Source organism: Hevea brasiliensis, chromosome 7, assembly GCF_030052815.1.
Source record: "Hevea brasiliensis isolate MT/VB/25A 57/8 chromosome 7, ASM3005281v1, whole genome shotgun sequence".
Lineage (NCBI taxonomy): Eukaryota > Viridiplantae > Streptophyta > Magnoliopsida > Malpighiales > Euphorbiaceae > Hevea > Hevea brasiliensis.
In genome coordinates this window covers 20,038,160-20,110,248 of record NC_079499.1, presented here as the reverse complement: position 1 = coordinate 20,110,248, position 72,089 = coordinate 20,038,160, and the positions used below count along the sequence as shown (strand labels likewise).

At 33.3% G+C, this 72,089-nt stretch overlaps 2 protein-coding genes, 1 long non-coding RNA gene and 1 pseudogene across 7 annotated transcripts; 3 read left to right on the top strand and 1 right to left on the bottom strand.

Moving 5' to 3' along the window:
- Window positions 1-12,202: 12,202 nt before the first annotated feature.
- LOC131181663 (uncharacterized) lies at window positions 12,203-15,029 on the top strand. Its single transcript, XR_009150158.1, has 3 exons — window positions 12,203-12,356; window positions 13,811-13,874; window positions 14,738-15,029. It is a non-coding gene; the product is annotated as an uncharacterized LOC131181663 (long non-coding RNA).
- An 18,010-nt stretch (window positions 15,030-33,039) lies between these two features.
- On the top strand, window positions 33,040-33,947 carry LOC131181520 (B-box domain protein 30-like). The gene has a single exon (XM_058150062.1). It carries the CDS (start codon window positions 33,138-33,140, stop codon window positions 33,549-33,551), a length of 414 nt encoding a protein of 137 aa, XP_058006045.1. The 5' UTR covers window positions 33,040-33,137; the 3' UTR covers window positions 33,552-33,947.
- A 4,500-nt stretch (window positions 33,948-38,447) lies between these two features.
- On the bottom strand, window positions 38,448-40,273 carry LOC110661503 (putative zinc finger protein CONSTANS-LIKE 11; annotated as a pseudogene).
- Window positions 40,274-64,617: 24,344 nt separating this feature from the next.
- On the top strand, window positions 64,618-71,617 carry LOC110661524 (uncharacterized WD repeat-containing protein C17D11.16). 5 transcript variants are annotated; one of them, XM_058150057.1, is made up of 18 exons: window positions 64,618-64,822; window positions 64,949-65,022; window positions 65,543-65,683; window positions 66,898-67,097; window positions 67,403-67,482; window positions 67,561-67,656; window positions 67,725-67,848; window positions 68,029-68,087; window positions 68,186-68,263; window positions 69,230-69,300; window positions 69,383-69,479; window positions 70,058-70,132; window positions 70,295-70,393; window positions 70,576-70,719; window positions 70,799-70,828; window positions 70,921-70,983; window positions 71,067-71,144; window positions 71,249-71,617. In XM_058150057.1, the coding sequence occupies exons 3-18, from the start codon at window positions 65,565-65,567 to the stop codon at window positions 71,306-71,308; spliced, it is 1,473 nt and encodes a 490-aa protein (XP_058006040.1). In that variant the 5' UTR covers window positions 64,618-64,822; window positions 64,949-65,022; window positions 65,543-65,564; the 3' UTR covers window positions 71,309-71,617. The 5 variants fall into 5 exon arrangements, with proteins under 5 accessions (XP_058006040.1, XP_058006041.1, XP_058006042.1 ...); XM_058150058.1 differs by having other exon boundaries at window positions 64,622-64,822; window positions 65,578-65,683; XM_058150059.1 differs by lacking the exon at window positions 64,949-65,022 and having other exon boundaries at window positions 64,622-64,822; window positions 65,578-65,683.
- Window positions 71,618-72,089: the final 472 nt, after the last annotated feature.

Sequence of the window (72,089 nt, the reverse complement as noted above, 5' to 3'; positions counted from 1 at the left end):
AAGTAATATAATAGTGAATAGAGTATCATTGCCACGAGGAATATATAGGCATAAGTACTAAGCTAGACAATAATTTTAACAGTTTAAACTATCGAAGTTATAGAGTGATTAATTCTAAACTATTGCTAAGAATACTGAGAATCAAAGGAAATAAAGCTGCGAATTCAATCTAAAAGAATCTATGAACTGAACAATTCTAGATTAAGATTATGGACTTAACCTTGCTTATTCAACTGATTGAGGATTGTTACTTTGATGGAAATTAATCCTAGGATATCCTAAGTCCTCTTTCAAGGCACCTATTAAGTTCTTTGATTAATTGTGAAGTTCCACAAAGGATGCCAGCCTATATCTAGGTCAGATTTTTTAGGTTCAAAATCCTGATTTCCAATACTAATCTTCACCTTCCAGTTTTTTAACTAGTATCTTATATCATAACTAGGTGAATACCAACGCATAGCATGCGTTAAGAACACAAAATATTAAATCAAAGAACAAGGCTCAAATCCATTAAATAAACTTAGTATGCATCCATAACAGAAATTAAAAGTACTACTCTCCTAATTTCAGAATTAAACAAACTACTTACTCATGGTGAGTTTAACAAATATATTGCAATTAAAATAAAAGAACATAAAGTATTTTGAAGAAATAAAACAAAAGAACCCAGAACAAAGATTTTATAGTTTGAACTTTTGAAATTTTAGCTGAGAGCTCTTCTCCTTGGTGCTGATGCAGCTTCTCTTCAAATGGCTTGGAAAAACTAGGCTAAAATTAATTCTAAACTGAAAGACTTTTGTTGAAGGTCTCTTCTCCTTGTTCCAGTCTTTTAGTATTTATATCAGGTGCTTTAGAGTCATGATTTAGAGTCCTAAGAGCCTTAGAAGTCTATTCGAAATGCGAAGGGTGGAGTTCAAGTCACATCAGAAATCTGCCTTTTACAAAGTACATGGCCTGTGTGGCACTACATAGTCCTGGGGCATGTAAATTTTTGGATAGAATTTAGCTTCGTTCAGGTGGGAGACAGCAGGTTACATGGGGGTCTTTAAGTTTACATGGGGTTAAGCACAGGACCCGTGTACTATCTTCCTTTCTTTGGCTTTTCAGATTTAGATTTCTAGAGAATTACACAGGGGCATTGTGAGGTACACGAGGTCAATTACATGACCCGTGTACTATGGCTCCTTTTTTTTTCTTTAATCTTTTCTTGCCAGAGGGTTACACGGGTCTAGTTCCATTCTTACACGACCTGTGTACTATGATGCAGCAGCTTCTTTTGCTTTTCTTAATTTTCAAACTTGCCTAATCGACTCCTATACCTTGGACTTCCTTTAGAACACCTGAAAATATACAGAAAATACAAAATTTACTGGCGATTAACCAAATTGACAAAAACTAATGAAACTAACTAAAGTGCACGCAATTAGCTATCTAAATGCTATGAAATGTAGTGTAATTGTGCCTTGGAATACCCATATGATACAAGTGTATCAACAATACCACAAAAGTAAGCTTTTCCAAGGCTAGGTAATTGAGTTTGGCAGCTTTCAACACCTAGCTAGTGAAATAAATTGGCCTTTGTTCACCTTCCTCTTCTCGAACCAAAACAAAGCTCATTGTCTCTTTAGTGACTATAAGATATAAGAGCAAAACTTCACCCAGCTTGGGTGAGTCAAGAAGAGGTGGGTTAGTTAAAAAAATTTTCAATTCATTAAAGGCCACCTGACAGTCTTCGCTCGATTAAAAACTCTTTCTTGCTTTTAGAGCTTAGTCAAAAAGCAGACATTTTTTAGCCAAACAGAACATTAATCGTCTTAAAGCTGTTACCCAACCATTCAACTTCTAAACTTCTTAAATGCTTCTAGGTGGTCACATATCCATGATTGCTTGGATTTTTTTAGGTTCACCTCTATCCCTCTTTCTGATATCATGTATCCTAAAAACTTATCGACCTTGACTGTAAAAGTGCACTTTTCTAGATTTAACTTTATACCAATTTTGTCAAGAATGTTGAATGCCTTTTCGATGTCTTTGGCATGGTCTTCCATCCTTTTGCTGTTAATGATCATGTCATTCATATAAACTTCCATTATTTTACTGATCAAGCCATTGAACACTTTGTTTACCAACCGCTAATAAGTGGCCCCTGCATTTTTTAAATCGAATGGCATCACCTTGAAGCAGTATACCCTTGAGTCAGTGATAAAAGCTATCACACCTGCCTTCCACCCTATAGAGGCAATGTGATAAGGAAAAACTGACAGAGTTTCTCCTAAAATATATCTAATTGGACATATGAAACCTGCTGAAACCTGGAAGAATATGTAAATATATACATATACACATAAAGTGGCTCCATGCCAAATAGATATATCATCTTCATATACACATTATTATTTTTTCCCTCCGTGGGAACCAAAAAATATACAAACACAGACTTTAGGTGGGTAGCAGCCTAAACACATAGATAATATATACAGCAATCCAAAATGATCAAAAGTTACAAAAGGAATATGTTGGCCAGACCTCTACTAAACTCTGCAACTGGTGAAGTGGAAGAAAGGACAATGTTAACAAATGAGGGCTGCTAATAGAAGGATCACCAAAAAGAATCTGAAATATTAAAAATTTAAGAGGTGAGTACAACTACTCAATGAGCAGATAAATAAATAACAAAGGGAGAATAGATAAGGTTTTGGTACTTAATAGTACCAGGTGCTATACTAACATATGTCAACTAAAAAAATATCATTTGCTGTACTTTACTTAACTGACATATAATAAAATTTCATGCTATAAAAAAATATTTCAGAAATAAATTTGCTAATAATCATAAAATCAATAATATTTTCATACACTCACAATATGTTTCCTATAGATAATGCTGGCATCTTAGGTGCATATAATAAACTCTGGCAACCTAAGAGCAATGCTGGTATCCTGGGCTGTATGATGACACTAACGGCCTAGGGGCAATAAATATGTTGGTCATACACATGTGCAAAGCCACCCCCAAAGGGCGACCACCTGATAGACGCCCCAAAGGCTATGTGTATATCGAAGATAGTATAAATATAAGCTGAGCTGAAATTATATCACCCGTCATCGAGGTGCTATCTATTCAGTGCATATATTGAGTGTATTCAGTAATTTATTTAGCTGTGCTTCTAAATCTTACTTCATTTAATAAATAAATACATAATTACCATTATCCATTCCCATTTTTGCATAAAGAAAAATAACATACATAAATATACATTGAATAAATGCATGATTTATTTTAAATTCTGAATTTTAAATCTTGAAGATGAAAAAGGTGAGGGTGAAATGCATGATTTATTTATCTAAAATTAAAAAAAAAAATTCAGCTGCATTTCGGTATAAATCGGATGTCTTCCAAAATTTCAAAAACTCAACCAATTCTTCACAAGCTACAACACATTCACAAATAATTTAAAATGTCCATATGTGGCCTACACCAAATAATATAATAAAAAAAAATATATATTTTTTTTTTCATTTACTTCTCCTTCTCCATTTGATATATACTTCTTTCTCCTTTAGCATTTCATGCTAAAATTTCTTCCTTTACTACATCAAAATTCTTGCCAATTTAATTACAATTAATCTCCATTAATAGCTCCAAAATAACCACATCATACTTTAAACACTTCATTATCCACCAAGCAATTAAGATATAGAACTTAAATCCATCCCTCCACTCACAAATTTTCCTATTTCTAACAACACTTGAAATTTTCCACTAGTTTATAACTTCCAATTATACTAACGATATAATATTTAACTCTATTTTTTCTTATATACACAACGTGCTAAATTTCTTGCATGTTTCTAGTTAAGATTTAATATACCCAACAATTATCAAACCATTAGTAGCTTGACCATCCATCCCAAATTTTCTTATTTATAATATTTCCATTCACTTCCCTTATAATTTCTACCAATTCTATTCTTTAAAATAGAATTTAGCAACATAATAATAATAACTTCAATCCCTTAACTCATTCTTAAAATAACATACCTAAATTGGAATTAAAATTAATGTTAAGCTTACTCAACAAATCCTAGGACATATGTATAAAATTTCTTTACTCAACTCTTCAATGAACAAACTCTACTACAAGTTATTCAATAATACTAAGCAACTATGGTAGCTCATGATATAGCCTAAAAATTAAATAAAGAAAATTCAACTTGAAAATCCTAGTATAGAGAAGTTGAGGTTTGGCTACCGATATTGTCTATATCTCTCCTTAGTTTCATTGTTAACCTAAGGGAATATCAATAACTTATTAAATCATGAAGGGAGGAAGCTATTAGTGCTACCTTGATCAAGAAACAACAAAGAAAGAAACAACAAAGAAAGAACCAAAGACACTAGAATTAAAAAGGATGGTTGCTACTCCCCATTCTTCTCCTTTACTTGGAATAGAGATTACAAGATGAGAGAGGGAACTATGGCTCATGGGAAAGATCTATCATAAATAGGGACTTATGGCATGTGAAAGTGATGTAATTTAGCAAAATTTTTATTGGAAGAGTTAAGTTATTGGGTAAGGGTTTTCAATTCCCCTGCTGTTGCTTTATTTCCCCCGTTTTTGCTTTATACCCGATCTGCTCTGTTTTGATTTTATTTTTATCTCTCTTTTTTTTTTTTTTTTACTTTTCCTCTCTTGACTTTTCTTTCTTCCTTTTTCTTAGTTGTTGTTTTGTTTTGATTGGTTTGAATGTTAAAATTCTATCCTCTTAAAAGAAATTTCATCTTCGAAATTTATATACCTCGTGAAGCAAACAAGTGTGGGTACTGAGCCCGCATATCATCTTCTCTCTCCTAAGTACGTTCTTTTCTGGAATGATTGCCCCAATGAACCTTGACTAATGGAACTACTTTGTTCTTAACATAGATACATGGAAAACATCATGAATTTGTGATAACTCAGGAGGCAAAGCTAAACGATAAGCAATGGGTATGATCCTCTTTATAATCTCATAAGGTCCTACAAACCAAGGACTCAACTTCCCACGCTTACCAAAGTATATAATTCTCTTCCAAGGAGAGATCTTTAAGAATACCCTATCACCGACATTGTACTCAATATCTCTTCTCTTCAAATCTGCATAACTCTTTTGTCTGTCTTGTGCAGCCTTTAACCTACTTCTAATCATTTGGATCTTATTAGCAGTGTGTCGTACCATTTCTGGGCCTTCTAGCTTCTTTTCTCCAACTTCAATCCAACATAATAGTGTTCTACATTTTCTACCATATAGCTCTCATAAGGGGCCATGCCAATACTAGCATGATAACTATTATTATAAGCAAACTCTATCAAAGATACATACTTCTCTCAACTTCCCTTAAACTCTATTACACATGTCCTAAGCATGTCTTCTAGAGTCTGAATAATTCGTTCAGATTGACCGTCTATTTTTGGATGGAAGGAAGTACTAAACTTCATTTTAGTTCCTAAAGCATTTTGTAAACTAAGCCAAAATTGAGATGTAAACCTTGGATCTCTATCTGAAACAATGGAAACTAGAGCACCATGGAGTCTTACAATTTCATTGACATAAATCTCTGCTAACTTATCTAAAAAAATAATCCATCCTGACAGGCAAAAAATGTGCTGATTTCATCAATCTATCAATTATTACCCGAACTACATCATGCCCACGTGGAGTACGAGGTAATCCAGAAACAAAATCTATGGTGATATGCTCCCACTTCCATTATAGAATAGGAAGTGGCTGCAACTTTCCCGCTGGATACTGATGTTGTGCCTTAACTTGTTGGCATACCAAGCACCTTGAAACAAATTCTGCTATTTCCTTCTTTATATCTGGCCACCAATAATTTTCTCTAGGATCCCTATACATCTTAGTGCTACCCGAATGCATAGAATAGGCAGAACAGTGAGCCTCTTCCATGATCTCTCTTTTTAGGTTTTCCACATTAGGTACACATAACCTGCCACCAAACATTAAAGTCCCATCTTCACTAAGTGAAAAATCTGTATGAGTGTCATTTCTCACCTCATTGATGATCTTGTTTAATTGCTCATCTTGGCTTTGAGCTTTTCTAACCCTTTCCACCAATACTAGTCTAACTTTGAGAGTTACTAACAATGCCCCCGAATTATCCACTGCTAACTTTGCTCTTAGAGATCGAAACTCTAACAATAATGGAAGTCTAACTATTTTAACATATGCCAAATTACCAAGGGACTTTCAACTAAGGGCATCAACTACCACATTAGCCTTGCCTAGATGATATTTAATGGTGCAATCATAGTCCTTAAGTAATTCAATCCATCTTTTTAGGCTCAAATTCAATTCTTTCTATATGAGGAGATATTTTAAGCTCTTATGATCTGTATAAATCTGACAAGTCCTACTATAAAGGTAATGTCTCTATGTCTTCAAAGCAAAAACCATTGCAGCTAATTCTAGGTCATGGGTAGGATAATTTAATTCATGTGGTCTAAGTTGCCTAGAAGCAGAAGCTATCACCTTCCCATGTTACATCAGAACACAACCTAACCCCTTACGGGAAGCATCACTATAAATAATAAATCCGCCTACTCCCGAAGGTAGAGTAAGAACTAGAGTTGAAGTTAAACATGCCTTAAGCTTCTCAAAACTCTATTGGCAATCTTCTGTCCATTCAACCTTTGCATTCTTTCTAAGTAGTTTTTTCAATGGTGTTGCAATGATGGAGAAATCTTGGACAAAATGCCTGTAGTACCCTGCTAATCCCAAGAAACTCCTAACCTCTGTAGCATTAGTCGAGGATCTCATTTGACTACTGCTTCAATCTTCTTAGGATCAACAAACACTCCCTGTGCTGAAATAACATGTCCTAAGAAGATGACTCTATCAAGCCAGAACTCACATTTACTCAATTTGGCATATAATTGTTTGCTTCTTAAAGTTTGAATAAAATCTTCAAATGCTCCTCATGTTCTTTCTTACAACGAGAATACACCAAAATATCATCGATAAATACAATAACAAAGTTGTCCAAATAGGATTTGAACACCTTATTCATGAGGTCCATAAAAGCAGTTGGTGCATTAGTTAACCCGAAAGGCATAACAAGAAAATCAATCTCCCTATCAGGAGGTAATCCCAGAAGTTCATCAGGGAAAACATTAGGAAACTCACACACAACTGGAATGTCCTCTAACTTAGGCACTTTTAGGCTAGTATCAACAACATGAGCTAGGTATGCTTGACAACCCTTCCTAAGCATGTTCCTGGCAGTTATAGCAAAAATCACAGAGGAAGGAAGAAAACACCTTTCTCCATGAAAGATAAATTTGGGCCCCTTAGGGCAATCAAACATCACTGTCTTCTTAAAAAAATCTACTGTGGCGTGGTGGCGGGATAACCAATTCATGCCTAAAATAACATCAATATCCTGGAAATGTAAAGGAATCAAGTCTACTAGTAACTCATGATCACCCAATTTAACAACACAATCCTTGTACACATGCTCACATATAATAGAATTCCCAACTAGTGTCCCCACAACTAATCCACAATCTAGAGGTTTCAATTCTCTATCGGCATGCATAGAAAATGATTGAGACACAAAAGAATAAGTGGACCCAGGGTCTATAAGAATGCCTGCATCTCTACCAAATATGGTCAACATACTTGTCACAACTTTTGGAGATGCTCTTGCCTCCTGCTGTGTCATAGGAAAGACTCCGGCTTGAACGTAAGGCCTACCAAGTTGTGTTATAGGTTTAGACTGAGCTAATGAAGTTTCCCCAATAGTTTTACTTTCACTATGTCTCATTTCTACTGTAAGTTTACCTCATGCTGGTGCTGTACCAATTTGTGGATTCTGAGGTGTCACCAATCCATAACCAGAACCACTATTTTTAGTCACAAGTAAAGGACAATCCCTTTTAAAGTGTCCTGGAGCACCACACTCAAAGCAACCTCGATCAAACCTCCTACCCTCCCCATTATGGTACTTACCACAGGTGGCACATTGAAGAAAAGTTCTCTTCTTCTATTCAAACCCAGAATTGTCTCCTTGTCCCAGTCTCTGTCTCTGTGCCCCAAAGGAACTACCCACTGACTGTGCCATTAATCCCTAACTAGCTTGAAATCGAGTAGGCTACTATCCTATACTCATATAAAAACCCTTACTACTGCCACCATAATCAGTTCTAGACTGAGATGAACTACCTCCTCTTTTAGTTGGTCTCTCCTTGAACCCTTGTGAAGAACTTTGCCCATGCTTCTAACTCATTTTCTGCTCATATTCTTTCTCTTCTTGTCTCACTTTTTCAACATTCAAAACCGCTTCCACTAATTCATGAAAATTACTACCTCTGAACCAAGTCATGGAAGATCTAATGCCAACATGTAAACCTTGCCTGAACCTATCACATTTAGCTTCTTTAGAAGGCGAGATGTCTGAAACAAAACCATAAAGATCCTCAAACTGATCAGCATACTCTCTTACTGAGATACTACCCTGAAATAACCTGAAGAAGGCATTTTGCTTTCCTTTTCTATAACTTTTTGTCAGATACTCTTGGTGAAAATCAATCACAAATCTCTCTTAAGCCAAATCAGCTCCAATTCTGTGACGTATACCATCAAACCAACTATCTGCCTTACCCTGTAACAACCCATGTATATTATCCATCCTATCTGCATTTGTCATTTTCATCAAATCAAATACTTTTATAACTCTTTTCAACCATTTATCTACAACATTAGCATCAAAAGAACCCTCAAAGTCATAAGCCCCAAACGTTTAGCATGATCCACTACCTCCCATGGATCTTTCGACTTAGTTGTGACAGCTGCTGTAATTACTGTGCCACAAATGCACCAAGATCTGTATTCAACTAAAAAGGAATAGCTGGTGCTTCAAGTGGAATAGGAGGTGCATTTATAGGTGCAATAGGTGGTGCACCTATAGATGGAATAGGCGGTGCAACTGTAGCTACAGGTGGAACTGGCTATGGTGGTGCAACTGGATATGCCCCTAATGCTACATCGTGAGAAATAATAACATGTTCATCTCCACCCTCAATTAACTCCTGGTCTACCACCTACTACTTTGGCACCCCGGCCTCTACCACCTACTACTTTGGGCGGCATTGTCTTACAAATAAGATAAGGAATAGAACATCAAGAGATAATCAACTACACTGACACTAGAAAGGTCTACAAAATCTATAAACCTAGGCTCTGATACCAATAATTTTCACACTTGCCTTCACCCTATAAAGGAAAATGTGATAAGGAAAAACTGATAGAGTTTTCCCTAAAATATATTTAATTGGACATATAAAACCTGTTGAAACCTGAAAGAGTATGTAAATATATACATATACACCTAAAGTGGCTCCATGCCAAATAGATATATCATCTTCCTAGATACATGATTTTTTTTCCCTCTGTGGGAACAAAAAAATATACTAACATAGACCTTAGGTGGGTAACAGCCTAAACACATAGATAATATATACAGTATCCAAAATGATCAAAAGTTACAAAAGGAATATGTTGGCCCGACCTCCACTAGACTCTGCAACTGGTGAAGTGGAAGAAAGGACAATGCTAACAAATGAGGGCTATTGATAGAAGGATCACCAAAAAGAATCTGAAATATTAAAAATATAAGAGGTGAGTATAACTACTCAATGAGCAAATAAATAAATGACAAAGGGGGAATAGACAAGGTTTTGGTACTTAATAGTTCCAAGTGCTATAGTAACATATGTCAGCTAAATAAATATCATTTGTTATAATTTACATAACTGAGATAAAATAAAATTTCATGCTATAAAAAAAATATTTCAGAAATAACTTTGCCAATAATCATAAAGTAAATAATATTTTCATACACTCACAATATGCTTCCTATAGATAATGCTGGTATCTCAGGTGCATATAATAAACTCAGGCAACCTAAGAGCAATGATGGCATCCTGGGCTCTATGATGACATATAACGACCCAAGAGCAATAAATATGCTGGTCATACACATGTATAGAGCCACCCCCAAAGGGCGACCACTTGATATATGCCTCAAAGGCAATGTGTACATCAAGCGTTGTCCCAAAGACAATATAAATATAAGCTGAGCTGAAATTATATCATCCGTCATTAAGGTGCTATCTATTCAGTGCATATATTGAGTGTATTCGGTAATTTATTCACCTGTGCTTCTAAATCTCATTTCATTTAATAAACAAACACATAATTACCATTATCCATTCCCATTTTTGCATAAAGAAAAATAACATACATAAATATACATTGAATAAAAATTACCAGTGTTAAATATTTACCCACTCACGTGTATTGAAGACTAATAAAGCCTAGACTATTGAAGCACCCCTGGCATCTACAACAGAAGCTAGGTCATCTTTTAAAGGTGTAGGAAAAGGTAATATATTAAGAAAAGGAATTTTAAATCCTGAAGATGAAAAAGGTAAGGGTGAAATGCATGATTTATTTATCTAAAATTGAAAAAAAATTCGGCGGCATTTTGGTATAATCGGACATCTTTCAAAATTTCAAGAATTCAACCAATTCTTCATAAGCCACAGGACATTCATAAATAATTTAAAATTTCCATTTGTGGCCTACACCAAATAATATAATAAATTCCATATTTTTTCTATTTATTTCTCCTTCTCCATTTGATATATACTTCTTTCTCCTTTAGCATTTCATGCTAAAATTTCTTCCCTTTACTACATCAAAATTCTTGCTAATTTAATTACAATTAATCTCCATTAATAGCTCCAAAATAATCACATCATACTTTAAACACTTCATTATCCAACTAGCAATTAAGATATAAAACTAAAATCCATCCCTCCACTCACAAATTCTCCTATTTCTAACAATACTTGAAATTTTTCACTAGCTTATAACTTCCAATGATACTAAAGATATAATATTTAACTCTATTTTTTTATGTGCACAACATGCTAAATTTCTTGTATGTTTCTAGTTAAGATTTAATATACCCAACAATTATCAAACCATTAGTAGCTTGACCATCCATCCCAAATTTACTTATTCATAATATTTCCATTCACTTCCCTTATAATTCCTACCAATTCTGTTATTTAAAATAGAATTTAGCAACATAATAATAATAACTTCAATCCCTTAACTCATTCTTAAAATAACATACCTAAATTGGAATTAAAATTAATGTTAAGCTTACTCAACAAATCCTAGGACATATATATGAAATTTATTTACTCAACTCTTCAATGAACAAACCTTACCACAAGTTATTCAATAATATTAAGCAACTATGGTAGCTCATGATATAGCCTAAAAATCTAAAATAAAGAAAATTCAACTTGAAAATCCTAGTATAGAGAAGTTGAGGTTTGGCTACCTACATTGTCCATATCTATCCTTAGTTTCATTATTAACCTAAGGGTGTAACACCCCTATTGGTATAGCCTGGTATATTTCATTGTTCCGGTGACCGGTGTCGGTCCGGACAATTAAGGGGATTAGAACCATACTTAAGACAACTTGAGAAGCCATAAACACAAATAATTAGTAATGTTTAATTAGTTAACTATAAATAAGAAAAACAGAACATAAGAAGTTAAACGAGCCGAGAGTCACAGCGATGAGTGACCTCCTCGGGAACGACTGCGAAGTCGTTTTAAACTCAAATTTCGAACCGTAAAAAGTGACGCTGCTGTCCTTAGGACCCTTATAAACACAGTGAAAAAGAGAAAATCATGAAAAAGAACTGTTAAGCCAGTCAAATAATTAGGTCAGGGAGCCGAAAGAAATATTAGATTATTTACAAACTGGGTTGAACCGGCGAAGGGCAATTTAGTCAATTGACCCCGAGAGCTGACTCCTGACCTAACTGTCAAATAAAATCAGAGAAAAGAAAATTTCAGAATCGAGAATTAAATTAAAGAACTAATAAAAAAAATAAATAAATAAAAAAAGAAAAGAAAGAAGTTAGAAAAGTCAAAGGTGATGACATCATGAATGATGTCATAAAAGATTAATTAAATTATTTTATTAATTTGGGAATTTTGGTCTTCAAAAAGGGATAAAAACATAAAAGAAAAGAAAAAAAAAATCATTCTTCTTCATCAAAAACGTGTATCTCTCCTCTCTCTCTCTTTTCTCCTTAATTTTCTCCATAACCATGAAATTCAAGCTTTCAAAGCTTGAATCAACCCCATAAATTCCCCAAAAATTCTACTAAATTATGATTAAGCTTTGGTTGGGCTACTAGAAGAGGAGATTGAAGAAGCAAGAAAGAAGAAAAAAGAGAAGAAAATTAGTGATTGGAAAATCAAACAAAGGTTAGTATATAAATTTGAATTCTTTTACTAAATTTCTATGTTCTTAGTTTAATTAACTTAGAAAGTAACTTAAAATGAAAAAAAAATAATTGTGAGGGATCAAAGCTGAATTTAGGCTAGCTAGGGTTTGATGTGTGTGCATGAATTTGATGGACTTTAAGGTGTATATGAGCTTGATAGAGTTAAAGAAGCATGTATATAGGCATTGAATTGGTTAAATGAAACAATTAAGTGAGATTAGGGTTAGGAGGCTAGGGTTTGTGAACCAAATTTTGGAGAAATGCTTAAATGATGACTTTGGTCTATTATGAGATGAAAAATGGTCAATAATGACCTAAAGAGATGTGTGGGAATTGTTGGAATGAAAACCAAATTCGTAGGTCAAATGGTCATGCTGCTGGCGGCATGACCAAACCTACTTTGAAGGACCAAAACGGGAATTTTACAAGCCCAATTGATATGCCACCAATTGGGAATGAAAATAGACATAAAAGGGCACAATTTTCATTAAGGAACCATGCCCAAAAACTGACCAAAACTGGGTGAACCAATTGACCAAAGTGAAATGAGAGCAGGCTGCCACTGCACCAAACTGACCAAATGAACAGTAACTGTTCATTTGGTCATAACTCGAGTTAGGAAGGTCAAAATGACCTGAAATTTTACCAGCAATTAGATATGATATAGATCTAAAACTTTTATGAAGAACACCAACCCAAATTATGCCATTAACCCATTCAAATCATTGAACAAAGTTGAGTTACTGTACCTGTGATTCTGCAGAATTGCCATTGAGCAGTAATGTTTGAAGGGCTATAACTCTCTCTAGGAAACTCGGATTTAGGTGATTCTTGAACCGATGGAAACCTAAGACATAGTAGAATATTTCATATGAAGAAAGTTAGACCAAATTATGAACTTAACTTGATCAAATTACTGAACAAAGTTGGACCAAAAATCTGCCAGAACCAAAATACCGGTATGAACAGTGCACGTAAACAGTAATTATATTTTGGCCATAACTTGAGCTACAAAACTCCGATTGGGGTGATCCAAAAATGAGAATACACTTAAGACAATAAGGAACATTTTCTATGAAGGAAGTTTTGCCAAATTCCAACAGTAGATTGACCAATGGAACAGTGTAACTTCGGAGCACCAAAACCGAAAATTGGCAATTTTGCCAAAATGACTTAAGCTTGGAGAAAATGACCAAAACCAACAAGTTTAATAACCAAAATGTGGTATGTGGGTGAAGTTGGAGTTTCCATACCTATTAAGCCTTAGAAAGTCAACTATTTGACTTGAATAGTGCAGTGAATAGTAACCCAAAATACAAAAATTTTAAGAACGTCGAAATTAGCACGTTAGAGCTAGGTAAAAGTGAAGTTAAATTTATTTTTGGATTTATGTTAAATTATGGTACTGAAACACTATAAAATTGTGTGTTTCAGTGGAAAAGAATACCGGGACAGAACCCGAGGAGTCGAGTCAAGGCCAACAGGCGACTCGCTTGAGGTTTGTGCACAACTAACTCTTTTGTTATTTTTCAATTCCAAATTGATTTGAAATAAATTTATTGTATGATTTATGATTTTTGTTGTGTTGAGAATTTTAACTTATTGAATGAAATTGTATAATTTGAATACAAATTTTCTTATGCATTTAAGGAATTATTGCATTGTTTTGAGGATTGTAAATTTTAAGTTTGATGTGTTGCCAACCTTGAGCATGAATTTATGATGATTAAAAATGTTGATTTGTAAATGCTTTGTAAATAGAAATTGTTTTGAATATGATTTGAAACCACAGTTGACATGACAAAATATGTTGTGAATTCTCATTAGCTTGTCTAGTGAGATAACTCCTCCACTTGATGGGGCGAGTTTCTTCCTCTCTGGCTTGCCAGTTGGGGAATGATGTGAATGAGTACTCATATATACTAGCTAGTCTTTGTTTCTCCCTTTTAGCCTCGGTTATTGGGAGTATGTGAAATGTCGTGGTGTACAACACGGCATCTATTCGAATTTTGGGTCATGGGTTCGATCAGGTGTATTGTTGGCAACGCCCTTTAAATTATGTATGATTTGATAAATTGTGATTGAAATAAATAATTTGTCAATGATTCAAAAATTTTGCATTGTCTCGGAATTTAAAAGAAATGTAAATAAATAGTTACTATTTGATCAAAATGTTATTCGAATGAATAATTTGCATGAATGAAAATGTTGATTTCTGAAGGTCATGGATTTTGAAGAATTTAGAAATTTTAAAATTCTATTTGTTATGAATTGTCAAGCATAAATTGTATTAAGTTTTAAATTGTTAGTTTGTGTACCACTGAGTTCACTACTCAGCGATAGCTTGTTATGCTGTCGCAGATATAGAGACTAGAGGAGCAGCAGATTGAGCTGCTGAGGACAGGGGAGCTACCTGCTAGAAGTTATCGGGTATAATTTTATACCCTGACTGTAAATATTCATTTTGATGTATGTATTGCACGTAATTGTATGGACATGTAAAATCGGTCTTGAGCAGCTTGTATAAAGTTTGTATAAAGTTGTAATAAATTTTAGTTTGGATTTTCTTAATGTAAATTTCTTGTAATGATGTATCTAAATTGTTTTGTTTCTAAGGAAATATGAATGATATTGATTGACAGTATTTTGAGAATTATTGAACTTGTGAATTTGAGAAATTGGTTGAGATTGAGTATGAATTTGAAGCAGTGGTTAGAAAATTATTGGAAGTGCTTTTATTTCAGGTATTTGAAGAACTGGTTTCTCAAAATACAGAGGGAACTCTGTCAAAATTTTTATAAAATTTGCGTAAAAACAAAATGGACCAAAAATATTAACTAGATTTACTTTTAATCATATGTTTTAAATACCTATTGGAAAATGCTCACCACTTATCAAAAATAAGAAAATTGTTTTAAAATCCCTTGTAGGGTACTTAATGAGTTATCGGTAGGTGAAGTTCGGTAGTTCATTAGGTATTCTACGGGATCATGTTATACCTTACAGAGGGGTAAGGTGTGACATGTTTTAGTGGTATCAGAGCAAGTTTTTGAAGTACATTTTAAATTGTGAATTTGTGTCTTTCCTTGTTAAGTACAACTGCTCAATGTCCATAATTGTTACATACCGTGCATTACATCATGAATATGAACTAACGGGGAGAAATCTCCTTGTGTTGGGTGTACAGGAAATTGAAAAAAAAAAATCCTGTGAATAGATATGGACAAGAGGGATAAAATTGTAGAAGCGATGCATGACTAACGCAAAGAGAGACCCCAGTTTCCACGAGCGTTGGGGTCCAAGCGCACCAATCCCTCCTATACAAATTATCGCTCAAACGGCCCAAAGAGATGGCCATGTTCTTTCAGCAAATGGCTGATAATCTGTCAGCCCAGGCCCAAGTACAAACCCAACCCCCTCAAGAGCAGAATGAAAAAGAGAAAAGTGGGAAACCCATCGATCAAAGTTCGAGTAGTAATTTGGGAAAGAGAAAAGATTTTGAGGGACCCCGAGCTCTCAAGTATGACAGAGGCAGATCTTCAGGGCGGAAGCAATCAAGAACCATTCGTTAAAGAACCAAAAGTTCCTACCCTACCCGTTTCTGTGATGTTTGTGGGAAATTACACGGAGGTATATGCCATAGGGTCACTGGAGCCTACTTCAATTGTGGTGGAATTGGACATTTCGCCCGAGATTGTACTAGCGCATATCGAGTTATGCCACATACTACACCAAAGGAATCAGTCCAAGGTTCTGATTTTAGAGGCTCATTAACAGTCAGTAGGGGCAGAGGCAGAAGTAGAGACAACACTTCGGGTAATCCTCGTACAATGGACCAACCAGAGCAGAGGAATACACTAAAAAGAGGGAACGCCGTGCATCGAGGGGAAGAAGCAGAGACTTCAGATGTAGTTGCCGGTATGTTCTTAACTTGTGAAAGGAATAATTATGCACTATTTGATTCCAGCTCTACTTGTTTATATGCTAATGCTAAAACTATATGTTCTACTACTATTCCCTTGCATGGAGATAAATTTTAATGTGTTAGTAATTAGTCTTTTAGGATAGGAATTGCGATAATAAGCCTGATTGGAATTAATTTTGGAAAAGTTTCTAGTGAGAGACATCTCCTAGACTATGATAAATTATAAAGTTAATTAGTAAGCCTAATTAGGTAAGGCAAAAGGACCTAAAAGTAAGTTGTAGTAATATATACGCCTAGATGGAAGTAAAGGTATTCTTGTTGATAGATGTCGAAGTACCATAATCAAAATAAGTTTAAGATATTAGTGGATTTGAAAGAAATAAGACATAGGGAAGTTTGATCTATTGGGATGTATCGTAGTAACTATGCAATATACTTGATGTTTGTGCTGTAAGCTGCAGATTTCAGTATTGACTTGAGATTTATTGTATAGAGCTACGTACTGCCCAATAGTACATAAGAATAGGAATAGTTATAAATGATTTTCGCTCTGGTACAAATATACCAGAATAGAGTTCTATTACTAGGACTAAGTTTGAAAATCCTAATTTGGGATTTAAAACTCTACAATTAGAATATCAAAATATCATGGTTGCAAGGTAGTGAGAGTTAAAGACTCCGTTACCCTAGCATGAATTATGGTACATAAAAAATTGTTATGGGACTAGAGATTTTAGCATGGTAAAAATTTAAAAATAACACCTATAGGGCTAAGTCATCCAGTCTCCGATATGGGATTTATAGTTGTTCTGGTATTGCAATGGATCTTTTGCTTAAAGTTTAGTAAGGAACAGTACTCTATTTGTGTAACGGTAAGACACAAAATATAATTTTGTTTCCCTAGAAGAGACATGATGCTATGGATGACAATTATAACTTATAAACAGTTAAGAAACAATATTCTACTGATAACAGCAATTCGACAGGAACTAGTTGGTCAGGTATTCTTTAGGAAGAGCACAATTTTATTGTGCGGATCATAAGGATTAGATTAGAATTCAAGCGGAACTTTTAAATAGCATGGAAAACAGGAGAGTCCGGTAGACTCCCTTCTTAAGATTAAAGAATTGTTTATGGTTAAAAAAAAAAAAAGTAATGATAAAAAACTAGTAGAAAATAAGCTATAGAATATTGGTAGATAAAAGAAAATATAGAAGTAAAAATTAGAATAGTTGGTGCAAATGTAATAAAGAAACGTTATAAATATTAGTTAAAGTGTTGACTAGAATGGTCAGAGGACCAAATCAAAGTAATATTGAAGTATAGTGGATTTATTAGGGACGATAAGAGGTACTAAATTACGACTCGACAACCAAGTTAAGGAAGAAGATAAGATTGAGGAATAAAATAATTAAAGTTAAGTTGTGGAATGAAAAGAAACAAATAGAACAGTAAGAAATGAGAAAAACACTAGATGAGAATTTGCCACCAGGGCAAACAACTTACTTAAGACGCATAATGATATCCCGAACTATTTTATCAAGAAGGAAATAAGTTAAACAAAAGCAAACAAGATAGTGCAAAATGACACATAGGCCTTAGTCATAAATGGAGATAGTAAGATAATGGTTATGGACCTATGGCCAAGAAAGAGATAGGCAGTTCATATATGACCAACAAGGTCATTCAAGAAAAAAAAAAACTACAAAGGAAAATAATTGCTAAATTAACAACAAGAAAAGACTAAAATATTTTAAACTAAACTGAAGGATGCATCATATGATCAAGAGATTTGATAAGAAAAGAGTAAAACTAAGTTCTCACCCATAGGATCATACGAGGTCCTAGAAAGAGTGGATCCACTAGCACACAGATTTGCTTACCTCTAAAACTGAAATGAAATTGAATCTAACTTATGACAGAAGCTCATAAGAAACTTGGCACACGAGGTAAGCAATTGATGAGTAAATAGTGTTGGTTAAAGTGCTATATACCATTATTCTGATTATGAAGCTACGCAGAAATGTGAGAAAAACACGAGAAAACAATATGTATGACTATTTGAGGACAGATAGTGAACAGAATTTCGAGGACGAAATTATTTTAAGGGGGGGAGAATTGTAACACCCCTATTGGTATAGCCTGGTATATTTCATTGTTCCGGTGACCGGTGTCGGTCCGGACAATTAAGGGGATTAGAACCATACTTAAGACAACTTGAGAAGCCATAAACACAAATAATTAGTAATGTTTAATTAGTTAACTATAAATAAGAAAAACAGAACATAAGAAGTTAAACGAGCCGAGAGTCACAGCGATGAGTGACCTCCTCGAACGCATCAAGTCGTTTTAAACTCAAATTTTGAACCGTAAAAAGTAGCCGCGGTCCTTAGGACCCTTATAAACACGGTGAAAAGAAAATCACGAAAAAGAAGCTGTTAAACCGGTCAAATAATTAGGTCGAGGAGCGAAAGAAATATTGGATTATTTGCAACGGGTTGAGCCGTGAAGACGATTTGGTCAATTGACCCCGAGAGCTGACTCCTGACCTAACTGTCAAATAAAATCAGAGAAAAGAAAATTTCGGAATCGAGAATTAAATTAAAGAACGAATAGAAAAAAAAAAAAGAAAGAAGTTAGAAAAGTCAAAGGTGATGACATCATGAATGATGTCATAAAAGATTAATTAAATTATTTTATTAATTTGGGAATTTTGGTCTTCAAAAAGGGATAAAAAAATAAAAGAAAAGAAAAAAAAAATCATTCTTCTTCTTCAAAAACGTGTATCTCTCCTCTCTCTCTCTTTTCTCCTTAGTTTTCTCCATAACCATGAAATTCAAGCTTTCAAAACTTGAATCAACCCCAAAAATTTCCCAAAAATTCTACTAAATTATGATTAAGCTTTGGTTGGGCTACTAGAAGAGGAGATTGAAGAAGCAAGAAAGAAGAAAAAAGAGAAGAAAATTAGTGATTGGAAAATCAAACAAAGGTTAGTATATAAATTTGAATTCTTTTACTAAATTTCTATGTTCTTAGTTTAATTAACTTAGAAAATAACTTAAAATGAAACAAAAATAATTGTGAGGGATCAAATCTGAATTTAGGCTAGCTAGGGTTTGATGTGTGTGCATGAATTTGATGGACTTTAAGGTGTATATGAGCTTGATAGAGTTAAAGAAGCATGTATATAGGCATTGAATTGGTTAAATGAAACAATTAAGTGAGATTAGGGTTAGGAGGCTAGGGTTTGTGAACCAAATTTTGGAGAAATGCTTAAATGATGACTTTGGTCTATTATGAGATGAAAAATGGTCAATAATGACCAAAAGAGATGTGTGGGAATTGTTGAAATGAAAACCAAATTCGTAGGTCAAATGGTCATGTTGCTGGCAGCATGACCAAACCTACTTTGAAGGACCAAAATGGGAATTTTACAAGCCCAATTGATATGCCACCAATTGGGGATGAAAATAGACATAAAAGGGCACAATTTTCATTAAGGAACCATGCCCAAAAACTGACCAAAACTGGGTGAACCAATTGACCAAAGTGAAAAGAGAGTAGGCTGCCACTGCACCAAACTGACCAAATGAACAGTAACTGTTCATTTAGTCATTACTCGAGTTAGGAAGGTCAAAATGACCTGAAATTTTACCAGCAATTAGATATGATATAGATCTAAAACTTTCATGAAGAACACCAACCCAAATTATGCCATTAACCCATTCAAATCATTGAACAAATTTGAGTTACTATACCTATGATTCTGCAGAATTGCCATTGAGCAGTAATGTTTGAAGGGCTATAACTCTCTCTAGGAAACTCGGATTTAGGTGATTCTTGAATCGATGGAAACCTAAGACATAGTAGAATATTTCATATGAAGAAAGTTAGACCAAATTATGAACTTAACTTAATCAAATTACTGAACAAAGTTGGACAAAAAATCTGCCAGAACCAAAATACGGTATGAGCGATTGCGTAAGAATTGTATTTTGGCCATAACTTGAGCTAAAAAACTCCGATTGGGGTGATCCAAAAATGAGAATACACTTAAGACAATAAGGAACATTTTCTATGAAGGAAGTTTTGCCAAATTCCAACAGTAGATTGACCAATGGAACAGTGTAACTTCGGAGCACCAAAACCGAAAATTGGCAATTTTGCCAAAATGACTTAAGCTTAGAGAAAATGACCAAAACCAACAAGTTTAATGACCAAAATGTGGTATGTGGGTGAAGTTGGAGTTCCCATACCTATTAAGCCTTAGAAAGTCAACTATTTGACTTGAATAGTGCAGTGAATAGTAACCCGAAATACAAAAATTTCAAGAACGTCGAAATTAGCACGTTAGAGCTAGGTAAAAGTGAAGTTAAATTTATTTTTGGATTTATATTAAATTATGGTACTGAAACACTATAAAATTGTGTGTTTCAGTGGAAAAGAATACCGGGACAGAACCCAAGGAGTCGAGTCAAGGCCAACAGGCGACTCGCTTGAGGTTTGTGCACAACTAACTCTTTTGTTATTTTTCAATTCCAAATTGATTTGAAATAAATTTATTGTATGATTTATGATTTTTGTTGTGTTGAGAATTTTAACTTATTGAATGAAATTGTATAATTTGAATACAAATTTTCTTATGCATTTAAGGAATTATTGCATTGTTTTGAGGATTGTAAATTTTAAGTTTGATGTGTTGCCAACCTTGAGCATGAATTTATGATGATTAAAAATGTTGATTTGTAAATGCTTTGTAAATAGAAATTGTTTTGAATATGATTTGAAACCACAGTTGACATGACAAAATATGTTGTGAATTCTCATTAGCTTGTCTAGTGAGATAACTCCTCCACTTGATGGGGCGAGTTTCTTCCTCTCTGGCTTGCCAGTTGGGGAATGATGTGAATGAGTACTCATATATACTAGCTAGTCTTTGTTTCTCCCTTTTAGCCTCGGTTATTGGGAGTATGTGAAATGTCGTGGTGTACAACACGGCATCTATTCGAATTTTGAGTCATGGGTTCGACTGTGTGTATTGTTGGCAACGCCCTTTAAATTATGCATGATTTGATAAATTGTGATTGAAATAAATAATTTGTCAATGATTCAAAAATTTTTGCATTGTCTCGGAATTTAAAAGAAATGTAAATAAATAGTTACTATTTGATCAAAATGTTATTCGAATGAATAATTTGCATAAATGAAAATGTTGATTTCTGAAGGTCATGGATTTTGAAGAATTTAGAAATTTTAAAATTCTATTTGTTATGAATTGTCAAGCATAAATTGTATTAAGTTTTAAATTGTTAGTTTGTGTACCACTAAGTTCACTACTCAACGATAGCTTGTTATGCTGTCGCAGATATAGAGACTAGAGGAGCAGCAGATTGAGCTGCTGAGGACAGGGGAGCTACCTGCTAGAAGTTATAGGGTATAATTTTATACCACATCAGTAAATATTCATTTTGATGTATGTATTGCACGTAATTGCATGGACATGTAAAATCGGTCTTGAGCTTTGTATAAAGTTTGTATAAAGTTGTAATAAATTTTAGTTTGGATTTTCTTAATGTAAATTTCTTGTAATGATGTATCTAAATTGTTTTGTTTCTAAGGAAATATGAATGATATTGATTGACAGTATTTTGAGAATTATTGAACTTGTGAATTTGAGAAATTGGTTGAGATTGAGTATGAATTTGAAGCAGTGGTTAGAAAATTATTGGAAGTGCTTTTATTTCAGGTATTTGAAGAACTGGTTTCTCAAAATACAGAAGGAACTCTGTCAAAATTTTTATAAAATTTGCGTAAAACAAAATGGACCAAAAATATTAACTAGATTTACTTTTAATCATATGTTTTAAATACCTATTGGAAAATGCTCACCACTTATCAAAAATAAGAAAATTGTTTTAAAATCCCTTGTAGGGTACTTAATGAGTTATCGGTAGGTGAAGTTCAGTAGTTCATTAGGTATTCTACGGGATCATATTATACCTTACAGAGGGGTAAGGTGTGACAAAGGGAATAATAACAACTTATTAAATCATGGAGGGAGGAAGCTATTAGTGCAACCTTGATCAAGAAAGAACAAAGAAAGAACCAAAGACACTAGAATTGAAAAGGATGGCTACTGCTCCCCATTCTTCTCCTTTAATTGGAATGAGATTGCAAGATGAGAGAGGGAAATATGGCTCATGAGAAGGATCTGTCATAAATAGGGACTTATGGCATGTGAAAGTGATATAATTTAGCAGAATTTTTATTGGGAGAGTTGAGGTTTTTGAAAAGGGTTTTCAATTCCCCTACTGTTGCTTTATTTCCCCTGTTTTTGCTTTATAATGTTTTTATCTCTTTTTTTTTTTTTTTTTTTTTTACTTTTCCTCTCTTGACTTTTCTTTTTTCTTTTTTCTTAGTTGTTGTTTTGTTTTGATTGGTTTGAATGTTAGAAAAGCAATATTCTCTTCATATTCTGGATCCATCTTGATTTGGTGATAACCTGAAATAGCATCCACTAATGAGAAAACAACTTGTCCTGTAGTTGCATCCAATAGTCGATTTATCATAAGTAACCAATAATGATCCTTAGGCCAAGCTCAGTTGAGATCAGTGAAGTCCACACATATTTGGCATTTTCCATTTGCTTTTTTATCCAGAACTACATTTGCTACTCAGGTTGGGTATTTGACCTCTCTAATCAATCTTGCCTTCAATAGGTTGTTTAGTTCATCTATCGCCACCTGCTTCCTATCTAATGTGATTTTCCTTTTCTTTTGCTAAACTAACCTGAAGGTAGAATCTACATTCAAGCTATACATCATAACTGAGGGATCAACATCTTTTACTTCCTTCGAACTCTAAGTGAAATATTTATCGTTTTTCTTAAAACTTCAATTATTGCTTCTCCATCCAACCCTTAAAGAGTAGTGCCAAGCTTTATAGTCTAGTTTGGAAATTGATGTACCTCTTCCATTTTATCTGCTGGTTCAGGTGAAATATAAACTTTAGCTTCTCAAAAAGGTTAATAGGAAAAATGGCTCTTGAGGCTGCTTTTACAGACTGCTTGTAACACCCTAAGTTGACTTTTGACTTCCCCTAACCACGATGATGCCTCCTAGTGTAAATAACTTTATGCAAAGGCAGTCCCTATTGATCAATATCCCATTACTATTTAAGATAGGCCTTTTCAGGATCACATTATAAAACAACAGAATATTGACAACCACAAATTCAGCATAAATGTTCCTTTGTGTGGAGCCATCTCTTAATCCCATTGTGAGATTGACTGTTCCTGCTACTGGTACTATTTTGTCCCTATTCCAACTAATGGGTAGCTTACCTTGGCCAAATCCTTCTTCTGCAACCCCAGCTTTTTGTACACCTCAAGGGTAATAAGATTTATTGAACTACTAGTGTCTATTAAGGTTCTTCTAATAGCGTACTTGTTTAACAAAATATTCACCATCAAAGGGTCAGTATGAGGATGCCTTACCTTTTCATAATCATCCATCATAAAAGTGATCAAATCTGAGCATAGGGCCTCTTTTTCTACTGAGAGGACATTTTGCTTTCCATTGGTTTTTTTCCCCTAACCTTGCAATTGTCTAGTCCTTCCGTGATGACATTAATGATTCCCACAGGTTCTTTTGAATCGGATTTTGTGAGCTCTTTGTTAGTCAAACTCTCCTCCTTCCTATGTGTTCTGCTATCCGTAGTGAACTTCTTTAGACTTCCTTCCCTAATCAACTGCTCAATTTCATCCTTAAGCTATTTGCACTCATCAGTTGTATGACCATGGTCATTATGAAATCGATAATACTTGTTTCGATCTCTCCTTCTGCACTGTCTAGCTTAAGTTTCCTTAGTCATTTAATATCTTGTCTAGCTTTTTAAATCCATATGAGTACTCTTGCCCTTGACTCGTTAAGAGGTGTGTAAGTTTGGTAGTGCTCTCTTGTCCGATCATCCCAATCTTAGTTGTATGGTCACCTGTCACTACCATACTTTCTTTTCTTTGATCATCTGTCACTATTCTGTGTCAATCTCCTTTCTTCCATTAGGGTAGCCTACTCATCATCCAACCTAACATACTTTGGTGCCCTTTCCATTAATTGCTGATAATCCCATGCGAGGTTTTTAATTAAGGAATCAATAAATTTCACATTTCTAGATCCCTTTTTGAGTGCTTCACATGCTATTTCATGGTTGAGATTTTTAATCTGAATGGCTTTAGCATTAAACGTTGAAATATAATCGTGAAAGGACTCCCCTTCCATTTGCTTGACCTTCCTGAGATCATAAGAGAGTTTTCTTGGAGGGATGCAATTGATAAATTTTTCCTTGAAAGAACTTGCCAACTGGTCAAAGCTTTCGATCGATCCCATCGGAAGCCGCTGGTACCATTTTTGGGTGAGCACCATTAATGTGGTTGGAAAAACTCTACATAAAATGTAATTATTAACATTTTGCAATAACATACCAGTTCAGAAATTAGCAAGGTGACTTCTAGGATAGGTTGTGCCATCATATTTATCTAGAATAGGCAATTTAAATTTGGGTAGAAAAACTTCAGCTAAAATTTCTTTGCATAGAGGGGAACTATCTCCCATGCTAAAATCATCATCATTAGGGTGCTTTTGATATTTCTTGATTGCCTTGGCAATCTTTTAACTTAAAGCACTTTCCTCACTGTCTTACCCCTCCTCCCTAGAAAACTCCAACTTTGACTTGCCTCTATTGCCTCCAAACTTGACCTCCTGTGGATAATCACCAAAAGGTACAAGGACCACTATCGGTGGAGGAGGGGGTGGTGGTGGTGGTGCTAGCATTGTTGGTGCACTTCCTTGTTAGATTGTTCATACTTCTTCTTCTTCTATATGCCAACGTAACCTTCATTTCTTTAACTTTTAGAAACATAGGATCCTAAGATGAATCTAAAGCTTTGGCTAGAGGGATATCCTGATTATGCATGACCACAGGAGCTTTACTGCCCCTTGCCCAAGTATTGGCGTTACAGTAGTAGCTTCAGAAACTACTATACCAGAATGCATACCTGTCTAAGCCATTAGAAATTAGGAATCAATTAATGAGTAGTGGGAAAAATGAAAAACCTAAAAAAACAAACAGAAAAACAAACATAATTAGAAACAAGGAATTAGCAAAAAATTATTGGCAAGATTCCCACATACGGCTGCAACTGATGTTTCCTGAGATTCTTGGGTTAATGGACAGTTCCAATAATGCCTGTAATAATGAAAGAGGTGAGGTCGGTGGTCTAAGCAGGGCCACTCTAACACTCAAGTCAGTAAATGTCAAAGGATAGAGTAAATACTGACGAGTAATAAGAGAATTGAATTGCGTACCTTGACAAGTGTCATGAGTTATATTTATAGGGTTGGGGATGATACCTTTTCCATCACAATCATGATTTTGCCAGTTTATACCCAACTAATTTTCTTCGTATATCACAAAATGACATCTATCATACAACTATATTTTTGGTGAAAATATAGCGGATCCTAACAACATGTGGCTGTCCTCTAAGATAATTCGTTTTATCTGAACACTCTGTCTTATCAGATCATCCTGTGTTATATCCGAACACTCTACATCTTACTTGAACACTCTTGTTCTATCCAGACACTCTTATCTTATTCGAACATCTTTGTCTTATCTAAACATTCTGCGTTCGGTTATGAGAATTCGGATCCGATATAAAATTTCCTTTAAGGATTATCTCAGATTTTAGGGCATGCTATATTAATATGTATAACTATTGCTATTCATATGTAAAATGATTAATAAGGTAATATATCATATAATTTATTTCATTATTAAAATAAAAAATTATAATTAATTTATTATATTATATTATATTATTATTAAAATAAATGTATGTTTTGTAACACCCCTAAGTTTGGTAGTGCGTTCTGCTGTTCCGGTGACCAGTGTTGTCCGGACAGCTAGGATGCCTAGAACTACACTTCAATATGAGTGGGGAGACATAAAATAATGAAATACAAGAAAAGAAAATACAAGAAAAACAAAGGAAAAATAATAGCAAAGAAATGTAGCCAAGTTAAACGAGCCGGGAAACCTAACGATGGGTGATCAGATCGAGAAGTCACGGCGTGGACCGTTGACTAATACTGGCCGGAACCCCGAAAACATTTTTAGGACTTAAATAGAACCTTATTGAAGAATAAATATCATTAGAAAGATCAAAGAAAAATTAAATAATTAGTACAAAGAAAAGTGAGAAATCGAAAAACAGACAAAACCCAGAATACTAAAAATCTGAATGCCACCCGAACAGGGGCATTATGGTCATTTGACATCCCGAATTGTCTTTTGACCTAAATGTCCATTAAAAATAAATAATATTACACTTAGAAAATGAAATGAAAAATTAATTTGGTGGTACCTAAAATAAATAGCTAAAATCAAGGGTTTAATGTGGGATTAAGTGAAAGTTTAACTTATAATATGATTTAATTTTTTAGTGGACCACTAAGGGAATTAATTAAACACATAGTGGGACATGTGTACACTTAATATGCAGCTGAAACTCCATCTTCTCCACATGAATTCAACATTGCCGTGAATGAAGGTGAGAGGAAACTCCATAGCCATTTTTCATGCAAGCTTTCTTAACTCTCCATTTTCAACTCCAACCTCTTAGGTTTCTTCATTAAACTTTGTCTACACATCACAAGGAAGATATTGATACCAATTTTGAGAAGTTTGGTGAAGGTTTAGCAAGTTACAATCAAAGGTAAGTTTACATTTTTTGAGAATTCCTTTGTTAAGTTTTGTGTGCATGTTATGGGTGTTGGTTTGGTGAAGGAAAATTTTGAGTTTGAAGAGTTATTGTTGTTTTCATTTTGGACAGCCATGAGTCACGTTTTTTATGAGATATTTGTGCATATAATTGATGAGAAATAATGTTGATCATGGTGATTTAGTAACCTAGTGAATTATTTCATGTTTATATGGTGATTTATGCACTTGGATGGGAATTGGTAAATTGGACGGCACTTTGATGTTGAAGAAGGTTTGCGGCAGCTTGGGAACACTTGAGTAATTGTATGTATTGAAGGAAGTGTGGGCAGAATATTGACCTAGAAGGATTGATGATATGTATGTAGATTGATATTGAAAAGTGTATGTAAGATTTGTAATGGTTAGGTGTGTATGTAATGGTACTTAGAAATTGTAAATGTGAATTATACTTGGTGTGTTGAGGGTAATGGTAATCTGCCCAAAATAATGTTAATGTAAAGTAAAAAATGCTTTTGGTAATGTACCAAAACAGATTGGTAGGGTATGGAAGTAAACTTTGCAAGGTAAATATGTGTTTGAAGTGGGGTGTGAAAGGCATAGTGAGGGCAGTGTACATTTTAGCCTATAACCTTAAATGTGTAACCTCAATTGGTATGAGACCAATTGGAGGTGAAACTAGACACAAAATGTGCCAATTTTCATTGAGAAAACATACCAAAATTCTGCTTGCAAGGTGACCTAAGAAAATGACCAATTCGGATTAGGTGCAATTAGGACCTGAAAAATGACCAATTGGGCAGCAGTGAGTGTTTAGGCCATAACTCACTCAAACCAGGTCCAATTGACCTGAAATTTTGACCAAGAATAGTTAAGACCCATACCTACAAGTCTTATGAAGACACCAAAGCCCAGAAATGACCATAAGCAAGTCAAACAACTTGCACAAGTTTGGGTCCAAAAACTGGCCGAACCAGAGTTGACCAAATTGACCTAAAATTGACCTAAAATGGTACCATTTGACCAGCAATAGTATAATGACCATAACTTGGTCTACTTAACTCGGATTGACCTGAAATTTTGCCCCGCGTGCAATAAGACCTAGATCTACAAGTTTGTAGTTTTGACCGAAACCCGAAAACCGAGGAAACTAGGACGTCCGGCTAGGTCAAATTAGTATCCCGGAATCCAGCAAGTTGCATTAAAATGCACTGAACAAGGAAATGGCTTTGGTAAAACGTACCAACCCTAAAACCCTATCGAATGTGACATATTAATGACACTAAAACCTAATTGACCTAGAACGCATCGAGGGTCGGTATATTAGGTGATTAAGCAAATAAAGGTATTCAATGAATTGTTTATCGAACATTATCGTTAGAGACAGTTTAATTTAGTACTGAAACACTTCAAATTGTCTTTCTCAGTTACCAAAGACTCAGGAAAAGGGAAGGAAACACTGAGTCCAGACCAGGAGACAGTCATCAGAGGTTTGTGCACAACTAGTTTTCAACTGATTTTGCTCTGAATAATATTTCATATGATTAATTGTATGTTATTGTTTTAAGTTGTGTTTGTGCACAACTAGTTTTTAACTAATTTTGTTTTGAATATTTCATATGATTAAATGACATACTTTTCTTATGCATTATGTTCAGCAAGCATTGGATTTAATTCAATGATTATTGAAATTGTTATAGTATGTATGAATTTAGCTTTGTGAAATGGTATTTCCACAAGTATTAAGTATTGTTATGGATTGAATAAATTATGTTTTGGAAAATTGTGATAGAACATGTTTTGAATTGTGATTGTAATTTTCATGGAAAAATGCAAATTTATGATTTGAATTATGATGAGCATAAAGATTATTGGATATTGGAATTGAATTTGAATCGAATTATATTGTGATTTATGCTCACTAAAAGGATTGTGATATTGTTTTATATCTCACTATAGATGCTTGACTAGGTTATTACCCGTCTCTCTCATCTGTTGAGAAGACAATGGAGTTAGTTGTGTTTTGATTACCATGGTACGTGCACAGGCTTAGATTTTCCTCTGATTTGAGGTTAGATCTAAGTTTATTTTATCGTTATGGCCCTTGCGGAAGATTCATTATTGTGATGGTACTGTGCACGATGATTCGACCTCCCCGACCATAGGGAGTTAGAATCTGATTCGACCTCCCCGACCATAGGGAGTTAGAATCACATCGAATATGGCCCTTCGGATTAGTCTTGCATATTAGTGAGATAAAGATTGATTTTTGAGATACAGAATGGCTTTTGAATGGTAAGAAATTGTGATTTCAATTATGGTTATTGTATAATTGATTTTGTTGGAATTACTTAAAGGGATAGTCATGATTTGATAAATTGAATTTTGTGATCAAAGTCATTTATACAATTGATTTACATTATTGGCAATGAATATTTTAAGTTGTGGAATTTGATGAATATTCAGATTTCCAAATTATTTACTGTAAATTTTGTCAATGTATATTGTACTATGTTTTAAATTATAGTTGTGCACCACTGAGTTCACCACTCAGCGATAGCTTTGTATCTTGTCATGAGTAAGAAGAGCATAGAGCGATGAGTAAATTTCTTTGAAGATACATTCAGACTCGGGTATATCATATATATACGCATGTACATAGGTTTTGATGTATGCATGTAATAATATGTATGTAAATTATTTGAGCAGTTGTATAAAAACTCTTGTAAAATATTTTGGTATATAATTAAATGTAAATTATTGTAAATGTAAATTTGGGATTTCAATTATCTGAATAGTTGTAATATAAATTTTGAGTCTTGAAATGAATGAGATATTTCTTTATGATGGGATTAGTTTGAAAATGAATTGATTGTGTATTGAGAATTGAATTGTGAATTGAATTGAAGTTACTGAAGTTGTATTTGAGAAAACATATTGGGAGCATTTTTCTTTTGCAGGATTGAAGAACTGTTTTCTCAAAATACAGTAGACTTTCGAAATTTTGAAAAAAAAATTTTATAACACCAGATTTTAATCGATGATTTAAATTGCACGAAAATTGTTTTAAAATCCCTTGTAGTATATCTAATGGGTTATCGGTAGGCGAAGTACGGTAATTCATTAGGTGTACTACGGGATCATGTTACATCTTACAGAGGAGTAGGGTGTGACATGTTTATTAATTTATTATATCTTATGATTTATTTTGTTATTAAAATAAATAACAATAATAATTTTTTAAAATGTAAATATAAACTAATATAGTAATTATTATTATTAGAAAAATATATAATTTTAAGTTTTACACATAAAAATATGTAACTTTTTCATAATAAATAAATGTTTTATGCTTTATGTCATTAAAAAATAAAAAATATTTATCAAAATATTAACAATGATATTGTAAAATGGGAAAAAAAAAATTTGATGCCAATATTTTTGAGCTAATCCGTGAAAATGTAAGGATATTCTTGTTAAATAATAAAAATATCAAACAGCAGTTTATGAAAGTTAATATAAAATGCAGTTAATAGATATTTTATTAATCAACTATTTTTTCAATGAGTTTATCAAATAAATTGATTCATATGTTTGGATAACTATTCACCATCAACTACATCTAATAATTGAATTAAATATCTTCTTAGTAAGATTTTACTAAAATATAATATTTTCTATAAGATTAATTGTGGTTTAATGTATAAAAAAATTCAATTAGCACCAATTGTATACATTATAAAAAAAATTGTTTATAATTGAATTTCATTAGAATTTTAAATATTAAGTTTTATAATTTTAAAAATTAATTTCAATATCACTTAATTAAATATATTTTTTATTTAATGAAAATTTATTAGACAGTATAGATAATATTAAGCTACACAATAAGTAATTTTTTTTTTCATTATATAAGTGAATTTTTTATAATAAATAAAGAGGTTCCAATTTAATAATTTCTTATCTTTATATTTTAAAACTAATCAAGTTATTTCTATTGACATAAAACATATTAATTTATAGCAATATATTTTAGTTTAATTAATTAATTAATTATAATAAATAAATGGATCGTTGAATTTTTGTTATTATATGAATTTTTTTTTTAAATAAGTGGCCCCACATCTCCATCACAAGTCACAATTCAATCAATTTGGTGGATGGAGAATAATTATTGATAGCAAGAGAATTGTTTAATCCAAATTGGCAAAGGCCACAAAAAAATTCAAGCTAACCTAGAAAAGTAAGTAAACTCATTTTGTCCACAATTGCACAAAACAAAATCATTTTCTTTTGATAGTCTCCACCCTCCAACTCACCCATTGCAAGGAATCTTAACACCGTATTCTAAGCTTTCACGTTTCAACCATACATGTGGACTCATGTATCAACGTTCAACAAACATGTGGACAAGGACAATCGTTCCACTCCCAGCTCTACACGTTCATTCACCTCCAGCCTCCACCAACTCAAACCAATCGCCTGCATCAACCGTCTTTAACAATATTTAATATTAAAGGTCTTTTTGATATTAATGTTAATATTGCTATTTTCTAAATGTTTGGAGATATTTATTAATTTAAAATTAAATTTAATATATTAAAATTATAAAAATAATAAAATAATTTTCTTCAAATACTTTTTTCAACTGAATTTAAAATTTTTATTATTTTTTAAAATAATTTTAGTCTTTTAACTTAAATGGAAAACTGAGAATAAATAAAAATAAAATTATTATTTATTCTCTTTATTTTAATTAAATTAATTATTTAATTTTTTATTTTAAAAATATATTAATTAATCTTTATATTTATGTTTTGTATTTTTTTTAATTTTTTTAATTTTAATTAAATTTTTATCAATCAAGTGAAAGAGAAATTATTATTATGAGATTAAATAATTTAAAGCTTAAAAAATAAAAGAATTATAAAATTATGTTTTTCAAATTACAATGATTAAATAAAATTCAAACTAACATTTAAAATATTATAAAAATAAAAAAAGAAAAAAATATGAAAATGAGTTAATATATTTTTAAAAATAGAGAAAAATAAATAGATTAAATAATAATTTTTTTAATAAATTATTAAATATTTAATTTATATAAATGTATGTTTAATATTTAACACTTATAAAAAATTTTAAATTAATTTTTTATGTGGACTTATTTAATTTAACAACTGTGATCATAATTAAATATTGATAATCAGTGACTAAAAATTAAAAACTTAAAAGTTGAACGGGCATTATTATTATTATTATTATTATTATGCCCAACCATTTCCTTGATATTTATATATTGATTAGTTCAGATTTGCCGTTCAATTCTGTTGACAGAAGAATCAGTACCAAAAGCAAAATATATGTTAAAAAATGAGTCAAATCACTTCTTCTAAGGCCCTTAGTTGTCCTGCGCAAAATCACACATCCGCTCTCTCTCTCTCTCTCTCTCTCTCTCTCATCTGTGTTTTGATGGATGGTGGGCTTTCACCAAGAGGAGCTTTAATTCTTGGCCATACAAACACCCCTTGCTTCTTTAGTAACCCAAATTGACTTGGTAACCACTCAACGGCAAAAATTATGGTTCATGACTTCCCTCCAAGCATCTCTCACAAAGCTTGTAGATTAATCATGTGCTTTTGGGCTTGTTTAATTACGTGAAAGCCCTTTTCAGCACCATCAATCAAACCCCATATATATATATATATATATATATATATATATATATATATATATATATATGTTGAAAATTGGGTTTGTACAACTAAAATTTCTGCACCACAAGTATGAAATTCCATGCTGTAACGTTACAAACACTTGTAATGGTTAAAAGGGTAATTCAGAGATTGATCAGAGATTAAAAATAGTGACAGGTTTGTCATTTAGTGGCTTTCCATTTCTTCTCTCATATGCTAAATTTCTGTCCAGAACTCATTTCCCTGAAACTGCATGTGAATATTTGGTTATTATATATATATATATGTAAGGGTATCTATAATTCCTCCCTCCAATCTCATAGAAGTCCCATTTTCAGGTTCTCTAAGTAAAAACAATATGTGCAGAGGTATAGAGGAGAGAAGCCACAACCCTGGCAGATTCTACAGGAAACAGCAGCAGCAGGAAGAGGAGGAGGAGGCTGGTTCAGGCAATGAAGCCTCAAGTTTGTTATGTTGTGAACTCTGTGGGTCTCGAGCTTCCTTATATTGCCAAGCAGATGATGCATATCTATGTAGACAATGTGACAAATGGGTACATGGTGCGAATTTCTTAGCTTTCAGGCATATTAGATGCTTTCTCTGCAACACTTGCCAAAATCTTACTCAAAGATATCTCATCGGAGCTTCAATGGAGATAGTGCTTCCAACAATTGTGAGTTTGAGAGAAAGAAGAAGACAACAGTGTAATAATTCCAACAACGATGAAAAACAGTGTTCAACATCACTTAAAATGCCTTTCCTGTTTCTTTGATCTCCAGAGCTCATCATCTTCTTTTCACCTTCTTTTTTTTTTTTGGGCTTTTCTTTTCATGTCAGTTTTCTAATGCAAGTTCTGGTTCTTGGTATTGTTCCTGGAATTGGTAAAATTAGTGGCTTAGAGTCTCTGTCATGAATCTTGATGTTTTCTTGATGGAAATTGGAGAGAATTCAAATATTTCTGGGATTGTTGGAGATAAGGTTCGTCAACTTTTCATCCGTTTTCTTGAATTCCAGGAGAAAGGAAGCTATGAGTGGATCCAGAGAAATGTAATGTATACTTGTTCTTTGTTCTTATTAAAACTCTCGCTCATACTTTGTTTTGTATCAGATTTGATGTGTACCAAGAAATTCTGTTTCCATATAATTTAAAACAGGTTTGTTTTCATAATTTCAAATTTCAGTCAATAGAAAGGAGAAATTGCCTTATTATAGCAATATAGATGGTCCACTTTATTTGAATCATTCATTAATTCACCTGCCAGAGCAAGATTACTTGTCTTTGCGACGCAGAGAAACCCTACCACACAACATAATTTTGTTCATGATCTTTGTTCTTACGAAAATTTCACTTTATGCTGAGCTTTTCCAGAGGACAGCATCAAGCACAATTATTATTATTATTATTATTATTTTATTATTATTATCTGGATTGTGGAGGTGAGGAAGATTTTATTTTTTTTTCTTTTAATATAATTATAAAAATTATATGTTGTAATTGAATTATAGTATAATGGACAGCATATACCATAGTACAATTATTAATTAATTTATCATAATATAATAAAACGAAGACACTGATTAAGACGTATATTAAAATACTAGCATGGAATTTCCACACTCATTTATTATATTTGCATAATCTTAATTTTTAAATATAAAATCAACTATAATTTTCGTTATGCAATATACAATTATCTAGGTATTTTTCCAAAAACTCTGCTTATGGAACTTAAGAAAAATATAGTTAATCCCAAATCTAGATATAAGATGCGGTAGGTCAACAAAAAAATTCAATTATAAATATTAGGACATATTTAACACGTATTGCTTCTGCTACTAATCTCAATTAATTTGAAATTAAAGTTTAATTGTTGTTATTATAAATATTTTTCTAAAATGGATTGAAATATATTCCTGTACTTATTAGAGAAGTTTAATTTAGTCAATTTTTAACTTTTTATTTAATTTAAATTAAAATTTTAATTTAAACTCAAGTTAATTCAAAATTAAGTTTCTTAATTTTTGGACTTAAATCAAGAAATTAAGAAATTTAATCCCAAAATCAAGAAATTAAATTTCTTGATTTTTAATTTAAATAAAAAAAGGAAATTTAGCTATAAATTTTAAGTTTTGAGCTAAATTGAGATTAAATTAAAATTTTTAAACTAAAATGAACAAAAATTAAAAATCAGCTAAATTAAACTTTTCTAATAAATATATATAGATGAAATTGAACATTTTACCAATTTTAATTTTATTCACTAGAAAAATAATTTTTTTTTAATAAATCTGTATAACTCTTAAAAGTATTGGTTTATAAAGCATAACACAGTAATTGAAAAATATTTTTTTTAAAAAAAATCCTACAATTTATATCTTATAAAAAAATTAATATTTGAAATTATGATAAAATTAAAAGGATAAGAAAATTATAAAAATATGAAGAAGTAGATTTTTATTTTGTTTATAAATTTTCACATATAAATAAAATAATAATAATAATAACTCATCTTTATTGCGTTACATGTGCTTCTTGTGATTTTTTAACTAATGATTATTATATTAAATAATCTCAATACATTATAATTTATAGTTTTTTTTTGTTTAATTTAGTTATGATAAGTATTAAGATCTTCATTAATATTATTTATAGTTATGTAAAAAAATTATATCATATGATGAATAAAAACATATTAATTAAATACTACTGAAACAGTGACAGTGAGGCCGTTAATATTTAATCGTTAAAAATAATAGTCATTTAAATAGTTAATATTATCAAATAATAAAATTTCAAAAATAGAAGTACTATACTTTGTCATTGCATAAAACAAGTGGTCTCAATTTAGAAAAGAAAACGTATTGATTCCTCAACAGTTTGCAAAGAATGTGAACCATTTTACTTGTCAGAAGGGAGAGAACATTACAGAAACACCAAAACCTGAGGACACGAACAAACATTAATTTGCGAAGCATTCGGCCGCTGGCAAAAGTGATCAACTCAGGCCATGGAAGTTGAGATTTCATGGCATGATGGGCCCCATAATTATAGAGCATTCAAATCCTAATTGAAAACAGTAGTTGAGATCGAGCCATTCAATTTATGAGAAAGTTCAACATATCCACTTAATTTTAAGAATTCTAAACAATGATTCACAAAAACCACATCACATTATGAGGCTGTTTTAAGAAAAATACGTTTTAAATATATTAGTCATAGAATATTAAAAAATAATTCAAATTTAAAATTAATAATTTTAATTATAAAAATATTAAAATAATAAAATTAATTTTTTAAATTTATTTTTTTTAATCATATTTAATAATTTTTTAAAAAAAATTAATTTTAACTCTTCAATTTTAATGTCAAACAAGCGCTATATCATCACAATTTCTGATGGGGGCATGCTGAGTGGATGCGGTGTTGGCAAAGGAAGATGGCCACTCGCTGATCAACAGCCAATGTGCAACAAATCCAAATAAGTGCACTAGATAAAAGATCCAACAAAAATCCATATTATCTACGTTTATATAAATATAGACTTCACTCAGAATATTTCCCTTATTTATAAATGTGTGGAGTTTAAGAAATTTGATTAAAGGAAAATAAGTTATTGGATAAAGGAAAATAATTTTAAAATAAGGAAAAATGACTTTTCAATTTTAAAATTAAAAGTTATTTTTTTAATCTCACTTTCTCAATTTTTACCATATTTAATTTGGTAAATTTTGTGAATAATAACATAAAATACTAGGCATATGTCAAATACTAGAAAATATTTTTATAAAAAATAATTTTTAAATATAAATTATTTTCTACGAAATAAATGAAATATTCTTTTAGAATAAATCATATACAAGAAAAAAAATCAATTGAATTTTCACACAATCACGTTTGATTTCTAATTTTTTATAATTAACTTTGTTAAATTAAAAAAAATTAAATTCTTTTGAGAATTGAAAAAAAAATCAATTAAATTAAATTTTTATAAAATCTCAGTGGATTAAAGGATTAATAATATTGATCTCTAAAAGATTTTTGAAAAGTGGTTCTTCATTTTATTGGCGCATCTTGGTTTATATTATTAACATGTGGCTTTCTAATATTATTAACATGTTAGTTTCTTTTTTTTCATGTATTAAAGTTATTTAATGAATTATAATTCTTGATTATACTAATATAAATTATGAAAAGATCTTGAATTATATCTCACTTAAATATTTTTATTTTTATTATAATGAGTGTCTTTTTAATTCATTTAAGTAATGAATGAATAATATTTAAAAAAAAAGTAATGAATAAATAAATTTAATTTTATTATAGTTATAAAATGACTTTTAAAATTTAAGCATTGATTTTATAAAAATATAAACTTTTGCATAAATTAGATATTTTTATTTTCATTATAAATATATGTTTAGTTTTGTTTATCATTCTTTAAATATGATTTCTCTTTAAAAAAAATAAACATATAATCGAAATCAAAATATAAGAAATCTAAAAGTTATTATTTTTATTATAGTTTTCATATATGGTAAATTCTTACCTAAACTTTATTTATCATATAAGACACAATAATGTGGGACTTATATATTTAATATGTGAATTTCACCATATATTTTATGCTCTGAGTCCGCAGTAAACTAGTCTAGTGGCAAAAAAATAATCCCATATATATATATGGAAGAAGAAATTAACACTTTACACCTAAACTTCCTTCTATTTCAATTTGATAACTGCAAATTGAATCAAAGTTTATTTCATACAAAATTTCTATCTCATAATCAAATTTTATTACATGGAACAGAAATGGATAGACAATGCTCCTAGATCAGCCAAAATTGAATTTTCATGCAGGGAAAATACTTGAATGACGAATCCGCTCAATGTATTATATCAAATTGATAAATAAATGTCATGCGTGGATGAGTTAACAATCATTCATTTGCTAAATATAAACCAGTGTAATACATTGGGTGTAGCCAAGTCTTTCCCTTAAAAGACTTTACTCTATGGCAAGGTGCTAGCAAAAGCAAAGGAATATGAATATGAACTTCACCATTTTGAATACACTCTCCAGGATGAATATCCTTTACAAATGCCCCAAGCAGAGAGACAAGAATAAGATACTGATTAGAAAATTTGGAAGAAAATCATTCTGAGTGGAATCTGGGATGTATATATTTAGAGAAGTACTATTACTCATTGCATTATATGTTATTGAGTAGTATAGCGTAAGATAGTAGTTGATGTAGTTCACAGGTTGCCACAAATGTAATCAGCTTTCAGAATTCATTCGATCCACGGTGAATTCCAGTTCTGAAGTTCTGCCATTATATGCAAAAGATGTGCTTATTTAGTATGCAAATTTAATACCTTATTGAGAGGCTGAAATGTAAAGATTGTTTTAGACCCTATCTACCACAAATCGAAGACATAATTACATGGGATCAATTTATTTAATAGGTGAGTCCCACCGTATATCTTGTGTCTTGAGTCCACACTGAATTAGATCTAGGCAAAAAAAATCTCTTGCAAGGAAGAGGACTATCTGAAAAATAGAAAATTTTGATCTAAGTTGTCCAATTTTTGTTCTCTTCTACGCATAGTGCACTTGAATATCCAAAAGAAAATATAATGTTTGATTCAATAGTAAGGTTTCGCATATGCGACCGAAAGATCACAAGTTCTAGGCACGGAAACTGCCTCATGACAAAAACATTCTCACCTTATAACGTTCAATAGTAAGCATGTATGTGCACATTCAACAAGTAGAAAGTTCTACCTTATAATTCACCTTGTGTTCTAAGGTAAAGGGGCAAAGATTTGGCAATATGGCCGATCAGAAGTCCTCTGTGACAAGAGGGTCATAATCATACGCTTCACCAGCTTTTACAAATCTACCTTTGACACGTTTTCTAGTATCAGCCCTGGCTTTACGAGAGGCATATCTGATTTGCTTACCAAACCTGCAACATATCAGCCAATTTTGCAAAATCTGTCAGTACCCAGAAGTCGAAAGCCTCTAGAAATGCGTACATTAACCTGAAATGTAATTGGAATTAAAGCACGTTATACATTCGTGTCTTTTTCTTTTCATGGTATCTCATCTTAGCCTTGTCCCTTGCTTGTGGGCAGCTAGTCTCCATGTTCAATCCCCATGGCGATTCACTAGCCAAAAAAACTGGCGATAGTCCACAATCTTGATAATCAGCAGCACTACTTTCACCTGTGATATTGGATAGCGAAAGAGATATGCTTGAATGAACTTGTGCAGTACCAGTGGGAAATCCAAGATTAATACTTCTGTTGCAACTAGGGTTCATAAATAAGGGACTAGTGCTTCCATTCATTGCCTGTATCGCACTAGCTGAACTGACAACTTGTGGCGATTGGAAAGTGATGCAGTCCTGTTGCCCTGATGATGTTACCTGAAAAATAAACAGGTAGCATTGCAGATTATGAACATATAAAAAACATGAATTCAGAAACAATATGAAGTCAGGGATTCAAATAAAGTAATCAGAAATGAGAAGTAATAGTTAAAGCAAATTAAGTACCTCTATAGCATTCTCGACAGGGCCATTATTGGACTCAGTAACTGATAAATTTTTCTCCATTAAAATACAATCCTTTCCTACATCCCTTGGCTGGTATCTGGTGTGACCTTGCGAGCATCCAAATATCTCATCGCCATTTTCAAAGTTCAGTGCAACATAATCCATGTTGATACCTTCACACAGATCTTCAACATCTTGAATTTCAAGATCTTTGAAATTGGAGCAACCCTGAGGCTGGCATACAAGAAATTGGATACGCAATATTTATTACTTACAATTCCAAGAACGGGAAAATTGGAGTGGAACTAATGTTACCTTTGGCATGTTTGACTCCTCCGGCAAGCGAGACTTTTGATCTCTACAATAAAGAATGGAATTCGGATCCTGTGGGATGACAGTAAGCGACGTCCCCAATCCTGAAGGATCATAATTAGTAGTTGTTGCAGGAGGAGAAGCCTCAAGAACAGAAGACCAAATCCTGGAAAATTCTGCCAAAGAAGGTCGACCTGTATAACAAGACAATGCCTGGAGGCGATGCCCCAGGCTTGAACAACCATTTGCATTATTCCAATCACAGGCTTGACAAATAGATAACTTGTCATCTAAACACCGGAGAATCGAAGGCTGCGAGTTGCACTTATCGCAGAGAAGTGAACGAGAATGCCTTAGAGATAAAGAATTGGCAGAATGTACAAATCCATCACACTGCAAGCACAGCCTTGCCGAGTCTGATTTGCAATAAACTATTGCCCTCATCACCTCACAAAACTCACATAACGGTTCCATACTTCCCTTCTACACTTCCTGGACAAAGATTCAGGGATGGAATTTGGCAGATTCAGCGAGGGAATTTGGCTTTATTATCAACCTTAATAATCTCAGAACAGAATTGCTCTAATCCTTCCTTGGAATATCGAGATCTCAGGTGTGAAATGTGGCTTCTGATGCTGACGTGGCGACTTCCTTGGCATTGAACCAACCCTCCGCAATTTCAGCATCTTTCAACTTCTCGGTTAGAATAAGCATAGCAAATTTTTTCCATCAGGCATATTTTTTTTACTACAATTTATAAAAATGATCGTTTGCATGATGCATGTGAAATTCTCTACATCCTCACTCACTCATAAAACTATCTCACTAATAAAATTTTTATTTTTATTTTTTATAATTCAAAGAAAAATTGGTTTTGCACTCAATAAATTGAATTAAATTTTATAAAATTTTAATTTATAACTAGGAATAAATTTCACACGTAAATATATATTAATAGCTTACTATTAATTGGTTATACAAACACTGTGAGTAACAAATTTCCGATCAATATGTTGAAAGTCTAATTCTAGTATATATTAACTAAATCATAGTGACACATTATAACCAATGCATATTATTTTAGCTTTGAGAAAAAAGCGGTTTCATTATAGTATCTGAAAATAATTTTTCAAAAAAAATTTTTTTTTATCACCCATATAAATAATAGTTATATCATAGAGAGTGATGAACGCAATATTTAAACTTACATGTCAATAATGAATACAACATTTAGATTTATATAAAAATATACATAGAACTAACACTTTAAAAAGGCCAAACTATATATAAATAAAAGATATCTTTAAACATAAATAATATACATAAGTTATCATAGAATTAGAAAATTTGAGCACAAAATCCTTTAAAATTTAAATAAATAATAAATGCTTAATAAAATAACTTACATATATTGAACTTAATGATTGTATGATAAATTTAATTATTGGGCAATTCTGAAAAATAATTTATTAACTCTCTTTTATTATTAATGTTTTTCACTTAGGAGTCACGCCTGCTGGATGGCCTCCTGGGATTCGTCTTTATTGATCATATATTAGTTTCTAAATCCATAGCTTTATAATAAACTAACTAAATGTAAATGTTTGTGTTATACATAAATTTAATAAAAATTAATTTTTTATATTTAATTTAAATTTTAACATTTTACTTTTATTAAAATTATTTTAGTATCAATTTTAAATTTGATAATTAAAATTTATAACATATAACTATAATGCTCTCATTTAATACATTATTTTAATATTTGAATATCTAATTTAATTTTTAATAAAATTGTTTTTTTTATCACTTTTATAAAATAATAGCCATAAATTACAAATCAATAATAATTTAATACAATTTATTATTTTATTTTTAAAATTATAAATTTAACATAATTGAATACTCAACTCAACTAAACCTTTATCTCAAAAATTTAGGATCAGTTATATAGATTCTCTTTCTCCACTCTAAACGATTTTGGGTTAAATCCTCGAAAATGTGTAATGCTTCTAGGTCATGTTGTACTACTCTCCTCCAAGTCAGTTTAGGTCTACCCCTTCTTTTCTTTCTATCATCTAACCTAATGTACTCTACTTGTCTAACTGGAGCCTCCATATGTCTATGCTTGACATGATCAAACTACCTCAATCTCTATTCTCTCAACTTATCCTCAATTGGCACCACTCTTACCTTTTCTCTGATACTCTCGTTACAGACTCTATCTAGTCTAGTATGGCTACTTATCCACCTTAACATTCTCATCTCCGCAACTCTTATCTTAGACACATACGACTCTTTCAATGCCTAACATTCACTACCATATAACATGGCCGACCGTATGGCTGTACAGTAAAATTTTCCTTTCAACTTATTGAGAATCTTACGATCATATAAAACTCCTGTGGCACGTCTTCACTTTAACTATTCGGCTTTAATCCTATGACTAATATCCTCCTCACATCCCTCATCTACTTGAAGGACTGAACCGAGATATTTAAAGTGATTCCTTTGGGACAGTACCACTCCATCTAAACTAACTCCTTCCCTATCACCAGTTTGACCTTCACTGAACTTGCAATGCATGTATTCTGTCTTCGTTCTATTTAACTTAAAGATCTTTGACTCTAGAGTACTTCTTCAAAGCTCTAGCTTTCTATTGACTCCTTCTCGCGTCTCATCTATCAGAACTATATCATCCACAAATATCATGCACCAAGGGATACTCTCTTAAATATGTTTCATCCATTCATCTAAAACTAATGTAAAAAGGTAAGGGCTTATAGCTAAACCTTGGTGTAATCCAACTGAGATAGGAAAATCTATTGTGTCCCCTCCAACTGTACGTACAACAGTAGTTGCTCCTTCATACATATCTTTCAGTACTTGTATGTACCTAATAGATACCCTCTTTTGTCCTAAAACTTTCCATAAGGCATATATTGGAACACTATCATAAGCCTTCTCCAAATCAATAAAAACAATGTGTAGATCTTTCTTCACATCCTTATATTTCTCTATCAAGCTTCTAATGAGAAAGATCGCTTCCATAGTTGAATGACCGGGCATGAAGCCAAATTGATTGGAAGTATCATGACGTAGTCGATGTTCTACAACTCTCTCCCATAACTTCATAGTATGGTTCATGAGTTTAATTCCCCTATAGTTTGAGCAACTCTGTATGTCTCCCTTATTTTTAAAAATAGGTACTAAAATACTCTTCCTCTATTTATTAGGCATTTTCTTTGAGTTTAGAATTTTATTAAACAATTTAGTTAACCATGCCACTCCCATATCTCCCAAATACTTCCACACTTTAATTAGTATTCCATCTGGTCCACAAGCTTTACCCAGTTTCATTTTCTTAGGTGCTTCCTTTACTTCTAAAGATCTAATCCTTCTAGTATAATTCACATTCTTTTTATTGCTCTGTAGTCTATATTCATGCTATTACCATTTTAACTATTATTAAAGAGGTCATCAAAATAATTTCTCCATCTTTCTTTAATGTCCTCATCTTTCACCAACACTTTTTCTTCTTTATCCTTAATGCACCTAACTTGATTGAGATCGTGACATTTCTTTTTCTCTCCTCCTTGCTAATCTATAAATATCTTTCTCCCCTTCTTTAGTTTCAAGTTTCTCATATAATTTTTCAAAGGCCTGCGCTCTTGCTTGGTTAACTGCCTTTTTTACCTCTTTCTTTGCTATCTGGTACTGTTCATATGCCTCATTATTATCACACTTAGGTAATTTTTTATATCATTTTCTCTTTCTCTTCATTGCCTTTTGTACTTCCTCATTCCACCATCATCTCTCTTTTGAGGGTGGTCCATGTCCTCTAGACTCTCCAAGTATTTTTCTAGCTACTTGAATAATTGAATAAAGATAGAAAATTAAAACATTAATAAATAATAACATTAATTGAAATTTTAATATTTTGTTTTTTATTGAATTTTTTAAATATATATATACTTTTTTAATTTCGATGATCAAAATTTAATTTATAACATATAACTATAATATTCTCATTTGATACTTTAATTTTAATATTTACCTATCCAATTTAATTTTTTAAACTCTCATTAGTGATAAATTTTAGAAAAATTTGGTCTGCTATATAATATAGATAGATTAATAATAATTTTATAAAGCTACTGTATAATTTTTTTGAAATTGAACAAACATTCGTTATGATCGTTATTTGATTCAATGAAATCTTTAATCGGCCTTTCTATAAAAATCTTTTCTTAGTGTGAAGCATGTTAATGCTAGATAAAAGTGTATTGACTATGCTTATTAAAATTGAGGGATTTTTTTTTTTAAATTGAAGTTGAATTTAAAAAAAAAAAACACCATAATGTTGAGTAGCTGTTAATGAAAATTAGCCCATTTTAACTTAGAAAACTATAATAGCCAGTTACATGACTTTAATGATACTTAAATTAAAATTAAATGAATTTTAAAGAAAAAAAAATTAAAATTAAGTAATTTTTATAAAATAACTTATAAAATTAACTTTGAATGATAATTACCCAATAAAATAAGTCCATTGTATGTTTGGCCCTGCATAAAACAAAACATAGTCAAAGGTAAAGTCACCCATAAGCATTGTTTATGAATCCCTTGGGCCCCTAAAAAATACTTTGTACGAGACTCATCAATTTAAAAAAATATATTTTTTTTCAAAGCATGTGTGTGTTTACTTTTGATAAAAAAAAATTCATAAGAAAAATGTATGTTTAATTAATCTAATATACTAATTTTAATTAATCTAATATACTAATTTTAAGTGTGTAATTGGTTTTAATTTACAAAAATAAATTTAATTGACTCTTGCCTCTTGCTATCAATTTGAGGGATAAGTAACCTTTTGTCTTTTGAAAGAAAAGTAAGTTCATTATGAAAGATTAGACGATTGGAGGGATAAATCTATATCAATGGATAAGGTTAGTTTTCTCACTCTGGTTGGCAACTCTTATGAATTTCAAATAATTTTTTTAGGAATTGAAGGCTCCGATCCAAGTTTTGTATGGAGGAGTATTTTTCAATCTCAAATAGTATTGAAACATGGTTATAGGTAGAGGGTGGGTAACAGTGAGAGTATAAAGGTGTGGCATGATCCTTGGTTAAATGAAGCTAATAATTTATGGGTAGATTCTTTTGTAGTGCAGGGTTAAGAAAAATATGGTGGTGAGGGACTTGATGGATGACGAAAGAAAAGCTTGGAACTTTGACCTCCTAAATGGCTTATTCCAATAAGGGATGTTGACACTATCTGTAGTATACCTATCAGTTGTTTAGGCAGAGGAAATATATGGACTTGTCACTATGCAAAGAAGGGGAGATATGAGGTCAAGTTAGGTATCATGTTGGTAGGGCTATTTTGAGAAATCATGAGCATTCGGAAATTGCAGGTAATTGGGCCAAAATGTGGAAGCTGTCTACACCACCTAAACTAAAGAATTTTGTTTGGACGACATGTAGGGATGTGCTGCCTGCAAGAGCTAGGTTAAGTCAGCGAGGCCTGCAAATTGATCCATCCTTTGTGGTTTATGGATAGACAGAAGATTCAGTTCATGCTCTTTTGAAGTGTCTAGGAGCTGTGGACTGATGGGCAGAAGTTCAGTGAATTCTAATTTAATTGAAGAGTCATATTTTGGTAGCTGGTTTTTGGTCTATTCCAATCATATAGCAGTGATTATATTACTAAAATTAGTTTTGTGGCATGGAGTATATGGGGATGTAAGGATCAATTAATTTGGAACCAGCGGTTTTTCACTCCTCAGGCTTTTGTGAACAATGGAGTCTCCTATTGGCTAACTGGTTGCAAGTCTCTGTAGGTCATGTTGTAGAACCATCGCATGTTGTTGCCAATAGTTGTGCATCGCGTTGATCATTTCTAGCTCCGGGTCATGTTAAATGCAATATTGATGTAACAAAATTTATAGAATTATAGTTAACAGGTTTTGGCTTTGTTGTTAGAGATGAGTTTGGGCAATTTATAGTGGTAGGATCAGGTTGGAACACTAGTTTGTAGGTGCCAAAATGTGCAGAGGCTGAAGGGTTAAGGCAGACCTTGAGGTGGTTATATGGCCAACATTATTCAAATGTTCATATTGAAATTGATAAGAAAAATGTGTGGTATGAGGTGATGCCTAATTTGAAGATCTATCAGAGTGGGGTACCATTTTAGTAGATTTCAGGCAAATTCTAGATCAGAGATCAAATTTCTCTCTGAATTGGATCCCAAAATAAGCTAACAATGTAGCTCATGCTTTGGCTCAGGCATCTTGTTTGTTTGCTTATTTTTCCATTTGGTCAAAACCTTTAGATTGTTTTTGTGCTTTATTGTACTTTGATGTTCATAATTGAATGAAGTTCTTTTTGTTAGTTTTCAAAAAAAAAAAAAAACATACATCTTTTAAATTTTAAAAAAATAGTATTTATTTATAGTTAACTTTGCCTAAGTAGTTTGTGCTTAGTCTGTCCCAAGCCCAAAAAAGGAGGAGGGTTGCAGTAGGTGACAACCAGCGTAAAAATTTCATCACACCTCATGATATGGATTCTTATGATATAAACGTTAGGGCATCTTCTACTTACGATGCGCTACATTAGAGCCCGAGTGTAGTGAGAAATATGCAACGGTGTAGGGCATTCACCGAAAGTGATGCGCCATGCTAGCACTTGGGTGTGGTGTTAAATGAGTAAGGGTTCCCACATCATGGACGGGTGTGGTAAAGAAGTTAGTCCATAAGACAGATAGTAGAACAGATAGTGGAACATAACATAAGATAGGCATAGAGAATAATAGAAGATGTCATAGAAGGAGATCAATTAGGAAGAAATAGGATAGGAGAAGAATCAGGGTTGGTACTTAGAATGTTGGATCACTTACAGGAAAATGATGGAGCTTGTGGATACCTTAGAAAGGAGAAGGTTGAAAATTGCTTGCATTCAAGAGACTAAATGGGTAGAAGAGAAAAGCAAGGAAGTGGGTAATTCAGGATACAAACTGTGGTTTACCGAAAATGAGAGGAACAAGAATGGAGTGGGCATAATCATAGACAGGATATTGAAAGATGCCGTAATAGCTATGAAAAAAATAGGAGATAGAATCATATTAGTAAAGCTAGTACTAAAAGGAGAAACAATAAATGTAGTTAGTGCTTATGCCCCACAAATAGGACTAGATAGTGAGAGTAAACAAAGGTTTTGATAAGATATGGATGATCTAATACAAAGCATACCGAATGAAGAGAATGTTTTCATCGGTGGAGATTTGAATGGATACGTAGGAAGTGATAGGCAATATTATGAGAATGTTCATGGAGGTTTTGGTTTTGGTAGCCGAAATGAAGAGGGGAAAAGCATCCTAGATTTTGCTATGACGTACGACCTAATACTAACAAATATCTACTTTATAAAAAGGGAGTCACATTTAGTGACTTTCAAAAGTGGGCAATATAGAAGCCAAATTGACTTCCTCTTAAACAGGAAGACAGAAAAAGCTCTATGCAAGGATTGCAAGGTCATTCTAGAAGAGGCTTTGACAAGTCAACAACAGTTAGTGGTCCTAGATGTCAAGTTTATAACAATTTAAGTAAGGCTAGAAAAAATATTGTAGCTCGAACAAAGTGGCAAGAGTTCAAAGGAGTAAAGCAAGTAAAGTTTAAAAATGAGCTTATCGAGTCCAAAGTGTAATGCCCTCACTTTAGGTAGTCTATACATTCTACTATTCTGACGACTAATGTCTGTTCGAACAGCTAGGATGTCTAGAACTACACTCGAACTAGAGTGAGGAGGCATAAATTGACTAAATAAAGACCAAGAAAAATTAAGAAAAAATAAAAGAAATGAATTGCAAATGAGCTAAACGAGCCGGAGTCACAGCGATGAGTGATCTTACTAGGAAGCGACTGTGAAAACAGTTGCCAACCCCAGACCCGCGAGGAACCCTATGAAATAACTTTTGGGACTTAATTGAAGGTTTACTGAGGTACAAATGACATTAAAAATGTCACAGAAAATTCAAGAAATTAGCCAATCGGTAAAGGGAAACTCGACAAGCATAACGAAGGGTATTTTAGTCATTTCAACCTCAGAGATAAATTTTGACCTAAATGTCAGTCGAAATGAGAGAGAATAAAATATTAAAAATAAATTTAAATCATGAATTATGGAATGGAAAAGGGAAAATAAAAGAAAAGAAAGGAAATAAAAATATAAGTGAAATATTACATGAGCATTATGTCATAAAGACATCATTAAAAATTTTAGCCAATGGATAATAGATAAACACATATACAAGGAGACAAAATTGACTTAATTAAATTAAAAAGATTCATCTTCTTCTCTTTTCAAGAAGTTGGCCGAACCACCTTAGAAAGCTTCTTCCACCATTTTTATTTTTCTTCAAAAGCTTAATTTCTCTCTTTTTCTTACCATAAAAACCCTAGACCCCTTCACTAAAAATTGATCTTACACCTAGGCAAAGCTATTGGCAGCCAAGAAAGAAGAGATTAGTGAAGTTTAGACAATTCCAAGTGGGTCACAAGAGAGGTTAACGCTAGTATCTCTTCTCTCTCTCTTTATTCTATGTTAAAAACTTAATTGGAGTTAGAAATTGCAAGGAAATGAAATAAAATACCTATGTATGAACATCATGAATTTTCAGCAGCCATAGGAATAAGGGAAATTTAATGATTTTTGATGAAATAATTAGGTTTGTTAGTGTGATGGATGAGTTTGTATATGGTAGAACTTAAATTGGATAGAAATTGCATGAGATTGTAAACTTTGAGTTAGGGTTTTGACCTAACTTTAGGGCTTTTGTACTATGCTTAAAATTGACCTTATTGAGATGAATTGTTGATCAATAGAAGTGTCATGTATGCCAATTTGTAGTTTGGGAGATTGGAGGAAATTGTATTGGGAGTGTACTCTTCATGCAGGTTGTGGGACTCTTTAAGTCCAGTGTCGATTTTGCCCTATAACTAGAAATGTGTTGCTCCAAATCGGTATGAGGCCAATTGGAGATTAAACTAGGGCCAAAATGCTCCATTTTTCATAAAGAAACCATACCCAAATTCTGTCCACAAATTGACCTAAATCCTGCTTGAATCCGGCTGTTTATACCCTAAACTCAGAAAAATGACCAAATGAACAGTACACGTTCATTTGGCCATAACTTCCTCTAGCAAGGTTAGAATGATCTGATTTTTATACCATTGGAAAGGTTAGACATAGGGTCACATTTTTCATAGAGATCACAGAACCTAGATTTCATGACCCAGGGATGGGGTTGGGACGTGCTTGTTCAACCAGCTACGCACTGGGATGGATTCGTGTCCCACATCGGAAACGGGAAGGAAAGATTTGGGCTATATATGTGGGAGCCTTCCTCACTTGGTCAGTGCGCTTTTGGGAATGAAACCTCCCAAGGGACAAATCCATGAGGCCCACGGGCCAAAGCGGACAATACTGACTGGAGATGGATTGGGCTGTTACATTGTGGTATCAGAGCTGGACTCCCTCTAGTACGGTGTGTGGCTCAAGGACGCACCAGGCAGAAGCTGGTGGGCTCATCACGACCCAGGGATGGGGTTGGGACATGCTTGTTTAACCAGCTACACACTAGGGTGGATTTGTGTCCCACATCGAAAATGGGAAGGAAAGATCTGGGCTATATATGTGGGAGCCTTCCTTACCTGGTCAGCGCGCTTTTGGGAATGAAATCTCCCAAGGGACAAATCTGTGAGGCCCACGGGCTAAAGTGGACAATACTGACTAGAGATGGATTGGGCTGTTACACCAGATCTGCCTCTAACCAAGTCAAATTGTTAGCACAAGTTAGGATAACAAAACTATCCAGAACCAAACTGCCTAGAAATTCTGAACTTAGGCATACCCGACCAGTTTTGGCAAAAAGTCCATAACTTGGTCCAAAAAATTGAAAATGCAATGAAACCAGTGCCAAAATTTTTATAAGACATATATCTACAATATTGGTGTTTTGACTAGAACCCATAACCCAAGAGAACTAAGTTAAATTGTTAGAACAATTTAGTACACCAAATCCTGGAATTTGCTTCAAGCACCACTTGACCCCAGAATAGTTTTTATACTATAACTTTCACTAGGAAATACCAAATGGGATGACCCAAACTATTCTGGAAACCTAAGAGACAGGGCTCTAACTTTGATTCAGAAACTTGCCTCAAATTTAGAGTGTAAGAATCCTAAAATGGGAGTCAAAACCACTGACCTGAACCTGGAATCCTCTAGACACAGGGTACCTGAGTTTAGGCCAGTTAATTGGCTATAACTAATTCTAAAAAACTTGAAAAATTATAATTAAAAATTCTAAGTGATCATAAGACATAGGGTAACAACTTCTATGAAGAATATTAGGCCTAAAAGTGGCTGTAACATGCCCAAATAATTAGAGAAATATTGACTCCAGAATCTGCCTGGTTCTGGAACTAAAGTGAATTAAGGATTCAGTTATGGTAATTTGACCATAACTTGAGTTCTAAAACTTCAAAATGACATGAATCAAAAAGAACAACAAAGAGAAGATATAAAGGAACAACTTCTGTGAAGGAAGTGTGGCCAAACAGTAGCCACATCTTGACCAATTTGTTAGGTGAAGTTAAGACATCAAATCTGGATCTTGAGAAAGGTTCATAAAATGACTTGTTATATGATATGAAGTTAATCAAAATGAATTGTTAAACATAAAAGTGACATGAATATGCATGTGGGACTTATGTTTCCCATTATAAGAAACATGAAATGTTATTAAATACAACTAGCACATAATATGAAACTATAAATACTTAATAATATTAATTTGCCCAAAGTATACCTAAACTTATATATATAGCATGGATCGATTGGTATAGCAATTAGGGACTACAGATTGCAGTAGTGCCCATAGGGATACTTATTGATAGACAGTATATGTCTAAGATGGTTGTTCTACTGGCTTTATGTTTGCTTGTTGGCCATTGTGCCTGATTTTATTTTTAGCTTCATGCCTGCCCGCTGGTTTTGTGCTTGACATGACAAATGTATACATGTTAGACATACAGATGTTTAACTTGTATACTCCCATGTATCCAATCTTTATAGTTTGTTATAGGTTACTTGGACACAAATATGAGCAATAAGATTTAAATGTCATAAATGAACAAAGAAGATTCTAATAATTTACTTGCTCCTAAAATTCATAGCATATGTAAATGACTTAGAAATTTATAAAATTACACTTAGAATAATTATTTTAATTATTTAGTTATTTTTCCTTTATTTTATGCACCACTAAGCATTATGCTTAGCGCGTTGGTTTTCCCATCATGTAGGTATTGGAGAGCAGCAGCAACATCAGTAGCAGTAGTGCCTAGACAGAATTTTGACCAGATTTGCTACAGTATAGATTGTCACCTCAGCAGTCCATTTTGGTAGGGCTCATGTATATTTAGATTTTGCATTTTGATTATTGTATATAAGTAAATGATGTAAATTATTTTGTGATTGTAAATAATTTGTAAATTGTTGTATCTGAATTTTATATGAACGTATGAATTTTATATGAATGAAATGAAATTATTTTCTTGAAAATTTTATGAGCTATGATATGATATAATGCATGGAAAAATTGTTATGAGCAATGAGATGATATATGAAAATATGAAATAGATATAAATTGTTTTTAACAGGTAAATAGTCTACACCTATATGAAAATATGAAATAGATATAAATTGTTTTTAACAGGTAAATAGTCTACACCCACCACACATTAATAAAAAATAGAGGAGACTTTGTCTGGGTCTCTACAAAAATAAAATGTGATGAAAAAAAAAATTTCCACACATGGAATAATATAAATAAAATGAAATTTAAATTAATACGGTATAAAACAAGATAAGATAGGGTGCTCCGGCACCAAATTTAGCACACCTTGCTCGACTACACAATAGACGGGTGAAAGATATTACATTTATTGGTATTAGAGCAAATGTTTAGGCATTCTTAGGCATAGGTAGATAGAAAGATATAGTGTGCATAACGTGCATGAGCCTTTATATAGGAGTCGATGTGACACAAATGCAGATCTGTTCTTTGTTTGTTTTATAGGATTGATGGAGTCCGATCCTTCTGAGGAAGGGTCTTACAGACCTGAGGAGGAGGAGATTGGTAATCATACACCTGTTCGTAGTCAGGGGCGAAAGAGGAGATAGGAGTTATCTCGTGGTGCTGCAGGTAAAGCGTAGCAGGTATTTTTAGAGTAGATGACTCAGATGCTTCGCCAGGATACCGGAGCCATTCCATAGCCGCAGCTACAGCCACAGCCTGTACAGCTATCCCCACTAGAGAAGTTGAGAAAATATGGGACCGTCGACTTTATGGGTATGAAGGAGGATGACCCAGCCACTGCTGGGCATTGGCAAGAGTGAACTGAGAGAGTGTTGAAACAGTTACACTGCACACCAGAGCAGCAGCTAGAGTGCGCTCTGTCGTTACTACAGGAGGAAGCCTACCAATGGTGGGATACGGTGTCCAGAGCAGTACAACTGACAGCGCTTACTTGGGACTTCTTCTTGGCTGAGTTCAACAAGAAGTGTATTAGTCACGTGTATTTAGAGGCCAGAAAGAGAGAGTTTCTGACATTGAGACAGAGACAGCTTTCGGTCTATGAGTATGAGAGGCAGTTTGTGAGGATAGGTAGATATGCCCGAGAGATAATGCTTACAGAGGCAGACCAGTGCCGTAGGTTTGAGGATGGATAATATTAGACTTCTGGTGATGGCACATGGGTATACAGACTTCTCATAGTTAGTGGCTGTAGCTCTTAATGTAGAGAGAGTACGAAATGATGAGCAAACTCAGAGAGATAGCAGTGTAAGAGAGGATCTGGACCAGGGCAGTCTAGCATGCCGACTTCTGCTAGTAAGAAGTCCAAGGGTCTGAAAGGCCAGTATGGAGTATCTATGGCCAGTTCTCCTGGCACAGTAACAAGGGGATCAACCCCAGTGCCAGAGTGTACCCATTGTGGGAGGAGGCACAGAGGAGAGTGCCGATTATTGACTAGAGGATGCTTTAAATGTGGGTCTATATATCATTTCTTATGAGATTGCCCACACAGGAGTGCTCCCACTGCTCTACCATAGACAGAGAGATCCGCCCCCACAGCCTAGAGGAGTAGATGACCCACGAGGCCAGAGGTGATGGGTACCTCACAGAGACCAGCTTCTGAGACGATTGAGCGACTTGAAGCTCGAGTGGCACCTCGAGTATATGCCATGGCTCGGGAGGAGCTAGATCTAGCAGATGTTAGTAGAGGTATATTCTCTTTTTATAATACTTTAGTACATATATATTGATAGACCCTGTATATGAGATGAAAGAAGATAGGTGCAGAACTAATTAAGATAAGATTGCAGAACTAGATTTAGTAAAACAAACTAAGGGAAAGGTGAAGAATAATAACACAGAAAAGTGGAGAGACAAGGAGATAGTAGTTCCTCGACTATTTACACTGAGCAAAGTTCGAGGGGGAGAATTGTAACGTTCTCACTTTAGGTAGTTCATACATTTTACTATTCTGACAACTAATGTCTGTTCAGATAGCTAGGATGTCTGGAACTACACTTGAACTAGAGTGAGGAGGCATAAATTGACTGAATAAAGACCAAGAAAAATTAAGAAAAATAAAAGAAATGAATTACAAATGAGTTAAATAAGCCGGAGTCACAGCGATGGGTAACCTTACTGGGAAGCGACTGTAAAGACAGTTGCCAACCCCAGACTCGCGAGGAACCCCAAGAAATAATTTTTGGGACTTAATTGAAAATTTACTGAGGTACAAATGATATTAAAAATGTCACAGAAATTTTAAGAAATTAGCCAATCGGTAAAGAGAAATTATAACCCGACAAGCTTAACGAAGGGCATTTTGGTCATTTCAACCTCAGAGATAAATTTTGACCTAAATGTCAATCGAAATGAGAAAGAATAAAATATTGAAAATAAATTTAAATCATGAATTATGGAATGAAAAAGGGAAAAGAAAAGAAAAGAAAGGAAATAAAAATATAAGTGAAATATTACATGAGCATGATGTCATAAAAACAACATTAAAAATTTTAGCCAATGGATAATAGATAAACACATATAAAAGGAGAAAAAATTGACTTAATTAAATTAAAAAGACTCATCTTCTTTCCTTTTCAAGAAGTTGGCCGAACCACCTTAGAAAGCTTCTTCAACCATTTTTGTTTTTCTTCAAAAGCTTAATTTCTCTCCTTTTCTTACCATAAAAACCCTAGATCCCTTCACTAAAAATTAATCTTACACCTAGGCAAAGCTATTGGCAACCAAGAAAGAAGAGATTAGTGAAGTTTAGACAATTCCAAGTGGGTCACAAGAGAGGTTAGTGCTAGTATCTCTTCTCTCTCTCTCTTTATTTTATGTTAAGAACCTAATTGGAGTTAGAAATTGCTAGGAAATGAAATAAAATACCTATGTATGAACATCATGAATTTTCGGCAGCCATAGGAATAAGGGAAATTTAATGATTTTTGATGAAATAATTTGTTTTGTTAGTGTGATGGATGAGTTGGTATATGATAGAACTTAAATTGGATGGAAATTGTATGAGATTGTAAACTTTGAGTTAGGGTTTTGACCCAACTTTGGGGCTTTTGTGCTATGCTTGAAATTGACCTTATTGAGATGAATTGTTGATCAATAGAAGTGCCATGTATGCCAATTTTTAGTTTGGGAGATTGGAGGAAATTGTATTGGGAGTGTACTCTTCATGCAGGTTGAGGGACTCTTTGAGTCCAGTGTTGATTTTGACCTATAACTAGAAATGTGTTGCTCCAAATCGGTATGAGGCCAGTTGGAGAAGAAACTAGGGCCAAAATACTCCATTTTTCATGAAAAAACTATGCCCAAATTCTGTCCACAAATTGACCTAAATCTTGCTTGAATCCGGCTGTTCATACCCTAAACCCAGAAAAATGACCAAATGTACACGTTCATTTGGCCATAACTTCCTCTATAAAGGTCAGAATGATCTGATTTTTATACCATTGGAAAGATTAGACATAGGAGCACATTTTTAATAGATGATAGAACCCAAATATGCCTCTAACCAAGTCAAATTGTTAGCACAAGTTAGGTCAATAAAACTGTCCCTAACTAAACTGCCCAGAAATTCTGAACTTAGGCATACCTGACCAGTTTTGGAAAAAAGGCTATAACTTGGTCCACAAAATTGCAAATGCAATAAAACCAGTGCCAAAATTTTTATAAGATATAGATCTACAATATTTATGTTTTGACCAGGACTCAGAACCTAAGGGAACTAAGTCAAATTGTTATAACAAGTTAGTACACCAAATCCTAGAATTTGCCTCAACCACCACTTGACCCCAGAACAGTTTTTATACTATAACTTTCACTAGGAAATCCCAAATGGGATGAGCCAAATTGTTCTGAAAACCTAAGAGATAGGGCTCCAACTTTGATTTAGAAACTTGCCTCAAATATAGAGTGTAAGAACCCTAAAATGGGAGTCAAAACCACTAACCTAAACCTAGAATCTTGTAGACACAGGGTACCTGAGTCCAGGCCAGTTAATTGGCTATAACTAATTCTAAAAAACTTGAAAAATTGTAATTCAAAATTTTGAGTGATCATAAGACATAGGGTAACAACTTCTATGAAAATGAACAACATTAGGCCTAAAAGTGGCTGTAACATGTCTAAATAATTAGGGAAAGATTGACTCTAAAATCTTCCTGGTTCTAGAACTAGAGTGAGTTAAGGAATCAGTTATGGTTATTTGACCATAACTTGAGTTTTAAAACTTCAAATGACATGAATCAAAAAGGAAAGCAAAGACAAGACATAGAGGAACAACTTCCACGAAGGAAGTGTGGCCAAACAGTGGCCACATCTTGACTAATTTGTTAGGTGAACTTAAGACATTAAATCTGGACCTTGAGAAAGGTTCATAAAATGACTTGTTATATGATATGAAGTTAATCAAAATGAATTGTTAAACATAAAAGTGACATGAATATGCATGTGGGACTTATGTTTTCCATCATAAGTAACATGAAAATGTTATTAAATACAACTAGCACAACTATAAATACTTAATCATATTAATTTGCCCAAAGTATACCTAGACTTGTATATATAGCATGGATCGATTGGTATACCAATTAGGGACTACAGATTACAGTACTGCCTACAGGAATAATCATTGATAAACAATATATGTCTAAGATGGTTGTTCTACTGGCTTTATGCCTGCCCGTTGGCTATTGTGCCTGACATAACAGATGTATACATGTTAAACATACGGATGTTTAACTAGTATACTCCCGTGTATCGAGTCTTTATAGTTTGTTATAGGTTACTTGGGCACAAATATGAGCAATAAGATTTAAATGTCATAAATGAACAAAGAAGATTCTTATAATTTACTTGCTCCCAAAATTCATAGAATATGTAAATGACTTAGAAATTTATGAAATTACACTTAGAATAATTATTTTAATTATTTAGTTATTTTTCCTTTATTTTATGAACCACTAAGCGTTATGCTTAGCTCGTTGGTTTTCCCATCGCGTAGGTACTGGAGAGCAGCAGCAGTAGCAGCATCAGTAGCGGTAGTGCCTAGACAGAATTTTGACCAAATCTGCTACAGTGTAGATTGTCACCTCAACAGTGTATTTTGGTAGGGCTCATGTATATTTAGATTTTGCATTTTGGTTATTGTATATAAGTAAATGATGTAAATCATTTTGTAATTGTAAATAATTTATAAATTATTGTATCTGAATTTTATATGAATGTATGAATTTTATATGAATGAAATGAAATTATTTTCTTGAAAATTTTATGAGCTATGATATGATATAATGCATGGAAAAATTGATATGAGCAATAAGATGATATATGAAAATATGAAATGGATATAAATTGTTTTTAACAAGTAAATAGTCTACACTCGCCACACATTAATAAATATAGAGGATACTCTATCTGGGTCTCCACAAAAATAAAATGTGATAAAAAAAAATCCCACACATGGAATAATATAAATAAAATGGAATTTAAATTAATACGGTATAAGACAAGATAAGATAGGGTGCTCCGGCACCGAATGTAGCATACCTTGCTCGACTACACAGTAGACGAGTGAGGGGTGTTACACAAAGCATGGAAGCTGGATGTGGAGGCCAATGGTATGTGGATACAGATGGCATCAAAGATTAGAGAAGTAGGTAGAAAAGTACTTGGAGAGTCTAGAAGACATGGATCACCCTCAAAAGGGAGATAGTGGTGGAATGAGTAAGTATAAAAGGCAGTGAAGAGAAAGAGGGAATGGTATAAGAAATTACCTAAGTGTGATAATAATGAGGCGTATGAACAGTACATGATAGCAAAGAAATAGGTAAAAAAGGTAGTTAGTTAAGCAAGAACACAGGCTTTTGAAAAACTAAAGAAGGGGAGAAAAATATTTATAGATTAGCAAGGAGGAGAGAAAAGAAATGTTAAGATCTCAATCAAGTTAGGTGCATTAAGGATAAAGAAGGAAAAATGTTGATAAAAGATGAGGACATTAAAGAAATATGGAGAAATTATTTTGATGATCTCTTTAATAATAGTCAAAGTGGTAATAGCATGAATATAGACTATAGAGCAATAGAAAAGAATATAAATTATACTAGAAAGATCAGATCTTTAGAAGTAAAGGAAGCACTTAAGAGAATGAAAGTAGGTAAAGCCTGTGGACTCGATGGAATACCAATTGAAGTGTGGAAGTGTTTGGGAGATATAGGAGTGGCATGGTTAACTAAATTGTTTAATAAGATTCTAAACTTAAAGAAAATGTCTGATGAATGGAGGATGAGTATTTTAGTACCTATTTTTAAAAATAAGAGAGACATACAGAGTTGCTCAAACTATAGGGAAATTAAACTCAAGAGCCATACTGCGAAGTTGTAGGAGAGAGTTATGGAACATCGACTACATCATGACACTTCTATCTCTCCCAATCAATTTGGCTTCATGCCCAGTCGTTCAACTATGAAAGCAATCTTTCTCATTAGAAGCTTGATGGAGAAATATAGAGATATGAAGAAAGATCTATACATGGTTTTTATTGATTTGGAGAATTCTTATGATAGTGTTATAAGAGATGTCTTATAGAGAGTGTTAGAACAAAAGAGGGTATATATTAGATACATGCAAGTGTTGAAAGATATGTATGAAGGAGCAATAACTATTGTGCACATAGTGGGAGGGGACACAAGAGATTTTTCTATCTCAGTTGGATTACACCAAGGTTCAGCTGTAAGCCCTTACCTTTTTATATTATTTCTAGATGAATTGATGAAACATATACAAGAGAGTATCCCTTGGTGCATGATATTTGCAGATGACATAGTTTTGATAGATAAGACGTGAGAAGGAGTCAATAGAAAGCTAAAGTTTTAGAGAAGTACTCTAGAGTCAAAGGGCTTTAAGTTAAGTATAACGAAGACAAAATACATGCAATGCAAGTTCAGTGAAGGCCGAACTGGTGATAGGGAAGGAGTTAGTTTAGATGGAGTAGTATTACGCCAAAGTAATCACATTAAATATCTCGGCTCAATCCTTTAAGTAGATGGGGGATGTGAGGAGGATGTTAATCATAGGATTAAAGCCGAATGGTTAAAGTGGATACGTGCCATGGGAGTTTTATGTAATCACAAGATTCCCAATAAGTTGAAAGAAAAATTTACCATACAGCCATACAATCGGCCATGCTATATGGTAGTGAGTGTTAGGCAATAAAGGAGTTGTATGTGTCTAAGATAAGAGTTGTGGATATGGAATGTTAAGGTGGATGATTGGTCATACTAAGCTAGATAAAGTCCATAATGAGAGTATTAGAGAAAAGCTAGGAGTGGTGCCAATTGAGGATAACTTGAGAGAAGGGAGATTGAGGTAGTTTGGACATGTGAAGCATAGACATACAGAGGCTCCAGCTAGACAAGTAGAGTGCATAGGGTTAGAGGATAGAAAGAAAAGAAGGGTAGACCTAAACTGACTTGGAGGAGAGTAGTACAACATGACCAAAAGGTATTATATATTTCCGAGGATTTAACCCAAAATCGTTTAGAGTGGAGAAAGAGAATCCATATAGCCGACCCCAATAAATTTTTAAGATAAAAGCTTAGTTGAATTGAGTTGAGTTGAGTTGAGTATTTATTTATAGTTAATTATGACTATGAAAATCTAATCATATTAATTATATCATTAAATATTGAAAGTTGATTATATATTACTTAACAAATGTGTTTCCTTAATTTAAAAACAAAAATTACTCTTACATATTTGGAAATATTAATTATAATAGTATTTTAGAAACACAAATAATATTTTCACATAAAATTTTACAACACATTTATAATGTGTAAAATTAGAATATTCAAAAAAAAAAAAAATTAGCACACGCCAAATTCTCAACTATACATACAAAAAATGTAATATAATTTACATTTCAATCTAATAAAAATTCATATATAATAATAATAATAATAATAATAATAATAATTATTATTATTATTATTATTATTATTATTCATTTCTAAATTTTTATGATTAATACAAAGTAGATAAAAATATCTTTGTCGATATAATAATCTTTGTATTGAAAAATAAAGTAAAATAAATTATTAATCATATAATCTACGTAGCGCATGATCATGGAGAAAATAATCACTTTTTTATATTCCTCTATACCAAGAGAATAGAAACAAAATATGCATTTCATAATCCTTATAAATATAAAAAGCAATTTAACTAATTTTTGAAAATTTATTTAAATTTAAAAATATAAATGTAAAAGAACTAAGAAATTTTGGAATAAGAATTCTGATCTTTATTGCCCCAAAAATCAAAGATATATATAAAAAATTACAGCTAACAAATAGATTCCTAATCAAGCTAAACTACTAAAATTATATCAGAATCATTTAACAAAAGGTAAGAACAGATATGTACACAAAAATTCTTAAATAAATGCCCTAAATAAATGCAAAATAATTGGCAGCTAACAGCTGCCTTTCCAATACCCCCCCTCAAGTTGGAGCATGGAGATCTCGAATGCCCAACTTGCGAAGAAGAAAGTCAAACTAATCCTTTCCCTCGCCTTTGTGAAGATATTCGCAGGTTGCATTGAACTACGTACATAATCTGTTCGAATGTTACCATTCAATATCTCATCACGGATAAAATGACAGTCCACTTCAATATGCTTGGTACGTTCATGATAGACAGGATTAGCAGCTATATGCAAAGCTGCCTGACTATCACAATACAAATTCATAGGTTCAGTATGCGCCACACCAAGAGAATTCAATAATCCTTTCAACCATTTAAGTTCACAAGTTGTAGTACTCATAGACCGATATTCAGCTTCAGCGGATGAGTGAGACACTGTCTGTTGCTTTTTAGTCTTCCACGAGATAGGGGATTCACCCAAAAGAACAAAATAACCGGTCAAAGACTGTCTCGTCAAAGGACAGCTAGCCCAATCAGAATCATAGTAAGCAGACAATTTGAGATCACAATTGGCATGCAGTAGTATACCCTGACCTGGATTTCCTTTCAAATAATGCACAACTCTAACAGCTGCCTCCTAATGAGCTTTCTTCGGTTGTTGCATGAACTGAGCAAGAATATGCACACAATAAGACAACTCAGGCCGAGTTATTGTTAGATAAATAAGCCGTCCCACCAGACGCCTATACTGAGCAGGGTCATCCACATCATCACTCTCGGTAAGGGCCAGCTTGTGATTTTGTTCAAGAGGAGTTTTAGCTGGCTTGCAACCTAGTAATCCAACTTCTGAAATTACATCCAACGCATACTTACGTTGACACAAGAAAATACCATTCGAGTTTCTGGCTACTTCAATCCCTAAGAAAAATTTCAGCTTCCCCAAGTCTTTCATATGAAAGCAACGACTCAAATAGTTCTTGAATTTTTGCACAGCGGAAACATCATTACTGGAGATAATAAGGTCATCCACATAAATAAGCACATTCAATTGAACAGTCCTAGCTCGAAAAGTGAACAAAGAGTAATTTGAATATGATTGCTGAAATCCATAAGCTTTTAGAGATGCAGCCAATTTCGCAAACCAACATCTAGGTCCTTGCCGCAAACCGTATAGAGATTTCCGGAGTTTACAAACCTTCCCTGGTGATTGAGAAGCAAATCCATGCGGCATCTTCATGTAAACCTCTTCCTCCAAATCATCGTGTAAGAAAGCATTTTGGACATCCATCTGATGGAGTTCCCAATTCTTTGCAGCCACAACGGCAAGAAAGGTGTGCACAGTAACCATTTTTGCTGTAGGAGCAAAAGTCTCCTGATAATCTATGCCTTCAACTTGATTATTTCCCAATATCACTAACCGCGCCTTGTATCGTTCAACACTTCCATCAGAATTGTATTTAATTTTGTATACCCACTTGCTTCCTATTGCTTTCTTCCCAAATGACAGATTTTCAACTGTCCATGTACCATTATCCTCCAAAGCCTGTATTTCTTTTCTCATAGCCGCTCTCCACCGTTCATCCTTAACTGCTTCTGCATAAGAGCTTTGTTCATGTCCTGTAGTAATGGCTGCCAAAAAACATCGGTGTTGTGTAGAGAATTTATCATAACCCACATAATGTGCTATAGAGTAAGGCGTACCTGAGGAATCAGATTGGGAAGGTGAGCATACTGAGGGGCTTGTTTTGATGGCGTTTGTCACACAATCCTTCAAACGAACACTAGGTTGCTTGGCCCTTTGTCCCCTACCTAGTTGCTCTTCAACAACTTCACCTCTATCCACTCCCTCACTGTTTTCATGGATCAATTCTTCCGTTTTAGGATTCACCTCACTTTCTCTACCTACACTTTCATTGTGCTCCTTTCCCAAGTTGTTCTCTAAACCATCAACTTCATCACCCAACTCCTCAACTCCATTTTTAATGAGTTCATCACCCATTATTTTCTCATTTGCATATGGAAATTCTGTTTCAGCGAATACCACTTCTCTTGATACAAAGTATTCTTTAGTTTCCAAATCATACAATCTCCATCCCTTCTTTTCAAATGGATACCCAACAAAAACACACCTGCGACTTCTACTACCAAATTTATCTTTATCCTGATTCAGATTATGTGCATAGCACAAACAACCAAAAACTCGAACGTGTTTGTAAGAAGGTACTTTCCCAAAGAGCATCTCATATGGGGTTTTACCATTTAATAACATAGATGGAGTCCTATTAATCAAATACGTGGCTGCAAGTACACATTCTCCCCAAAATTCTATGGGTAAATTTGCTTGGAAACGCAAGGCTCTTGCCACATTAAAAATATGGCGATGTTTTCTTTCCACTCGGCCATTTTGTTGAGGTGTTCCTACACAGGAAGTCTGATGCAACATCCCTTGTTCATCAAAATATTCTTTCAAGCACATAAATTCACTTCTGTTATCACTTCTAACAATTTTCACATTTTTTTCAAATTGCCGTTTAACCATCACAACAAATTTCTTAAGAACACAAGCTACTTCTTGTTTTCCATTTAGCAAATATATCCAAATAGCACGAGAGTAATCATCAACAATTGTTAAGAAGTAAATTGCTCCACAAGAAGTTGGGACTCTATAAGGTCCCCACAAATCACAATGTATCAATTCAAAACAACCATCAGCTTTATTGTCACTAGGAAAGAAAATCTCTCTTGTTTGCTTTGCTCTAAAACAAACTTCACAAGTTTTATTAGTTTTCCTAACTATGCTACTAGCTTCTGGAATTAACTCTATCACCTTATAAGAAGGATGACCCATTCTCTTATGCCAAAGCTCAAAAGACCCCACATCAGTTACCTTGCAAGCATGTACCGATGTCACACCCTTGAGAAAGTATAGCCCCTCGCGTTACTCACCCGCTCCAATCAGGTTCCTCAAATTTAAGTCCTGTATAGCACAAATTTTGTTAGTGAGTTGAATAACCAAATTTGAATCATTAAGTAGTTGTGATACAGAGATCAGATTGCAATTCAAATTTGGCACATAAAGGACTCGTTGTAATTTCAAGTCTCCTCCAAGCAACACAGTTCCTTCTTTTACCGCCAAGGTCTTTTCTCCATTAGGTAACCCAACTGAGCATAGCATAATGTCACGCAATTCACTCAAAAATGCCAACGTTCCTATCATATGATGGGAAGCTCCTGTGTCAATAATCCAAGGAAATATCCTCTGCGTAGTTGTCAGCCTCTCATTGCCACCATTCTGACAAGAATTCAACATGCCCAGCAAAGCAGCCCACTGCTCTTCATTTAATCCACTAAGACCCTTTCGATCTGAATCTGTCACAATTCCACGGCCACCATCAACTCCAGTTGCTTGTGTGGCGTTGGCACGAGCAACTCCTCCCTTGCTACGTCCTGCTCCATTGCCACGCTTTTGACCACCTCCTCATCCAGCAGAAGTTCCATGTGGTCTATTACCCCACCATTCTGGATAACCTATCAGCTGGAAATAACTTTCAGCATCATGTCCCTCTCGATTGCAATTAGAACAAATTGAGGATTTGTCTTTATCCCCCCCTGAATTTTGACTACTTGCTCGAATTGCAAAACTCATAGGATTGCCTCTTTCTTCCTTGGTTCGTGTCATAGTTCGCACCCGCTTTTGCTGAACAATCATAGCATAGGCACGATTCAAATTGGGCAAGGGTTCAGTGCTCAAAATATTAGAGCGCACTGTTCCGTATCCTTCTTCATCCAAGCCCATCAAAAACTGATGAACTCTCTCTTCTTCACGCTTTCTTTCCAATTCAATGGTAAGATTGCATTTGCAGCCTACACATATATACACTGGTATCTGATCATAGTTGTTTATTTCATCCCATAACGTTTTGAGTCTTCCGAAATAGGACACGATCGGTTGACCTTCCTGCCTACAATTCGCTAGATCCGATCATAGTTGCTGCATTCGTGGACCATTCTCAATCGAGAACCTCTGTTTAGTGTCGGTTTGATGGTGTTAAACACCCAAGAAACCAGTATAGAGTTAACCGTCCACCAATCTTCGAGTTTCAGTGAGTCATCTGCTGGTTGCTTGACATATCCATCAATAAAACCATATTTCTTTTTGGCCTGCAATGCAGTCCGCATAGCTCGCGCCCATTCTTCGTAATTCTCGCCCTTCAACTAAACTTGGGTACTCAAGTTACCTAGGTTGTCATTCGAATTTAGTGTGTAAGAACTAGAAGTTTTCTTCCCTGATCCAGAACTCTCATTTTTCTTTTCATCAGCCATGGCTCTGATACCATGTAAACGAACTAAGAAATTTTGGAATAAGAATTCTGATCTTTATTGCCCCAGAAATTAAAGATATATATAAAAAATTACAGCTAACAAATAGGTTCCTAATTAAGCTAAACTACCAAAATTGTACCAGAATCATACAACAAAAGGTAAGAATAAATATGTACATAAAAATTTCTAAATAAATGCCCTAAATAAATACAAAATAAGTGACAGCTAACAGCTGCCTTTCTAATAATAAACAATTGATTTCTATTTCTCTATACAACTATTGCAATAAATATCAAATTTTATTTTCAAGTTTTGTTGAAATAATTTTCTTAAAAATATATTTTTAGAATAATTAATTTTAATTGATGTTGGAATTATGAAATTCTGCCTTAATAATATTGAGCAAATGAAAGACATTTTATTTTTCACAATTAAATAAGATCAATATTTTTTTTTTAATATTCATTTGTAGCCTCCGTAAATATAAAGGTATAATTATTCGTAATTTATTTAATTTTATTTTAATTCAATTGTTTCCCTTTTTTTTTAATTCCTTGCACCCCAAACAAAAGCCTAGTGGCTCGTGTTCTCTTTTCCCTACTGCCGTTTTCGTCTTCTTCCTCCTTTGCCACGCAGTGCACTAGCTCCCGGGAAAGTTCCCTCCACTCACCACCGATCCTTCTCACTGCCCAACACTCACCACCGTAATTCCGTAACTTCATTGCTTCATTCCGTCGGTTATTACCGCCGGCAAGTGCGCGCCGCCATTGGTACGCCTCTTTTTATCTATCTCTATTTAATCTGTGTTCCCTTTTTAGTCTTTCTGTTTTCTTTATATTACCAAACGGAAAGTGGGTTTCTTTCCTTTTGGCTTATGAATGTGATTGTTGATATAGGCTAAGCAGCGCTTCATGAAATAAAGTTTGGAATTTTCAAGTTGACCCTCTATTACTGAACAGGAAGAGAGAAGGTGGAAAAGTTCTGTATCACCGTAGCAATGGTTGAGGAATAATTTGCATCTGTTTGTACATGACTCGTATTTTGTTTTTTAATTTTTTATGTTCATTTCTGAGTGTTAGCCTGGTTCTTCATTAGAAACGAGCATTTCATGACTGTCAGCCTTTTTTGAGGTCTGTTAGAATTAGTTTGTTTTGGAATTGAGTTGACCTGCCTATTGTACTATGGGTCCTTCGCTATAATTATACAGAAAGGCAAGGATACTAGGCATTTGATTGCATTTAGATTCAAGTCAGTAGCCTCTTATAATTTTGAGCAGATTACAATATGAATTTACTCAGAAGATCCTTTTTTTATTGAATTTTAGAAAATAAATTAAATCGTAAAATTTAAGGTCAAATGGTCTGAAAGTTCAGTCCATAACTCTAAAAACCATGTTTATGAGGTGCTTAACTATTCATCTAGTTTGCTTTACTAAAGCATGAATTAGTAGCTTTAATGCATTTATAAAAATATAATATATATATTCTTAGATTAGTAGCTGTGAACTGAAGAATGATAGCGGCAGTATCATGGGTGCCCAAAGGGGTTGCAAAATCTGTCCCAGCAGTGGCAGACCCACCATGCAAGGAGGAAATTGAAGAAATGATAAAGGCTGGTGCTTTAGAGAGAAGGTGATTCCTCCTTTCTGTATAGTTTTTATTGTTTGTTTTACTTGTAAGGAATCACATGACTCATTATTTGTATTTTTCATTTGTTTTACATTTTCTTTATTTTCTCTCTATTTTTATTTACTTGTAAATTCATTAGTGGATTACTATGGTTTAGGAGAATATTTGACTGCAAAGCCATCCTGAAAGTTAGCCATTATGAGGATTAGTATTTTATTACAATTGTTATATATGTTTTTGTAGGATGCAACTGGAAGTTTCTGTTTGGATGGTATTTGTAATCGGCTAGCAATCACATAAATCTCATCGCAATCACATAAATCTCAAACTTAATGTGCTTTTTCAATTTTATCCTATGATTTCATCCTTCAATTTTGTCAATTTGATTCATAAGTTATCAATTTTAGAGCTTAGAAAGGGCACAGATTGTTTAAGTCAACAATTTTGCTTCATGTATGAAGCACATCTTGATACCACTTCACCTATTGCACGCTCCCTAATTCAATTGGATACAATTGAAATAGAATTTGTATCTTATGAACTAAATTGTTAAAAACTTAAAATTAAATTTAAAAGCTTATGATACAATTGCAAACTTGCACAAGTTCAAGATTTATTTGATCGTTGAACCTTATTTATATGTTCATGAAAATTATTGTTTAGAACAAATAAATTCATAAAATTGTGGAATTGATTTGCAAATTGACAATTGACATTGCATGTTTGAAACCAAAAAAAAAAAAAAAATCATTTGGAATTCTGTATCTTTAATTCTATGGAATTTGTTAGCCAAATGCTATCAAAGTTTTTAGAAATTGCAAATGAATTCTAAAGAAGTATAGAGCTTTGAAATTTTCTCTAATGATTTTTTATCATCCAAAATAAAATATATTTCTTAATATATAATGGACAAAACATGATAATTCATTTACATATCGTATGAATTTTATTAATTTATAAATTTATGAATTCTATTATAAATTTCATTAGCAAATGAAATGACTTTGTTATTCATTTGGTTCCAAACAAAATATAAATGCATTTGCGTTGAATGTGATAGTTGTGTGATGTCTTTTTTAATTATCATTTTGGATGCAGCACTTTTATGATTTTTTATATTTGTAAATGAAATTATCTATTTCTATAGGCAATAGGACTACGCTTTTGTGATAAAAAGATTATATTCAAGATGTTTTTGATACCCTTGCTTTATGCAGTGGAGATAGTGGCAGTGAGGAAAACGATGAAGATATGGATGTTGATACTGCCAAGCAGACCGATGAAGTAACCCATGCATTAGCTGTAGCAGATGCACTTGGTAGAACTACTAAAAACAAGAACTCAGTGACCAAATTTGATGACATAACCGATGGCTTGAAGGAACTTGACATGGACCATTATGATGAGGAGGATAAAGGTATAATCTGGAATCTATCTTATTATTATTTTTTTTTTTTAATTTTGCATCTGATATTTACTTGTTTATTTATCTATACATAAAAATGAAAGGGGTACATGGTCACTGTTGGTCTAGTTGGAGGGTTAGGATTGATTGTTGAATTTTTAATTGGTGCTGAAGATATTATCATTAAATCGATGAACTGTGGTTCTTTAATTTCTTGGTGAACTGTTTTTGTTTATGTAAAGTTGTTATTGTGGGGCTGCTTTACATAGTTAACGTCATAATGGGTATACAATTAATGGTGCATTATTTTATCTCAGGCATTGAGCTATTCAGCACAGGACTTGGGGACCTTTACTATCCAAGCAACGATATGGACCCTTATTTAAAGGATAAAGATGTAAGTTTAACTACTTTCTTATATTCTGGCTGGAAGTAGTTAATCTTTGGCTTCTGATGGTAGTACAAGTTTTTTCAGGATGATGATTCGGAAGAGCTTGAGGACATGACCATTAAACCGAAGGATGCAGTCATAGTTTGTGCTCGTAATGAGGATGAATTCAGTCACCTTGAGGCATGTAAATTTTAGTTGGAAATTGCTCTCTCTCTTTCTCTGATCAAGTACTTATCATATATAAGCAGGTTTGGATATTTGAGGAATCAGTTGATAATGATTCAAACATGTATGTTCATCATGATATTGTCCTGTCAGCATTCCCCCTTTGTACAGCATGGCTTGATTGTCCACTCAGGGGGGAAGAAAAAGGTATGACAACTCATATGCTTGTCATATAGCATCCAAACTTCTCTGGTGTATTCATTTTTGTGGCATTCATCATTTATATTTTTTTTAAATTAAAAATAATTGCATCTCAATTTGGTATTATACCTTCAAACATATCTTGTAGCTTTTGTTGTATTGATGGATATTTATGTATCTTTGCAGGAAATTTTGTAGCTGTGGGTTCAATGGAACCTTCAATTGAAATATGGGACCTTGACATTGTATGTGGATAATGGATTTGACTCTCCTAAACTACTAGTTTCTTAAGTATATAATTGATAGATTGTTGCAGAATCTCTTACAATTTCCCTGTTCTCAGATTGATGAAGTGCAACCATCTGTAGTTTTAGGTGGTGTTGCTGAAGAGAAGATGAAGAAGAAAAAAAAAGGAAAGAAGGTCTACTACTACATTCTGTTACAATTTTAATCTTTTAATTTGGATTATTTATGTTAGCAAAATACTTATGCATTTACTATATCTTATATTAACAATACATAATAATATATTTAGTTATTTGAGATTTTTAAGTACTATATTATTATTTGTTCTATCTATGAAATTGTAAAAATAGCATCATGCTGCTTTGGTGAATGCCTGCATTACGTTTAATATAGATCCGTGAATTTTTCTTCACAAGTATCCATTTGGCAGCCTGTTGCTGTTATATTCAAATTTTGAATTTATGTTTGTGGTTATCAGCTTTTGTGCACTTGCTGTCATACTGAATATCGTGCATATGTTCATTAACTTTTATAAAAATGAGACGCTCATAAATTCATTGCATCTCATTTTCTGCTTAGTCAATTTTGAATATTGGTTTTCGGAAACAAGCACTGATACCTTTGTAAAAAGGTCAGGCATGTCATATGCAGGTATAGGTACAGCATGCATGAAACATGTTTGATAAAACTCTGCCTTGGGAACATTAAATGAATTTTTTAATTTTTGGGTGGAGGTTATTCTTAAGGAAATTATGTTTCAAGTTACTGTTTAAAATGAAGTTCTTAAGACTTACGAATTAGTAAAATGGTTGCTAGAGTTGAGCTGTCAATTCAATTCTTATTGGCTTAATTAGAATCTAGGATGAAAAGGATCTTGGAATGGCCAATATTTGGTTCATTTCTATTGGCATGTATTTGGTTCATTTCTGTTCAATTTAACAAAGAGTTTTGTGTGGATTGTACACCCTTCAGGGTATTACTTTCATCACAATGTTTGAATTTGAGTAATTTTTTGAAACTACCATTCCATTTCTGGCAGTGTTAATGACCTCAAAACAGTTATTATGTTATGGTCCTGATAAAAACTTCTCTTTTCTCCCATGCTTTCTTCTTTTACAAATTCTGCAACTTTCTGTGTTAGACATCAACCAAATACAAAGAAGGCAGTCACACTGATTCTGTACTTGGCCTTGCCTGGAATAAACAGTTCAGGTTTGTTGGATCTTATAGAATCCAGTTCTGTTCTTGCTTCTTTGGAATAATAATAATAATAATAATAATAATAATAATGCAGGAATATCCTTGCCAGTGCTAGTGCTGATAGACAGGTCAAACTTTGGGATGTGGCTACTGGAAAATGTGATATTACCATGGAGCATCATACAGACAAGGTGAATATAGTTATTTTGACAATCTATTTAAAACATTTGCTATGCCAGATTCATTTGTTTTCTATCTGCTTCTTATCACACTTATTGAGACTGTAAAACTGCTCATGTTTATACTGACCGATCAAATTTCCTAACTCGAGTATAGAATCTATGCATGCAGCTACGCATAGGCTAACCTGCATGTGGTTACAGAACTGGACATGAGTCCATTCCTCTGTCAAATACAAAGTTTAGAACGTTGTTAAACCATGAGTAATATATATATAAACCATGAGTAATATATATATATACACACACACACACCAACTTTGCCCACTGAAAAAAGGAGAGAGAGAGTGTGCCTGTATTTCTGTGCAACTGTTTCTAAGATAATCTTAATCGCCCAAGTTATAAACTCTGTCTTTCAATATTTGGAGACAATTTTAAATAAAAGCAGGCAATTTTGGAATTCCTCCAGATGTATTCTTTCATAAAACAATCTTTACTGGTCTTTATAATACAGGCAGACTTCTGGATGTTTTATATCAGTAGTTCTTTTAGATGTGGTTAAAAATTTCTCTTTGTACTACTGCTTACAGGTTCAAGCAGTTGCATGGAATCATCATGAGCCACAAGTTCTTCTCAGTGGATCTTTTGATCATTCAGTAGTCATGGTAATATGAATTATGCTTATTTTGCTGTCTTAACATAGGTTGTTACTAGAACTCAGAAATAGAGAGCTTGAGCACTTAAAATTTTGAGTTGGGGTGGGGAAGTTGCGTATTTGCTTTGGATGGAGATGCTCTGTTTTGATTGTAATACTCTTATCATTGCAGAAGGATGGGAGGATACCTACACATCCTGGTTTTAAGTGGTCTGTCACAGCCGATGTTGAAAGCTTGGCATGGGATCCGCATTCTAATCACTCATTTGTGGTGTGTGGTTCATCATTTCATTTAGGATTGTCTTACTACAGTTTTGAGTTCCTGTTATTCTTGTGAGCAAAGAAAGAAGGGAGGAAAATCCATCACTGTGCCATAAGTTTGTAATAGATGCAATTAATTTGTGCTTGGTCTCACTCTAAAATGAACTTATGGAAACTTGTCTGTTATATTAGGTGAGTCTTGAAGATGGTACAGTCCAAGGTTTTGACATCCGGGCTGCTAAGTCTGATTCAACTTCTGATTCAAAGCCAAGTTTTACCCTCCATGCACATGACAAAGCTGTTTGCACAGTCTCCTATAATCCTTCTGTGCCTAATGTAGATATCTCCGTGTTCTGAACCTCATTTATAATTAGGTGTTTTAAATTTTTAATATTGCGTCTGATTTTTTTGACAGCTTCTGGCAACTGGATCTACAGATAAAATGGTATATATATTTTTTTCTACTTTAGTCCTCCATGTAGATTGTAGTTTATTAATATTTCATATAATTTAAATGCTGCTGCCCATTATGTGCAGGTAAAACTTTGGGATTTGTCAAACAACCAACCATCATGTGTAGCATCGAAGAATCCTAAAGCAGTATGTGATTCTTCTTTCTCCTTTATCCAACTTGTTTTAGAAATTCATGAGTTGGATTTTAACACTGTTCTGAATGTTCTCAGGGAGCTGTATTTTCTATTTCCTTCTCAGAGGATAGTCCTTTCTTGCTTGCTATAGGAGGTTCAAAGGGCAAACTGGAAGTGAGTGCAAAAAACCTGTAGTATATGGTTTTATTGTCACTGATGATATCTGATGTATGAAATTGTACAGTAGATAGTGTGACATACATCACTGAAATTTGCAGGTCTGGGACACATCATCAGATGCTGGGATCTCTAGAAGATTTGGGAACAACTGCAAGTAGAATGGGCCTCATTCCTTAGACTTGATTGAGAGGGAATGATATCTTTTTTTTTTTCCAACATGGAACGTGTAATTATCTGAAAATGATTGGCATTGCATACAAAAGTAATGTCAATCATAGCTATGAAATTTTGTAAGGTTGTAGGTTTTCTGTTCTTTCTTCAATTTCTTTAAAAAATTTTCCCTTCCTGGTTTGGGTGAGAAAAAAGGGTCAAAATGAAGATATAGAAAATGTTGTAGAGATGTGTTCCATTTAACCTTGGATGAATTTCAATTATTTTGTGTATTAATTTAAAAACAGATGACTTCATGTTGGTGGTTTTGTGATTTACTGGTTGAATAATTTTAACCAGGGTTGTTCATAATTACATGACTCCCTTTGGTTTCTCGTCCTACAAGATGATAATCTTTCTTGAGGAATCTTTTTGGGAAGGGAAGAAGGGGAAAGAGGAAATTGGTTGAAGAAGCCAATTCAGACATTAAGGGAGGTGAGTCAAGTTCAATAAATTCAATAGGTAGAACATGCAATGTTTAGCCAAGGTCCTCAATTTTAAATGGAGAACAATATTGTAGACTCTCATTTGTATGACTTTGTAAGTATGTGCATTGACACTGTAAGGAAATTGAAAAATTGTATAACTGTGAGATATATTTAGAGACATTAAAAATGGATAATCATATGTATGGTATATTTTTTGGAGAAAATAATTTTTAAGAATAAAAAATTTTTAATTAAAATGAAATGAAATTTATTTTTGTTTAAATTTAATTTTGGGAATTTA

Coding starts and splice junctions, on each gene's coding strand:
- LOC131181520 (XM_058150062.1), top strand. CDS start 33,138: ATGTGCAGAGGTATAGAGGAGAGAAGCCACAACCCTGGCAGATTCTAC.
- LOC110661524 (XM_058150057.1), top strand. CDS start 65,565: ATGATAGCGGCAGTATCATGGGTGCCCAAAGGGGTTGCAAAATCTGTC. Junction 70,720..70,798: donor ATAATCCTTCTGTGCCTAAT/GTAGATATCTCC, acceptor TTTTTTTGACAG/CTTCTGGCAACTGGATCTAC. Junction 71,145..71,248: donor GTTCAAAGGGCAAACTGGAA/GTGAGTGCAAAA, acceptor TGAAATTTGCAG/GTCTGGGACACATCATCAGA.